Below are 72,089 nucleotides of genomic sequence, written 5' to 3' on the forward strand. Positions count from 1 at the left end.
GGTCCGGTCCAAAACTAACCGAAACCGAAACCGGACCGGTTCCGGCCAGTTTTTCATTTATGAAAACCGGTTCCGAACCGAACCGGTTCAAAAACGGCACAGCCGGTCCGGTTTGGTTTGGTCCGAGCCGGTTTTCTGGTTTACCGGTTTTTTTTTTACACCCCTAGCTGAACTTTTGGTGAATATAGAATGAGGCTGCCACTTCTTGGAGATGCATGCAACGTGATAGTGCTGAGTTGTAGAAAATGGAAAATAGATTAGGTATTAGGTCAGAAATTTCTTGGCAGCGCAAATTATTCCAAGTTGTTCTTCAATTTGTTGGGAAAAGGAACGAGTGACAATAAAACTCATATTAGCAGCATGAGATTGGAATTTTACTGTCCATGTGTAGCTGTTGTATTTATCCTCTAGTGCCCTTGATTTTCTGTTATCTTTGATTGGTTGCTCCACACTAAAAAGAGTAAGTAAAAGTTTAGGCCGGTTCAAGTCTGCACCAAAAAAAAGGAAACTCCAATGCCATTTTGGCTAGTTTAAATCCAAATTCATTTGAAGGTCCATTGATATTATGGAAAAGAAGATGCCAATTATATTGCAACAAGGGGCAACAAGAGTTTCAGCTGGTAGAAGACTTATGAATTGTGTTAATTGGCATGACTTCAAGATAATTACATCGCACCCTTCTTACATATAGATAAAAATAACCTTCTGCAACTTTCATGTGTGCATATCTACAAAATAAATTAATCTGCGAATTTGAGTATCCATGTCCAGTACAAAGAGTTTTTACCCCTCCTCCAGCAACTTCAAAGCAGTTTCAACAAGGGAGTGAATTGTTGTGCTGTGCCGATTAATTCCAACAGTACCGGAGAAAATATTAAAGCTTTCAAGCTCTGCTGTGGTCTCCAAGACAGCCTCCAGCACCTTCTCCATGCCCAAATTCTTGAAAATATGAACATTTGTTACCTTATCTCTCATCATCCATATCGCCAACTCTATGGTAAACCTCCTTATTCTTGGAATTTTAATTGGTGGATATTGGTGCTGCTTCAGAATGTCGACTAATTCATCAGCCAATTCAGCCTCAGTTATTCCTTCTCTCTCAAACATGATGCTCGACTCCTGAGAAGTCATGAATTTAAAAGTATGTGCTGCTAGTCCTAGCATGACTTCCTGTAATTTATTCTCTTCTAACATGATTGCCCGAAGCACCTGCAATAGGAGGGAAATCATTTAATGTGTAGTCAAGGTATGTATCATGCTTACAGTACTGAATAATTGAACGTGAAAGCTTGTATTATGGTGCCCATCCTGACATAACATAAACATTAGGGGAAAAGAAAATGTTGTTGGACTATGGTTATTGTAGAAAACACTTACTGTAGGTGCTGCGGCTGTTACCCCCTTTAAGTGGTTGAAGCAATCTGCACCACTGTACGAGCACAAATTTCTTAGAACCCTTGCTGCATTTATACGAAGTAACGGTACTTCCAGTGCTCCAACAAGTCTTGCCAGAGCATGCAGCTTCAGAATACGATAACAGTTATTTTTGCTTTCTAAAGACAGCATTGCTAGAGCTTCTCCAGCGGCAATTTTTACATGATTCCAATTCTCTGGCATTCCCTGTTTGAAAAAAATGTTTAACAACTCCTTCAGAACTCCACCTGTGCCCCCAATCCTCTCTGTTGCATCCTCTTCCAGCGCAAGACTGGTTAAGATATCTATCCCAAGTTTTTGCAGTATGGGGTGTCTCTCTCCATGCCGTAGAATATCTCTAATGTAGCTGATGGTGAAAACTATCTCCGAAATTTCTCTTCGAAGATGTTTTCCTGTGGCACCAGTTGTGTTTACCAGCATCTTCACCACTTGCAAGGACCGTTTCACTGTCCGAGTCTGAGTTGTCCCAACATTTTTATCCTTCAACAATCTCTCTACAGCATGTGTAAAATCTATGATTTTAGGTAGAAGGCCTCTTGTATTTCCAATTTTCCCACAGTTATCATGGTCACATGCAAGTTTCTTCAGAATACAAAGTCCCAAATGATTAAATGTTCAGAATCCGTAATTTACATGGTCAAGGATGATATTCTTTTCACTGATTTCATCGGCTGCACCACTGCAGCTTCTATTGGTTTGTAGCAAAGATGATATTGATTCCATAGCACCAGGTATGCCAACAATCCGAAGGGAGTTTTGCTTTTTGCCTGCTAGTTGTGACAATATTTCTGCTGCTGATCGCCTGATCTCTTCATCTTGTGGATCTGTCCAATTCAACATCTCTACTAATCTCTCTATCAAAGATATATTTATCCCCATTTTTTGGAGGGTGTCATCAGAAAACCGCTCGTTTAATGCAAATTTTTGAAGTATTCTAACTCCAATGAGCTGCTCATCAGGGGAGTTCGAAGCCAAGAGATCCATAGCGAAAGTAACCATGTCCATTTTCAATCCATCAAAAATGCTTCCGTTTACACATCTTGAATAGGCATCATAGAAGAACCTTCTAATTGAAACCATACCTGTAGGTCCCAACTCGCATTCCTTAATTACTTCATCCAACAATCTACAGTAGCTGACCTTCCATTCCCAGTAAGCTTTCTCCATTAGAAACAACAGTGCTTCCGCTAATGCCAAGGCATAGAAAATATTGAGAGCTGCTTGCCGGTTCCTCTTGTCAGTGTCTCCTTTTTGTACCTCTCCATAGTTATGCTTGATGAGTTTTATCAATGAGAGGACCACACACGCTGTTGCAGATAGAAGTTGGAGCCAATAGAGAAACTTACTGACGTTTCTGGCAAGGAAAACCCATTGAGAAAACGGTAGAAGAGGAACATCTGAACTTTTCCATGTTCTAGATGGCATTCTTTGGCGATCAGTACCGAGTCCAGGACTCGCTGCATCATCTATTCCTGTTGATTCTCTCGCGTGTTTACTTTGCTTCCGCACTAAATGCATGGGCCGGAAAATTGCTTTTATATTTCCGATCAGGAGGTGTGAGCTGGATCTCAGTGCCCGGAAACTGTTGATTCCGGCGTCTGTGATTGACCATGTGGCTTGGTGTTGCCATTCAAGCTCATGGCTCCGGCTGAATATACGAGTGCCCTCAATCACCAGGATGATGGTAATAAACCAAAAGTCGGTTTTATCCAAAGTGATGGCAAAGCCACCCAGAAGAACAACCGTTGCCCAGATGAACCCAAGAGTTCCAAGGCCTGTAGCTGCTTTCTCAAAAACTGCAAGCCGTAGGGCAAAGAGAGTAAGCTGCTTTTCAGGTGCACGAACTGCTGGTAATGTTGGAGGAACAGAATCTACATTGCTGCTGTCTCTCTTCTCGATACTACTCTGTGGTTCAAAAATTGTGGGACCCGAACTGGAGGTTTCACTTAGCTTTTGAAGCTCAGCTATCTGCAGATGAATGCTTCCTTCATCTTCTGCATAATTCCTACGATCCATGATGCTGCTGGCTCAACCAGCTTGGGCTTGGAAACAAGAGCTCTTTCTTCCTCTCAAGGGAACTGGGTAGTCGAATCCTTCAAAAGATTTTGATAGTTGATGGCGTAGAAATGCTAGATTGAGATGAGCAGAAAGAAGTGAAAGAGTTCAACTTTATAAAGATACAAAAAGTTAAATGAACTTGGGGAGCACGTTTCTTTTGTGGAAATGAGGAGGAAAGAGTAACGTTAAGTCACTTCTCTTTCTGTCATATTTCTAGGTTGGTTATGTTTTCCTGGTACCACCACCTAAAGACTTGGCCAAGGTTTTTCATGCACAAAGGGTCGATAGTAAGAATGATTGCTCCTTAATTTCTTCTCTCTCTCTCTCTCTCTCTCTCTCTCTCTAATATATTTGACTTTTTTTAATCAAGTAAATCAGGAAAACTTGGAGGGTGTGGGCCTGTGGCTGTGGGGGAACTGGGTATTAATCTTTAAACAAATGAAAAATAATATAATAACAAGCGCATCACAGTCACAATCCAATTACAAATGAGCAGGATCTTGTATGGATGCATAAAACTCATGCACTAGTGGGGGATGGGGTTAGGAGAGGGACATGCATGTCTTGTAAAGTTGAGAACAAAAGTTCGATCGGATTCCAAAGATGTGCATGCTCTGGGTAATATTTGACTTTTCAAAGCGCGTTAAACTGTTGGATTAATGAAATATCACCTAAAGAATCATCCAACCTGTTAACTACAATGTCTTTTTTTAGTCTGATTGATGATTGAGATTGAAGTGATTTTATAATTCACAGGACTTATTTATTAATAATGAACATAACTAAATTTAGCCCAAAATCCTTCATCAATAATAAATAGCATTATAGAACTCTTCAAAGATAAGGGTTTTTGGTTGTCGCTACGTTATTAAAAAGTCTTAAATGTGCAAAATGAGCCGGTCTTCGCTTTCGCTTGTACAAATGGATTAATAGAAACAAGTCATCTTGAGTCAAGTTAAAGGCTCCTTTTACTAAATCCTCTGCTTTACATCTTTTCCTACACGTCTTTGGTTCTTATCTAATCCAATCGTTTATCCTGTGCCTAAAGCTTGTTCCCAGATCCTTGTTTCTGGTACAGTCGGACATACACGTGGCACATCATATGATCAGGATTAATCATCATCGGTATCTCTGGTCACCCCAACCAACCTCGTGGCTTCTAGGAAAACAAACGTTGCTCTTGCGTGTTGTCTTTAAGATCATCAATGTCTTAAAGGTATTGATATTATACAGTTGGCTCGAATAAACACGTAGAAATAGAATGCATACTCCGGATTTTCTCAAAGTACATATCATTGGCAAAGCTTTCGAATTTGTCAACTTTCTGTAGGGCCCTTTTTGGTTATTGTTCAGGTGGTCGATGTTGGATGAATGATCTTTTGGGTTTGGATTGTCGAGGAAGTTAAAACTGGAATTCACACCAATCAAGAGATGATAATTCTTGGCACTTTTCAGAAATTTTAGGAGCCTTCCAAAATCCAAATAGGGTGCAATACCAAATTGTCGCATAGATCTTGCACCGTTCATCAAAAGCACTTAAACTGAAACATTCAGCACGTAATTTCCGTTTGTTTCATCAATTCATTGTCAATACAAAGAATTTTTCGTTCATGGATAAACAATAAATGAAATCTGATGGACGATTCTCGTTCTAGGATGTAAGTTCCTACACGGTCTGATGGAAAAATTCTAAGTTCCAAAACTCAAATAAACATCCAAATAAGTCACGCACCATCCACTTCTCCTATGATCCTATCCCACATTTTACTTCTTCTTGTAATGCTGGACTTCCTAAGCACAGCGAGCACAATTCCCCATTTGTCGATTCCGTCCCCTAGCCGAATAATAAAACAAATTGATGTTACTCGTCCTAGCTAACCACTGGAAAGGGCCAAGTTAACAGAGTGAAATCACAATGCCTCGTCTTATAGCCATAATCACCGCCTCACCTACAAGAACAAGCACACATAAGGGAAAAATATATATATAAGTATAAACTACAGCAAACAAATAGCTGGAGAACATTAACCCCATACCCCTTAAGATCATGCAAGAATTTGTAGGGCAAGCTAGATGACATGAAATTATGAGGGAGCGGTCTAGAGGCCATCAAACATGTCAATGGTTCCGCATTTGTAGAGACATTTGTAACTCCCATTCATTAATAACCAATGGATGTAAACCACTTAAGACTTCCAAACTATATAAGATACTGCTATAAATAATTGACAAACACATTTGTACAAAGCAAGCAAGAGATACATTCGTCAATTGAAGAGAAGGTAGGAGAGAGTCAAAAGCTCATATCTATAAATGTAATTAGTGTGCTCTATCCTTAATCTTTCAATGTTCCCTTCTTCTCTATATATCTCACTTCGGACAGTTAGGGTAGGTTTGGCAAGTGGAATGAGACACAAAATTCTCATCTCATTTTATTATTACAACTTTTTCAAATTCTCACACAAAATATAATAAACAATTCAACTTTTTCAAATCTTAATTCAACTTTTTCAAATTCCAAAATAATAACAATATTAAAAAATAATATTTTATTCAACTTTCACCTCAACTCATTATCCAAACCGACCCTAAGCCATGGAAAAGTGGGATGAGAGGTTTTAGACTAATCTAAAAGTGGGGCGAAACAATTGATGATGAAGAGTTAGCTCAAAAAACTCCAAAGCCATGGAAAAGAAGACAAGGTAGATATATTGCTGACTGAAATAATCTTTTGAGAAAATTATTGAATCCAAAACGAATAAGGCACGTAAGTGAAGGCAGTTCTTCATGAAATACGGGTCTGTTGTGTGCTTGAATAGTTCCAGTATTGAGTTTTCAATTGACCAAGCCATGTCCAAATTGAGGTACGTGCCCTAAACAGAAAGGGCTAATAGTGTAGTAACTTAAAACATGAAGTTTGTTAGGTTTGTGCACAGACCTTTACTCAATAACTCTCATAGTACATACTCACATTCGATAACATAGGAAGTAAGCTAAAAATTAAACAATTAAAAAAGATAAAGGAGAAAATACTCAGGAAATAGAGGAAAATCACTTGTTATGCATTCAATATAGCAAAATGACAAAATCAACCAGAACCCTAATTGATATCAAATCAATCACAACCCATATTGATAGTGACATTGCCTTGCAGCCGATGGTCTTTATACCAAAAGACATGTCCTTCCCCACTATTGAAGTAAAGGTTCCTCTGCTTTTCTATATTAATTTCTCTCAATGTTTTACAGTTATGATTGACACATTTATAGCAAAATGAAATGCTGTACATGATCGAATATTCTAGACCTAGGTTTATTACAAAAGGAATGATGTACACCGGTGCATGCAGCAGATGGTTGTTACGTGATTCTGCCCTTTGGCCGTGAGGCTTGTGAGCTAGACTTTATTGTTGAGACAATATTAGCCTTGACATCCCCTCTCAAGTCAAGCGGCAAGTGGTGCAAGCACAGACTTGAACTCATAGAAGCAAATCGTGCAGCGGAGAGAGGCTTTGTTAGAGCATCGGCGATTTGATCTTTGTCAGAAATGAAAACCACTTGCAGAGATTTATTTAAGACCCGATCACGTACAAAGTGAAAGTCGATCTGAACATGTTTTGTTCTGGTATGGAAATCCGGATTGGAGGAAAGGTGAGTCGCACCCATATTATCACAATAAATCAGAGGAGCACAAGTAAGATTAATATCCAAGTTGCGGCAAAGATGTTGAAGCCAAATAACCTCTGCTGTGGTGTTGGCAACAGCCTTAAACTCAACCTCAATTGAAGAACGGGCTACAGTAGGTTGTTTCTTCGAAGACCAAGATACTAAGTTATCACCAAAAAAGACACAAAAACCACTTGTGATCGGCAATCATTGGGACACCTTGTCCAGTCGGCGTCGGAGAATGTAGTGAGATTAAGGCTTGAAGATGGTGAAATGTGCAAGCCAACCTATGATGTATGTTTGAGATAGCGCAAGATGCGCTTGACTGCTTGCCAATGGGGTATATGGGGGGCATGCATACATTGACACACCTTGCCAAATAAGCTAAATCAGGCCTTGTCAAAGACAAGTATTGAAGTCAGTCGACAGTGCTGCGGTATAGAGTAGGGTCTTCAAAGATATGTCCTATAAAAGCACTCAATTTTTCAAAGGTGGCCATAGGAGTCTTCACTAGTTTGGCAAGCAACATATTGGTCCTCGTGAACAGATCGAGAATGTACTTATGTTGGGTTAAGAGCAAACCGTTTGACATTAGGGTTACTTTAACACTGAGGAAGTAATGCAAGTTACCGATATCGGTAATAGAAAAATCACTTCACAAATTGGTGATTATCTCAGAGATATGAGAGGTTGAGGAACCAGTGATCAGCAGGTCATCGACATAAACAAGAACAAAGATTGTGCTGGACTTGGTTGTTCATAAAAATAGTGAGGGATCAGTTGAGACAATTGTGAACCCGAGATCAACCAAACGGCAGCTTAGTCTGGAGTACCATGCACGTGGTGATTGACAAAGTCCATAGATGGCCTTATGCAACCTGCAAACAAGAGATGAAAATTGAGGATGATTAAATCCGGGAAGTTGGGTCATGAACACTGTTTCATGCAAGGGCCATGGAGAAACACATGTTGAACATCGTATTGGCAGATGGGCCACCAACGGGTCACAACAAAAGCAAGGACAACATGCACGGTTGTGGGCTTCACGACAAGACTAAAAGTTTCGTCAAAGTCTATTCCAGATTGTTGAAGAAAGCCATTGGCGACTAGCCAAGCTTTCTGGCGTTCAATGGAGCCATCGACGAACCGTTTGGTGCAAAACACCTATTTAAACGAGACAATGTTGGATGCTTGTGAAGGTGGGACTAAGGACCATATATGATTAGCTAGAAGTGCATTGAACTTGTTTGCCATGGTCTCACACCATTCAGGGTACTTCTGAGCTATGGTGAAGCTTGAAGGTGATTCGGGAACAGTGGTGCAGTCGCTGAGGAGAGCACAAGGAGGAGGCTACTGAATTGGCAAGGTCGAAGAGAACTGGTTCGTAACCATGTCACTATTGGATGTGCAGGTACCGGAGGATCAGACGAGGAGGAACTCTGTGTAGGTGGTGATGGCTGAGAGGAAGGAGAAGAAGAAAAAGAAGAAGAATGTGGGCCTAAGATAGAGGAAGGGGATGAATCAGTAATCGCGGAAAAATTTGAATGAATAGAAGGAAGGGCCACGTGAGTTGGGGAGGTAGTGAGCTTGGGTTTGGGCTCATGAGCAAAAGAAAATTTTGTTTCATTAAACTGGACATCCTCGGATGTATAGGAGCGGCCTATGGGAAAGTGATAGCAGGTGAAGCCTTTGTGGGCTGGGCTAAGACCAAGGAAGACATAGGCTAGAGATTGATAGGAGAACTTGTGTTTGTTATATGGTGTGGTGAGGGGCCAGCATTCAGACCCGAAGACATGTAAAGTGTTGTAATCTGGAAGCTTTTGATGAAGAAGAAAATAAGGGGAAAAATTATTGAGTGATGGGAAGGGTAGAATATTGATTAAATACATAGCATGAGTAAATGCAAACGGCCAAAAAATGAAAGGAACCAAGGCATGGGAAAGGAGAGTTAAACCCGTGTCAACAATGTGGCAACGTTTGCGCTCGATAATGCCATTTTGTGTATGGGTGTGAGGGCATGCAACACGGTGAATGATGCCGTGAGATTCTAAGTATTGAGAGAAGGGTCAACTGGGGTTTTGAATTTAATAAAAATATCAAGTGCTTGAGATTTTGCTTTGGGAGGAAACAACCATGTGTAACACGAGTAATCATCCATAAAGCTAATGTAATATTGAAAACCATCATATGATACATGTGGGGAAGGACCCCATAAATCTGAGAAAACAAGTTGAAAGGGTGTGGTGGACTTGTGAAGCCATGTGTGAGCTGGATATCTATGGGATTTTGCCTTAGCACATGCATTACAAAACGATGGAATTATTAATGGATCAAAAGGTAGATCATTGCGCTGCAAAATGGAACAAAAAAGCTTGATAGAGGGGTGTTCGAGCCGCTAATGCCAAATAGGAATCAAGATAGATGTAGTTAGAGCAGTAGAAGGTAGTGATAATGAATAGAGGCCGTTATGGATGGTCCCGTGAAGAAGAGGTCTCCCCGAGTTGCAATCCTTAACACAAAAAGAGTCAGCAAGAAATTTAAAAAAAAAAATGTTATTGTCAACACAAAACTGAAGAATAGAGATGAGATTTTTCTTAAATGAAGGAACACAAAGGATTTTATTTAACAGAAAATTGGAAGAAGAGAAGAACGGAGCTGAACACAAGTGGGAAATGGGCACTGTGGAACCATCACCAACACGCAAAGTGACCTCGCCATGATACTCAACAGCTTGTAAATTCAACTTGGATAGGTCACTGGTAATGTGATTCGTGGTTGTGGTATCCGGATACCAGCTGGGATCCGAGAGGTAGTTTGAGGAAAAATTAGCAATTGTTGGGGAAGCAATGGTGTAAGCCTGATTAAACCGATACATGCAGGTAAGGGCAGAATGCCCCTGGCAATTGCAGACCTGACAAACCAAACGATTGTCACTGGGAAGAGGAGACGTGGTACCAGAGTTACCTATAGCAGCTCCATGACCACGAGAGTTATTACGACCCCAGCGATTTCCTCGACCATGTTGAGGAGGTTGATTTTTGGCCGTGTATTGAGTACAGGGTTCAGTAGAGAAAATACTGGTGTCAATATGATGAAGCATGTGAGTTTCATGAGCTAGCAAATGACCAAAGTAGTTCAATAGAAGGGATAGGCTCAAGGCAAGTGGCAACAGAAGAGACAAAGGGAATCATAATCAGGTCCGAGACCAGCCAAGAGATAAGGGAGGAACTTTGCATCTGGGAGGGGATGTCCTGCAGCAGCCATAGTATCAGCCAGCAGTTTGGCTCAACGAAAATAGACCGAAATGGAATTGGCACCTTTCTTGAGAGAGGCTAATTGCAGCTGAGTTTGAATAAGTTGTGCTTGGGAGATGGAGGCGTAGGTGGACTCGGGAGAGAGCCACATAGCACGAGCAAATTTGCATCCCACAACTTGAGCCATGAGAGGTTCGGAAAGAGATGAGATAAGGGCAGACATCACGAGTTGGTCTTGCTGAAGCCAAGCATCGTAATCGGGATTAGGGGTGCCATCGTCGAGCTTAGGTTTTGGGGAAGGGAAGGAGCCGTCGACAAACTTATACAACCTCCGGCCGCGAAGATAAGGGACAGTTGCACTTTCCGTAGCAGGTAGTTATCTGGAGTTAATTTGACAAAAATGGTATGAGAAAAACTAGGTTTAGGGAGGGTGGGATGCGATGGGTTTGAAGGAGAAGCCATGGATGTTAGTCCTATGAGGCTCTGTATATCACGTTGAAGTAAAGGTTCCTCTGCTTTTCCATATTGATTTCTCTCAACGTTTTACAGTTATGCTTTATACATTTCTAGCAAAATGAAATGATGTACATGAACGAATATTCTAGACCTAGGTTTGTTACAAAAGGAATGATGTACACCGGTGCATGCAACAGATGGTTGTTACGTGATTCTGCTATAGTCCTTTGGCTATGAGGCTTGTGAACTAGACTTTATTGTTGAGACAATATTAGCCTTGCCACCCACATATGTGGACAGCAGGAAAAATGATATTTGCAGTCATAGATTGTGTAAGTGTCGTGCAATCCTTTTAAAAAAAAAAACTGAATAAATACAAGATTCCCGTTAAAAAAATAATAATAATAATAATAATAGTGTAGCTCACTTTTTTTCAAAACAATCGTGCGGTGCTTACGCACTCAACGACTGTATGTAGCATTACTCGTACAACAGAGGGTGAAGCCTGAAGCCATATGTTTATTCCCACGGTGTCTGGATGCGTGATTTGTGTACTTAGAACACTGGCATTGGCTTCATCAAAAGCAAATGCATCTTCAAAATTTGATGAATCTGGATGAAATTCACCTGCATTGGATTCGGCAAAGGGGTTTATCTCAAGTTTTGAGCTACAGTATTTCTTCCTCTTCCTTCAAATTTGTAGTCCTGAAGGACTACTGTTACACCTTCAACCGTTTATTTTATTGTAGTTTTAATATGCAACGGCTTTATTTTATTTTATCTCTCTCTCATATCCCTCCCCGCTTCTTTCTCTCCCCCTTTCTCTCTTTCTCTCATTTTCGATCGAGCACCGATTCTTCATCTCTTCTTCTCCTTCACGCAAAATCAGATCAAACCCACAGTTTCTCTCCTCAAATCAGGTGCGCGCGATCTTCTTCTCCCTTTCCTCCCCCGTTTCTTGCTCCTTTCTCTATTTCTCTTTGTAACGGTAGTTCCATACCGATTCTTCCTCTCATCTTTTCTTCGCATAGAAGCAGAGTGACGCTCCATACTGGGTTGCTTCCTTCAGCACTTAGCGCGACCTTCTTCTCCTTCAGGTTCGTCTCCTCTCCAAATCTCTTGCAACCCTAGTTTGATGAATCTGTTAAGCTCTCGGTGAAGCATTTTGACTTGAGGGTTTTGTGCTTAATTAGGACGACCCAGATTGCCTTGTTTTGACTTGTTTTAATTTTGTTTTTGGCTGATTTTCTCAGGTGCAGTCAATTTCAAGCAACCACCATTACCGGGTATTATGTTTTGCATTTCTGTAATGTATTTTGGTTTTTGTATATTTCTAGATTTGCATCCCCAGTGTGTTTCTGATTTGTATGAATTTATTATTGGTATATTTGACAATTTGCATCCCCAGTGTATTTGATTGAGCAAACTGTAAATATGAATATAAGACTGTAATGTATTGGTGAGATTAAGATTAGATGTCTCTAAACACATGGTGGTTCTTATTACATGCCATGTTTCAGCACCTACACCATCAATTATATCCGGTTCACTATCCTGCAACAGATTAAACAGTAAGAAATTGCAGCAGGCACAACAACTAATAAATTAATCTCAAGACTATTTTATAGCTTGCAGAAAAGAACCAATAAATTCTCCAATGGTGTGAAGTGGCATTGCAAACATCAAACTTTTTCATTACCACTTTGCCAGCATTTGTTACTTGCAGCAGATTTTTAAAAGGAATAAAAGCAAATTGTATAATTGCAAGAATTGACAAGTAACTTTAAACACCAAAATATAAATGACTCTTTATAGAAGCTTGCTTTGTCCTCATCATATTCATGTAACAATCTTGTTTGTGTGCTAAACTGAGTTCCTTTATGGATGACTTCCAATGCATATTGATGATCTTGTTGAGTTCCTTTATGTGTTATTATCTTGCTAATAACACTCATTATATTTTAATTGTTTACTGAGAGTTAATTATAGGTGCCTGAAATATTAATTTGTTTTATGAGACTGTTGCAACACTGAAAGTGATAATTGCAGTGGGAATTTTTAGTTGTTGGCTCATTGTTGAATGGCAAAGATGAGTTATGTTATGTATACATATCTTAGATGTAGAAATTCAAGAGTGAATATGAAATTACAAACCTTGTTTGTTGTCAAGAAATGGGCATTTTTCTGTTTGCTGACCTGAAGAAAAATACTAAAAACATATCCCATTTGATTTTCGTGTGTGAAGATATGTGTGTAAATATGTGTGGAGATATGTGTGAATTCATGTGTGAAGATATGTAAAGACATTGTGCAAGAGGAGAAAAAAAGGCCTTGGTAGAGTAATAAAGCAGTCTGTAGGTTTTATATGTTTTATCTTTTTGTTTCTTCTGTTTTTAATTTCTTTGTTTGGATGCCTGGTTCGACTTTTTTTCAAGGATTAAAAGAGTTATTGTCGTTAAATATTTTTATTGTTTTTATTTGGTGTGTTTCTTGCCAGGTACTCTTCCACTTGGTGGCACCAACTAAAGTCATTTCAAATGAAAAGGGTATGAGAAACAATTTGCTCAATTTCAAAGACCTGGAGAATTTGAAGCTTGCAGAGGGTTTGGCTAAAATATGTTTTGAGATGCATTTGTAGATGTCACAAACTTTTTGTAAACTAGATTAGTAATTCAAGGAGGCATTTGGGCATGCTTACTTTCTTAGCTAGGCCTTAAAATCCTTGTGAGATTTTATTTCACTTCCAATTTTATTGGAAGTGATATTCTAGAGTAATTTGGGTGGTTCAGCCACATATATCTGTTTGTATATTAGTATTATAGTATTCTAATGGATGTGGTTAAGATAACTCTGTTAATATTAGTATGAAGTGTTAATATTAGAAGGGTTGGCAAAATGTGTTTGTTGGATAATTAGGTTAAGAAAAAAATTAGTTGGGAAACAATAATTTAAGTATCAAATTAAATAATTAATTAACATATGGTTAGTTTAATTGCAAAATATGAAAAAAATAATTATAAATATTATTATTATTTTGATGAATCAACTAGCTAATCCAATGTGGGGATATGGCTAATGAAATTTTAGACTTAAGGAAAAACATGTACTTTTCATCCAAATTTGAAGATGAATTTGATGAGTCCAATGTTAGTGCTCTTACCCACATTGAAAAAACACACCTTTTGCAAGATATGATAAGTTCGAGTTATTTGAGATTACTTTTTGCTATCCAACAAAGCTAATAACCCATATAGTCATAAATCGTAACCATCGCAACATGCATAGCCCACAATTAAACGCTCTCTAAATTATAGATTCTCAATTCTACTAATCTTCCTTCACTAAGATTCCAAACATACCTACCTCCCAAACCCCCATTTCCAATAACCTCACACATATCACATACCTCACCAACAATCCGGAGGTGGCCGCGAGCTATATTACTGCACTTCGCTGCCGCACCTTGGCCTTCTCGGAGTCAATTATAGCTTCCACCAACCTCACCGCTCTCTCCAGCTCCCCGTCGGCATTCACCACCACGTAATCGAAATTCCTCACGTGCCTCACCTCCTCCCTCGCCGTCGCGATCCTCACTAGCAGCTCTTCCTTGCTCTCCGTCCTCCTCTCCACCAGCCTCTCCACCATCTTTGCTTCGCTCTCCGCCACCAGGAACACGAAAACCGCGGAGTTCCCAAGAATCCTCCTCAGCGTCTCGGCGCCCTGAATATCCACCCTCAAAACGATGTCGTAACCTCTCGCCATGTACTCCCGGACCTGCTGCTTTGGAATCCCCTTGTAGTCTCCATAGACAAGCGCGTGCTCCAACAACTCGTTCCTCTCAACCATTTTCAAAAACTCATCCTTGGACACGAAGTAATAGTCTTTCCCGTGCACCTCGCCGGGACGTTTGGCGCGGCTCGTGGCGGTGACTACGAAGTGGAGGTTATTGCGGACTTCTCTGAGCCGACTGATGACGGCGTCCTTGCCGACCCCACTGGGCCCGCTAATGACGACGATTAAGGGGCGGGGGGTGGGGGCAATGGACTCGGAGCTGAAGGAGGAACCCAAGGTGGCCTCCAAGGCGCGGATGACTTCTGAGCGGTCGGCTTTGTTGAGGGAAGGGATGGGGACGGAGGGTTGCCGCGACATACGGGAGAGAGAGAGGGAGAGGCGAGGGGTAGGGGAGACAATTGGGGAAAATAGCGGTCTGGGAGGGAGGGAAATGGGTAATTTGAAAGGGAAGAGAGAAGGGGAAGAGGTGCAGAGGAGGAGTCTGCGGAACATGAGGCGTGGCGGTGGCGGTGGCTGCGGTGGCGCACTATATAGAGGGGCGGTGGAGAGGCATGGAATTGGAAACTGTTGGCTGAGAATGGAGTAGGATGGGTTTATGGTCAAGTCAAATTAGGGGAATTTTGGGGGGCTTTTCATTCCTTTCTGTTTCGGATTGATTTCATGCTTTTCCCTTTCTCGAACCAACTTCTTTTACGGTTCATATAATGTAGCAGTAAAATATAAATTTTGTTATAAAATCATGAAAATAGAGAAAGAAATTCAACGATAGAAAGAGAACTCAGAGAGGTTAAGAGAGAATGAGAGGAGATTCTCTTATTGATTTGTATATCAAACTTATGAATTTCTTAAAGAATTCAACGATATATATAGGCGTACAAAGGGGACTATGCTAGCTCACTATGCTAGTACTATGCACTATGCATTTGACGACTAGATAAATGTGGTCATACAATTCAAGATAGTTTATAACACTTCCCCTTTGGATGACCATATTTAAAGAATATGCCTCGTTAAAACCTTGCCAAGGAAAAACCCTATGGGAAAAAATCAATGGCGAAGGAAAAAGAGTACAGTATTCATATGTATCGCCGAGTGCTTTAGGATTGCCTCATTAAAACCTTGCAAAGGAAAACCCAGTGGGATAAAACCTTAGCGAAGGAAAAAGAGTACAATTAGCACAAGTTTTCAAGACATTACTTCCCCTGAAAAGTGCATGATAACAGGTCTTCAAACCTCCGCATTCCAATGTTCTGCATAATCTTCTTAAATATTGCAGTTGGTAATGCTTTAGTGAATAAATCTGCCAGATTTTTTTTTTACTTGACCGTACCTTCTTGATATCAATTTCAACTTTCTTCTCATGAATTGCAATGATCTTCTTGTGTGTATTTGAAAGATAACTCGCATTTGTACATCCAACTAACTGTGGACTTGATCCATGTTGATAAAATAATCACAACTAGATCTTTCTGCTGATCACTACTCTTCTGGAGTTGTACTCTTCTGAAGTTCTTGTAAATAACACAGTTAGTGGAGAATTCATCAACATTAAACCGCTAACCTCATTTTTAATAAAAACGGTGGCCAGCCTTTTGAGATCAGACAAGCACCGCAGATTTTCAACTCCTCTGTAGGTGTCAGGCGTGCTGTTAGGTGCTGCAGCTGTCAGGCGTGCTGTCAGGCGCCTCAGCTGTCAGGCGTGCTGTCGGGCGCCGCAGAGCTATGAAGCTATATTTCGTCTCTTTTCTCTTGCTTCACGAGAGATGTTGTATAATAATTTTCTCTATAAGAGAGATATTCAGCTCATTTTCATTCACATCTCATCTTCTTCACTTTTCTGTAATCATACTGCATTTTTACTCTGCAATCTTTTTCTGCATTTTTACTCTGCAATGGCTCAGTGATCTTCTCATGGCCAATATATGAGGTACTCTGCACCTCGTTCATCAGCTGTTCCTGCTTCTACCACAGGTGCTATCATGCAATATAATGATCTGACTCGTAGGGCAGATAATGAAGCTATCTATGAGCTTGTGAGTCTCGGTACCCTATACTCATCATCCATTGTCGCATTTTCTCAGCGACTGCAATCCAGAACTTGTGGAGTTGACGATCTCCACGAGAATATTGCTATACTTCAGCGACTTCTTCTGGAGTCCAACATGAAGATAGAATCAATAAAGCAAGAGAATAGGAATTTAAAATCCTTGCTTAAATCTTCTTTTCGATTGCCCACCGCTTTAGATAGGGATGCCATGTAGATTCTTGAAGAACAAGAGCATTTGAAGAATGAGGCAAAGTGCCTTAAATTTCTGTAATTCTTGTTTCAAGATAATAAAATAATATTTCACAAATATTCATATTTGTGTTTCTATCTTTTGGTAAATGTTCTGTGTGCTTTATTTCTTCTTTAATAATGCACATTTCATATCAAACCCATAATATGAATCTGAAATACTAATTGTATTAAAAGATGGCATTTCATGACTAATAACATCATCCATCTTCCCCTTGAAGCCGCAAGGGTTTCAGATTTATATTTCAAATATGTGCAGTTTTTATGAGCTCTTCTGGAGTTTCAATGACATTTAAATCATATATATAAACTGCAATAATAGCTTGTTTTCATTTGCGTTTGGATTGCTTTAGATCATATAAGGATCTTTGAAACTTGATAGAATACATATTTCCAAATGTATTCATATTAGAAGTTTCAGACATTTTCTATCTTTCAGGGATTTTCATATATATATATATATATATATCATGATCCAATGATCCATATAAATATGCAGTTAATCATGCATATCCAAACTCTCGGTAACTTTCAAGCTAATAAAAATCTCAATCGTTTCAACCACTTTAAAAACATATCAATATTGTTTCTTCGAGAAACTAACTTGTGATCTCTATATCACATTTTCATATTAAAAGCTTCAGGCTTTTTATATCATGTATATAAATATCCACTGATATTTAACAAAAATCACCTCTTTAGGTATTTGGACTTCAAGTCAATATTTATCACATTTTACTTAGTGATATCAATTCTGCATATCAATTCTGCAAGAATTGAGAAACTGACTCGTGATTTATATATCACATTTTTATTTCATTTCTATAAATACCCACTGACATTCAACAAGCATCACCTCTTTAGGTGTTTGGACTATAAGTCCCGATGCATCATATTTTACTAGTGAATCAATTCTGCAGGAATTGTTGCTTTCAAATTTGGCCAATATTTTACGTCGTATTCTTCGACGATTCTTGATTCACTTTCATCATTACTTCTGGTAATGTCAATTGTCATCTCATATGGAAATACGTTGTTGACAACGATTTTATTTCTATTCATAATTTCTCCATTATTCATGAAATGTAACGAGATCTCGTTATTTTCAGGTACCTGTCCCTCTTCAAGGGAAGACATTTTCATGAAAAACCTCTTCAGGAAGCACTCTTCAGGAGATTTATACTCTTCAAGAGTTTATATAGGAGAATTTTATACAAAAAAATTTGGATGAACTTTATTGCTTGTTCTGTGGGTATGGCCTCTTCAGGAGCGCCAATTATTTATGCCTTTCTCTTTTGAGATGCTCTATCTTTTGTATCAATACGTCTCACATGCCTTTAGACATGTCTTTCGACTGCTGAATTTCTTAATTGTCCTACAGGGACTTCAATCCTCGTTGGGATTTTAGCAGCTAGAATATGAGACATTTTTATCTTATTGCATCCAAAATTTAATTATTATCTGAACTTCTGGTTCACATATGATAATCAAGATAACGTCGAATTATTTCATCTTATTTGCTTCTGACAAATTTTTCTTTCCACTTCTGGTGGTAAGACTTTATAGTAAAAGAATCTTCTGATTCTTTTATGGACGTCCATATGAAAATCATTCGACTTATCGTAATTGATTTTGGATAATCAAGATAATCATGAAAAGATACAAATATTTTGAATCATATCACATTTTGATGCATCATAATATTTAATTCAATAATTGTATAATTTCATCTCAAAGAGAAAGCTTATAGCTTTTCCAATACGAGCTTCTGGCCCGAAAACATATTCATTATCACGTCCAATCTCTTAGTTTCTTTGAATGAAACGCATCATTCTTTTCACTTCAAGGAATAGAATGATATAAATTCATTATCATTCACTTCAGGGAATGATGTAGATCTAGTAAGACGTTACTAATGATTTTTATCAAAAAAAAAAAAAAAACTCATTATTTTGCTCGGTCACTGAAAGACCAGATATATATTTAGAATATATTGTGAACATTTACATTTCATATTGCTACTTCAGGAGCATACTCGATATTGCTATTTCAGGAGAATATTCGAGACGTTCATTTAAATATATATTCTTTCCACAATTTCAATTATGCAACTTCAGGTGCATAAATTATAATGAGTTTTTGGTACACGTATTACTCATTTAAACTATGAGGTACTCAATAAAATTATTGATTTAGAGCGATCCTTCAGGGATGCTCCATTTCCATTCTAAGATAAATTATATCATCAATAATTCATAACAAGTACAAAAAGAATAAATAAAACTTGTATATAAATTATGTGAATAAATATAGAATTTATCAAGTAATAATAATGAATATAATTATTAATATTCACCTCAGCAATTGTAAATAATATATTAAAAACTTACTTGAAATAGAAGACTATTATCTTCAGTATCATCTGAACTTTCATGCACTGTAAAAATTAATAAGATTAAAAAAAAATCACAGTACATAGCTCCTGTCTGAAAAATTAAAATTATTAGTCAAATATATCATGCATATCATAAAAAAAAATTTACCTCTATCTCTTATAAAGAGGGAACCAAACCAGTCAACTATTACTATAGTAATCACTTACCAAATCGTTAGTTTCCACCCACATACTTTTTACAATTCCCACCTACCTTTCACAGTCCTTTCATAGTTTCACCCACCTACCTTTCACAGCCATCATTCTATCGGAATCTCCATTCTCATCTACAAGCTCATCTTAGTCAACGTGGCTGCCTTGAAGTGTGTGGTTGGTGGTAAAAAAAAATGGCCAAGTGAGTCGGTGTACAGCTTTACGTAAAGCTGCTACATCGTTTAGGTGCCCAAACAGAGTCGTGGCGAGGACGTGTGGAAAGAATTATTCCTCCGTCCCACACCACCCGTTCGCCATGCCTTAGTTGCAGCCGTAGGTATTCGATCGGGATGGGACCCATCACGTGGGTGTACAGCTCGGAGGTCTTCCCGTCAAGGCTAAGAGCGCAGGGTGCGAGATAATACTTCTGTGCAAACTCCTTCGAAGGAATCACTATTTTAATGGCCACGAGCTTAAATCCTTTCCGCTTCTGCTCCTGGAGCATGTAAGCTGAAAATAAAAAATCGAAACAAGTGTGTATAGGAGGCACTTGTTGGATGGTTTTGGTCCGGATTTCGGTGGTCCGACATCGCACAAGCTCAAATCCAGGATGCTCGGAAGGGGATGAGATTCGCAGCCATATAGAACGAGTTCGGAGAGATAAAGCTTAAGACATTCAGAGAAGCCGAGATCGGGTTGGTGATTGGTCTCCGCCATCCAAAATTAAGTTGTCGGAGAACTCGGCATGAGATTTTATTTTGGGAGCTCAGGACTCGGAGGTTATGTTACGGACTCGGAAACTCAAAACTCGAATCATGCATGTTCAAGGTCTAATAGGTGAGGATCTACAGGATCCCCGTGTTCAAGGTCTGGGACGTGAGGATCTACATGATCCCCAGCACCTGTTGAGTTCTGTCGACGATCATCCCGATCCTTTGTTTAGCCACGCAACTGGAATATGGAATCATCTCCGATCTATAGGCTCCCGCAGGACACTCTCCACCATATCTTCTCGAGTCGTTCGCTCCATCAGATCATGATCTGTCGATCGGTTTTGGTCATCTGAGAAAGAAGGAAAAGCTAAACAGGAGACGGAGGAAGAAGATGAAGTTTTTGGAGAGAGAAGGAAGACGATGAGAATCGTGCTGATAACGTGTTATAAAATCATGAAAATAGAGAAAGAAATTCAACGATAGAAAGAGAACTCAGAGAGGTTAAGAGAGAATGAGAGGAGATTCTCTTATTGATTTGTATATCAAACTTATGAATTTCTTAAAGAATTCAACGATATATATAGGCGTACAAAGGGGACTATGCTAGCTCACTATGCTAGTACTATGCACTATGCATTTGACGACTAGATAAATGTGGTCATACAATTCAAGATAGTTTATAACAAATTTTGAATTATAATTTTAAAAAATAAAATATTAATATTTTGATAAATAATATTTGTATTTTTAAGTCTATAAATCTTGCAATTTTTTTTAAATGTAGATGAATATGAGATTTAATAAAAAAATTAAATTTTTAATAATAAATTCTATTTTTTTAAAATTATATTTGATATTGCTCTAATATTTTTTTTGAAAAATTTGTACATCAAATAGTGTTCTGGATGTGTAAAATAAAACTTAAAAAGCATATATTTTCTAAACGTATATGCTGATACATGAATCATTGCACAGTATTAAGGTTAAATTTGAGCAGTAAAATAATCTCAAATATTATATAAATGGTAGTTAAAAAATATTAATAAAATATTAAACAATAATAAAAAGTAAGTAAAAATTAATTATAAAATAATAAATAATAATAAAATATTTTTAAAATACTCTAATATTCAAACTAGTTTTAAAACAATCTGTGCAATACAATAAATGAACTGAAATATTAAATTTAATTTATATTTTTTAAAAAACTGAAATAAACAAAGAAAAAAAATGTAATTCCTAATTAGCTGTGGGCTTGTTTGGGATTACGATAAAAGATATAAAAAGTGTGGTAGAAAGATTTAAAATGTTTAAATGATAAAATTTATTTTTTTGATAATTTTATATGAAAGTACTTGTAAATCAAGAAAAAACTGAAACTACGTTTCAACAAAAATATTAAAATGATATTTTTTGTCAAAAATACTTCAGAAAAAATAATCTATATTTTATCATATTATGTACATTACAAAATAATGCTCATCATTTTAACACAATAACAACTTTGCTTATCTATATTTTTCATTATTCTCATATAATCTACTCAAAACTTTACTAATTAATATTTTTCATTCTTCTTCTATCACTTATGTATCGTTGAAATGATATTCTTTTTTATTATAATTACTAAAAAATCTATTACATTATTTTTGTTATTATTTTATTATAATATTTGAATTTTATCAAGTATATGTCATTTTATATTATTTCTATATCAAAAAGTGATTTTATAATTTATTTCTAAACAAATTTAATATGTTTCGAAGTATTTTAAATATACATATTCTAAATAATAAATAATTTTTTAATAATAGAGTTTAACGTAATAAATTTTAAACAATAAAATTTAAGTTAAAAATAATATTTTTTATTTTTATACCAACACATGTACGGCATGTCACCACCACAATGCACGTTTCATTCTTTTCTTAGCGAAGAAGATTCTAGAAAATCATGGTTACAATTTGTGCTATTAATTTATTCAACGCCGTCATAGATTATATAAGCGACTAATCATCCATCTAAAATATTTTAAAAACAAATAAATTAATAATTTGAAATTATGGGTTCGATAAAAAATTGGACCTGTAAATGGAAATACAAATAAATATATTTTAGTATTATTTGATGTAAAATATAATACTATTAACATTAAAATTAAAGGGAATAAAAATTTTTATACCAACACATTCACGTAATCTATATTGAAAAATTATAATTTATTTTTTAAAATTTAAATTTTCTTATTATTTTTACAAAAAAAATTAAGTTTTCTATCACATTAATAATATTACGGATATATTATTTGCCAGTTTGCCGGTCGAGTGATATATAGAATCCTCTTTCGTTTGCCAACTAAGAAAAAAGAAAAGAAAATCGCGACCCATTTCCGACACGCCTCTCTCTCTCTCTCTGTGTTAAATATAATCAGCCATCGACCATCACCCCATACAAATCTCCAGAATATCATAAGTGGGAACCTTAAAACCCACACATCAACCTCTCCCAATTCATTTTCATTCCCCACAAATTTCCAATCCACATCATCTCTACTGCATTCATTTTCGTCCCTTGGGAAACCCCAATTCCCCTGTCCACGCACCAAGCAATCGGAATCCTTTTTCCCGCAAAACGAACGACTTTTTTTTTTTTTTCTTTTTATTGAAATAAGTCATTATCAAAATTGTTCGGTCTCTCGGTTGATGGGCACAATCGAAACTCGCAGAGAGTTTATCCACTCCAAACCCTCGTCGTCACCAACGTCCTCTTCGGCCTCCACGTCGCGCACGGAGACCGTGAATGGGACCCACGAGTTCAAGATCAAGGGTTACTCGCTCGCCAAGGGCATGGGGATCGGCAAGTACATAACCTCTGACACCTTCGCTGTGGGGGGCTATGCCTGGGCCATCTACTTCTACCCGGACGGCAAGAGCGCTGAGGACAACGCCGCCTACGTCTCCTTATTCCTCGCCCTCGCCAGCGAGGGCACCGACGTCAGGGCGTTGTTCGAGCTCACGCTCTTGGACCAGAGCGGCAAGGGAAACCACAAGGTCCACAGCCATTTTAATCGGATGCTCGACGGCGGGCCCTACACCCTTAAATATCGTGGAAGCATGTGGTACGTTTTTAGATTTCATTTTTGGCTCTACTTTTCTTGATTCTGAGAAAAATTACACGATAATATGTTCTAATTTATGGCTGCCTTGGTTTCTTTGGTATGTTTGTTTAATGTCAATGCAAGATGAGTTTTTCTGTTTTGATAAGTGCCAATGCAAGATGAGTTTAAAGTTCGGTCGTTTATTTTGTGTTAAGAGAACAAGCAATGTGACTGTAAAAGCTGGTTTATTGGATTTAGTTTATGTTAAACAAATTGCTCAAGTGAGAATACATACTATCTCGAAGTCTGAATGGCTACATATTCAAACTATAAGCTTCGTTCTCTATTAATTTGAAGGGAAAAGGGTTTACACTAAAATAGTCGCGTGTCTAAGGATCTGAGATTTTGGCTCATTCATGGTCATTCTAGTTTGAAACTTTTGCTTGTTTCATAGTAACTAGGATGTCACGAACACAGTTGATATAAATACCAAAGAATGAATAATAAATATTCTAAATATGTGGCAGCTAGTCTTAATAATTCAGAATGATGCAAACACTGATATTGAAAGGCAAGATAGTGCACAGGTAAAGGAGATTTTAGTAGGGTTGAGGATTTGAAGCCAAGTAAGGGGCAATGATTCTGTTATCGTGGAGAGGCCAAAATCCATCTGGAAGGATATTGAAATGCTCTCTTATTATTTTAGTAATAAATTTCAATATAAGCGCAAAGGTAATATTGAAAAAATGATGAGTTTTTTTTTTTTTTTGGGGGGGGGGGGGGGGGGGGGGGGGGGAGATTTTTGGAGATCATATTTTGTTTGGGGCAAGTGCTGTGCATCTAGTCTAAAGGCACATAAATGTGCCTACCATTTATTTGTGTGCATGCATCAACATTCACCAAAATCTGATCATTACGGAGTGACCTTTTAATGGTTTGAGAAAGCATCATCTACTGAGAGCAATGCGTTAATATTTTGTGGGATTTGCAGAATCTCTTGGAGAGCAAATTGTTCTGTTCATCTTGTCATCATGGGCAATACCAGTCTGGTATCCCTATTCTCGGTTCAAATTTTCGTTAGTTTCACACAAATTTCAGCGGATGGTAAATAGAATTAAACAGCTGTTGCTTTTGGATCTTGCAGGGGTTATAAACGCTTCTATAAAAGAACTCTCCTTGAGACATCTGACTACCTCAAAGATGACTGTCTCATAATTCACTGTTGTGTTGGTGTTGTTAAATCACATACAGAGGGACCAAAGATTTACTCTATAACAGTTCCACCTTCTGATATTGGTCAGCATTTTGGGAAACTTTTAGAAAGTGGAAAGGGAACTGATGTCAGTTTTGAAGTTGATGGGGAAGTTTTTGCTGCCCACAAGTTGGTGCTTGCAGCACGCTCGCCTGTGTTCAGAGCTCAACTTTTTGGTCCAATGAAAGACCAATACAGTCAGTCCATTAAAGTTGAAGACATGTTGGCTCCCGTTTTTAAGGTTTTTCCCCCTTTCTCATGTATCGTTTCCTTCTTTTGTGCTCATTTTAGTCATCAATTTATTACATATCAGATGTGTTGATAAGTTAGATTGTTGAGAAAAAGATGTGATTACTGGTTGTCATCCTAGGAGAAATAACTTTATTAATTTTGTCCTGCTTATTTATAAATAACTGTCTTTATCATGCTTGTATATTGTTTTTTCCCTTGATATTTTCAATTCTATCATTACATGGCACATTCTGTTCATTTTAGGAAAGAACTGATCATTCCTAGTCATCAAGATTTTGACAATGTCAATTGTTACTTCTCGTCCTTATGTGCTCTTTGGAGTGTATATGCTTGTTTTTCTCAAATCCTTGCAGTCTTACTCCATGCTAATTTGGTTTTTACGATTATGTATGTGCTATAGCCATGTTTATGCTATATGTAGTTACAACTGAAATTCCTTAGAATCACTTTTAAAGCCAGTTTCACCTTGTATACAACCAGTGTGGGACTTAGCACATGTATGCATTCACAATCCATTTATCCACCCAGCATGAGACTTGACACACTTGCAGAATCTTGGCATCACAATATAACAATATAAAAAATTGATTCTTAACAGTAAAACAATATAACAAATGGGGTTTCCCATGATCAAGGCTATGGGAAACCCCATTATAATGTCCTCATTATATTACTTGGGCTATGCCTATTATCATCAATAAAAATCTTATTTACTGATAAAAAACAAATAATGTCCTTATTATGATGCTCATTTCCCTTAATGCCTTGTTCTTTTTCCCATTCTTTTGGCTTTCATTGAGCATCAAAAGCTGGGAAATGGACGAATAGATGTCCGTTTTGTTTCTCCATAAGCCTAAGCATTAAATGTGAATGATGAACTTCTTTGTGGGGGGTTTGCAGGAAAAGTAGTAGTTTCATACCATTGTGTTGTATTTTCTTGCTAAAAAATAATGAAATTTATAAAAAATACTTATATATATTTTATGTAACTGACAATAAGTATGCAGCTTTTTTTACAATACGTGCATACAGATGTTTTGGTTAATGAATATGCATGGTCTACAACTGCTCTAACTTTCTGTTCTTCACGTAGTCAGTTAATAAGTTATTTAAATATTGAGTGCTTTTTTTCCTTGGTGTGTATTCTTTTGGGTGAATAATTAAGATTCTATACTAAATGACTATATATGTGCATGAATTCATCTGGAATTTTCTTCCAAGGCGCTGCCTCTTTACACCTTTCTTACTCTGTCCTGCAGGTTATACTCTATTTCATATACTGGGATGCATTACCAGACATGCAAGAGCTTTTTGGTCTTGAATCTAAGTGGGCTTCTTCACTGATGGCCCAACATCTGCTCGCAGCAGCAGACCGATATGCCCTTGAGAGGCTCAGATTGCTCTGTGAGGCTAAACTTTGTGAGGATGTTGCCATAAACACTGTGGCAACAACATTGGCCTTGGCAGAGCAGCACCATTGTTTCCAACTGAAAGATGTCTGCCTCAAGTTCATTGTGTTGCCCGAAAATTTAAGAGGTAGGCTTCTCAGCATGACTTCTTTGTTCAAAAAGCTGTTGTAGTTCTACAAGGAAGACATGCTTAGGTCCAGACCCAACTAATTGAACAATATGGGCCCCTCACATGAAATGATTATGAAAACCCGTGGGCGTTTGTAGTCCAACGGTTAGGATAATCTTATCAAAATGATTCTGAAAACCAGGCTAGTGCCTGACATATTAGCAAGATGTCTTATACTAAACTTTAAATGGGAAACTCAATAAGCAGATTTTCTCTATATTAAAGAAAAAACATATTAATGGAAAGCACTAAAGTATTTTTTAGCTTTATGTGTAAGTTATTTGAGAGCTGTTTGTTTCTATATTGCTTTTTTTTTTTTTTTTGATAGGTAAATAAATTTTATTGATCCACGTAAATAGGCCAAGCCCGAGTACACGGGGAGTACACAAGAAAGAGCCTATTTACAATCTAAGTATTATTTGATTGTGAGTCCTGTTGTGGAAAATTTTATGCGTTGTTTGTGAAAAACAATATGCACCTTATGACCAATTTATCCGTGGTCTTGTTTAACAGCTAATGTTCTGAAACGTAATATGTGAAGTTGGTTCAGCGTTAACTCCTTGAAAGTCTCTCAATTAGTATTTTTACTACTGTTTTAACGGCCATCAGGCTGAAACCAGTCCAATAAGAGGTCTTTTCTGATGATTCAGCAAATTATTGTCCTGCCATGTTTGGCTAACATGTATATTTTGCATTTGCGTTAGTTCTTGAATAATAATCTAAAATTAGGCAGTTTTTTCAGTGGATTTTATTGTTTAACCTATTTGCTTAAGGAATACATAATTGAGGACTTACGGGGATTTGTTGTTTTCAGCTGTGATGCAGACAGATGGTTTTGAATATTTGAAGGAAAGCTGCCCTTGTGTCCTCGGTGAATTGCTGCAATATGTGGCCAGGATTGGCAAGCATTCTGTCAAGGCTCGTGCCTACCATAATGATCCCTACCTAGACGGGAGTGATGTCAATGGGAGGCGTGTGAAACCGAGATTATACTGATTTAGGATTAACATTTAGAACATCTTTTGCTGCAAAAATAAGAAAAGATTTTGTTAGGATTCAGCCATTTTTGTAATGTAATGACAAATTACTGATTTCTGAGTGGGGAAAAGAATTTGATGTTACTAGTCCATTTGGTGTTTGGTTGTTGGGTAAAACTGTGTAACTCCGAAGGTTCAGCAGACTGATTCTGTCATATGTCTTGTGTGTGCTACCTCTGTGCAGTTGAAAAATATGGTGTATTTATCCAGTCTTGGGCATCCATCAGATGAACATATTGCTTGTTGCAATTCTGTCTCCGACGCCTTACAAAAATTAAATCTTGGTAATGCAAATCCCCAACATTGTTCCCATTTTCTCTCTGCACAACTGAAACTCGAGCCAAAAAAACCCATCTTCTTGTAAACAGATCTGAAGGCTCTCTTCCTATTGTCGATATGTGTGGCTTATGCACTGTCGTGGGTGCAGTTTTCAGTCAGATTTTCTTCATCCTCGAAAAAAGACCTATAGATCTTGGTCTCCAACCGTGGCATCATAATTGTCTACATAAATTGTATCAAAATGACTTACCAGGATGGCTCTACCCCTTGGTTTTAATCGTGTTTAGGAATAAAATTAACGTACGAGTGTCAACTGCTACATGGCCTATAGTGCGGCAACATAACCTTAAGAATAATGTAAACACTCAAAAGCATTATTCTGTTTACTTTTTGGTCTTAAAATACCACGTTTATATATTTAGTTACATTGGAAGTCCTTGTCAATTGAAAATCCTTGTCAATTAAAAGTCTTTTTCAATGATTAATCTTGAATCTTGATTCAATAGATATCTTGAATTTTGCTAAAATCCGCTGGAAAATCTTGACTTTAGTTATATAATAATCTTTATTCTACCTATAAACCAGCTTTATGGGTCACCACGCAAACCTCTTCCAATCGAAACAGAGCCAGGCAAAAGACGTCCAGATTGTCTTTTCCATATATATATATATATATATATATATACTAGCCATTTTTTTTTTATCTAAATAAAAGTAAAATATATATACTTGCCTAGATGATCTCACTTCTTGGTCACCTCTAGTACAATATTTTTCTCAGAGCAATATTACGTAGTCTTTAAATAAAGACTACAATGCAGGTTTAAATAATTTTATTTTTAAAATTTGTTAAAATTATAAAAATATTTTTCATAAAATAATGTTTGTTCTCATTTAATAAAGAGCTACAGCAAATAGAATTTCCCTTTTTCTCGACTAGTCAGAAAAAATCGTTTGAAGAAGTACTGAAAAACTCCAATTAATCCATGTGTAGGTTATAACCAATAATTCCGAGTTCCGGCCCAGATGAACTGACTGAACACTGAACAGTAGGTTCAAAACGTATTGAGTGCAGAACTTACCAAAAAATAAAGAATAAAAACAGAGCATTCCGCGTATATAATTTTCATAATGTTTCATGCGAAGAACTTATTGATATTTATTAATCTTCATTTTTCCTTTTTTTTTTGGTGGGGGGGGGGGGGGGGGGGGGGGAACAAAAGTCAACAAGTCTGTACATTTTGAGCGAAAAAGACAAAGAAGGAAGAAAACTTGAATAAAAAGACAACCTACCATTTTGATTTAAGTGTAGGAACCCAAGAAGCGATAATGATGAAAAGCACCGTCAAAAACTTTGGCAAAGAATCATACAATTAAATGCATATATCAGGCATGTCTTTTCCTGAAGAGGGCTCATGTAGAGTCGGCAATTTAAATGCAAATAAATACAGGTACCAAATATGTATAACAGAAAATTTCCATCTGTCAATCTAGTCACTGCCACAAACAGCACAAGATGTTCTGGTGAATAAAGATCCCTGTTTGGAGCACAAATAACTAAGGTCATATGTTACAATCAATATCTCAGTTATGAAGAACCCACAAAGAGATTAATTTCTAGAGTCTATCAAAGAATGAGAACGAAACAAAAAAACTTCCTAGTCAATCAATAACACTGCCTTCTTCTCATTCATGGCTACACACATCTGCTGAATCTTGGTTTCGGTTATGAATCAGAGAACAAGTTCAAGGATAAGAGTCATCGTGAACCCCATGTAAATGTCAAGATATAGATGCAAATTGCAACTTTTAGCCAGCCACTTCACCGAAAAGAGTTGCACTTCCCAAGCACCTAAGCCAATTCATAACACTGATCGATTACTGTTATCAAAGCTGAAGAGTTAATTTGGCAGAACAATCCATGATGAGTGGTATATTTTCCCCAAAACTCAGTTGGATAATATCTAGTAGGCAGATCAGCACAAAATTAACACGACCAATATCAATACCAGTGACCTCCAGATCCACCTTGAGCAGCAGCGACTTTCCTTGCCATGTACTTAGAACTTTCAACCCCATCATCTTCACCCCTCTCATTCTTACAGCTCGGGTTTCTTCTTGGATATGAACCGTTTGAAGCAGAATGTTGAGTTGCACCAGACGGATTTCTAAACATTCTCCGCTGTTCAAGAGCTTCAGCTGCTGCTGCTGCCCCACAATTGTTGTACCGCAACACTGAACCAACAACTTTACCAGGCCTTGCAGCAACTCCTGTGGAGTATTCTTCTCATAATCAGAGTTGGTACACTATGTTCTTATAAGTCGACTTCCAATGGTGTAAAGCTACATGAGGATCAAAGGTGGTACGGGGAATGAAGAGCAGCAATTTTAAAGTTACAGCTTTGGAGTAGTGTGCTTGCTTATCACAAATGTATTCAAGTTCAAACATATGCTTAATTGAATTCATTCAAGTTGGAGCATATTCTTAACTGTCATGCCTGTCAATACTACTACAAAAATAAAAATTATAAATCAGTTCTCAAAGCATAGTAAATAGGAGTATTATTAAGCACCTTGAATTCAGAGGCAACATATGTTTGTATTCAAGATAGTCATTTGGAGAATTATTTAAAGTATCCAAGACTAATAGGTACCCCTTCAAATTGGCCCTTCTGGAATGAGGATTAGACAACAAAAGCTTACTATTGTAAGATGACAGGCCTATGACAGCTGTATTCCAACATTACCAACTTTCTGTTGCTTCCAGATTTAGAAAAATACCAATCACAACAAAAGATTAAAGAAATGAAAACTCTTCAGGGATAGAAGAGACGTCAGTATGCACAAGCGCACATATTTGTCAAACATGGGAGAAAAAGAATTAAGAAAAAGTTGCCAGGATATTTGTTCACACTTTGATAAGACCATTCTACTCAAACGAGAGAGTGAACATGGAAATCATTAAAAAAAAAATGTAAATATATATATATATATTTTTATTCGCACCGGGCGTCCAGGAACAATGTCCCGACTAATCAGATACAGAATACACACCTTGGATACCTTGAGGAACTTGTAGAGGAAGCTGTGTCATAGGGATCCCACAACTCCTATCCATATGAGACTTCTCAATTTCTTTGATCGAACACTTGGAGAGATCATCTGCAACATCTGCTGAATTCAGTGACGCATTATCCGAATATAATACACATGGCCTGCAGGCACAACCCCTTTATTAGCAGACTAGATAATGCAAAATATGGAAACTAGGCAGCTCAACAAAAATATTTTAGGAGGAAAAAAGAAAGCCAAAAAGGAATAGTAGCAATGCACCTCGGTAATGATGCATGTTGCCTCTCAGGTGGAGCAACAGTACCATCTTTTCCATAATGCTCCTCAAGATAAGCAAATTGCTTTTTAAAATGGTCAACGGCACTGCATGAGGAAACATATTAAAATTTAATTTAGGAAACCATTGACAAATTCGTGCAAACTCGAAAAGATTCTGAGCTAAGTTTGGTGGCATGACATCTTTGAATTTGGATTTGATTATCAATATGAATTTATCGAATTTATATTCTAGAATCACCAAATCCAGAAATCAATTTAGCTCAATTCTAACATTCCATAGAATATTAAATTTCAAGAATATAAAACAAAACCAGGACGTTAAAGGCATGTGCTTTCAAATGGTAAAGGCAGAACCATGGCACATTTAACCTTAAGCATAAAAAATGCCCAAGTTGCCCATGATATAAGAAGTGTGTATTCTAGTCTTCATGGCAATAGGCAAGAAGATCAACATGATGATTTGAAATTCTTTTGCATAACCACTGAACTAGGGTCAGAGATTCATATGAAAAATCTGTACCCAATTTTCTATAAGAATACCTTGGATACATAAAGCTTGTTGGCTCTGCTCCCTCCAAGTACTCTTTCAGCATCTTTGGATGATACTCCAGAATCTCTCGATATATAAGCTCCCGTACATCTTCCTTGGTTATCCTTCGTCTCTCAAATTCAAATTCCATCTTGGTAACTGGTTGAGCTGAAGGCTCCCTCTCAACCTTGGCCAAGCCCTTAAAGTATGGATCAGCAAGAGCCTGACAACATGAAACACATTATGCTCCCCGAGAAGAGAAGATAGATTGTAAAATATGAGAAAATGGATGAATATATTTACCTCTTCAGCAGTAGGTCGATCCTTGGGTTCAAATGCCAACATTCTTTCTAATAAACGAAGTGCAAGTGGATCTGCATTTGGGAACTTCAGGGAAAAAGGGATGGGTTTCTTCTTCCTCATGCTGCTTAAGTATCTCCGAGCCTTTTCATTGCGAACCTGTTTGTATAATCCCAGCGGTTAGGGAAATATAATCAGTATGGATGAGGACATGCAAAAGAACAATGATGCATAATATCATACTCTAATCCATATTAGGAATACGTTAATCACAACAAACAGACCCTGGCAATGGCTTCAGCAGATGGCGTTCCCAACAGCTCAGTCATCAGATCTAATTGATGAACTACATTTTTTCCAGGAAAAAGAGGTTTTCCAGTCAAAAGCTCTGCAAAGATGCATCCAATGCTCCATATATCTATTGCTGGCGTATACTGAAAACAACATATACCATGATCAGGAGAGGAGATTGAGATTGAGAAATTTATAATGGCATAGAAACAGTCGGCAGAAATATCATTTTAAAAAGCAACTGTTTTATGGGCACAACAGGAACCAGAGGTAAGGTGATTTCCAGGAAGAGGTTTGCTACGGATCAGCCACTGTTCACGGCTGATCCGTAGCACACCTTACGTGTAATTTATTTTTTTTTAAACACAAAGCCGACATCGTTTATCCCTCCCCCTACCCGATTCCCTCTCTCAACTCACCCAACCCCGCTGTGCGCCACCTGCAGCGCCACCGACCACCTCACCGGCTCTCCCTCACACAGGCGACCCTCCAATCACCTTCGACCGTCCACGGCAGCCCCCACGCGCAGCCCCCCCTCTCCTCTCCCGAAATGGGTCTTACATGAATTTAGCCACCATGCCGCTGCCCTACGCCAGCCCAGCCACCACCACCGAGCCCCACAACCTTCCAGCAACCCCCACCGTTGAACCCAAGTCATGGCAACCCTCTCCTCCCTATCTATCGCATCTCACAACCCGAAATGGGTCTCCCCCCTTCTCGCCACCATGCCGCCACCGTACGCCAGCCCAGTCACCACCACCGAGCCCCACGACCTCCCAACAACCCCCACCATCGAACCTAAGTCACGCCAGCTCCACCGCACCTCTCTCAACCCCTTCCATGCTCAGCCATCCCTCTCATTTGGCCTAGATGGACGCCGGGTGGGGGTGGGGGAGAGGATGCCGACGCCGGGTGGTGGGGTTGGGGGTAGAGGAGGGGCGGGGGCAAGGGGGGCTTGGGCGACACACGGGGTAGAGAGAGGGAGAAAAAAGGCTTGGTTTTGTTGTGGGGGTGTTTTTGGTCATTTTACTCTATGACACCTAAGGTGCGCAGGGGCTGATCCCAAACAGGGGCTGATGCCAATACTTTTTCTTCCAGGAATTGTGAAAGTGGTAATTCTCGGTATTATGTTTTTCTGAGAAATGAACTGTATGGGTATCCAGCCCTTCCCAAAACATAGTTTATGTCAGTCACTAAGGGCATATAAAAATACTATAAAGGAATTTTGCATAAACTCTTCGGAGTTATTGCCTCAACAGATGGGAGCTCAGGTTTTTTTTCATTGGTTGATATAATTACTGGTTCAGAGATTGTAGGGCAAGTTCAATAGTCTTACCGATTCTTCCAACAGGCACATTTATGCCTAATGTTTCCAAATACATGTCATGTACCCACCTATCAAAAAATGCATCCCCGTACCCAATTGCTGGACATTTTCAATACTTCAGCATGTTTCTGTTTCCTAAGCTTCACATATTACGGGGCATTACATATAGACATGCAAGTACACACAACCCACATCCTTGAGACTGTTTAGCATGGTTAAGCAGAATGTTGCCAAAGCTCATTCTTCTTATCTTATTGAAAAGAGAGGATTTGCTTGGGCTTGGAATTGAGAGATGACAACCTTTACATGGAGGGTCTCCCATGGGAAAACAAACATCCAATAAGCGGCATTCTTTGTGTGGACAGCTTCCTTGGGTAAGATCCTCGCAACTGACAATTTGAGGAAACGCATGATGATCATCGCAGATTGGTGTTGCATGTGTAGGAACGGCGGGGAGTCCGTGAACCATCTCCTACTACATTGTGAGGCAGCTAGGGAGTTATGGAATGAGGCGTTCAATTGACTAGATTTGGCTTGGGTTATAACTTATGCCTGAGACAGTGGTGGCAGTGTGGCCAGTTGGACAAACCTAAGAGGCATCCAACACATTAAAGCTCTGTGGAAGATAGTCCCTATATACATCATGTGGCGTTTATGGCAGGAGTGCAACGATCGGACGTTCGAAGAGAAGGGGAGATCGGTGGAGGAACTTAAAGCTCTTTTTACTAGCACTCTATGTACTTGGATCATTGCTGTTGACTTTAATGGCATGATTTTCTTGTCTCTATTGCGCCTACATAGTTAGTGCATATCTTTGTAATGTACTTGGCTATGCCTATTCTTTGATCAATAAAATTTGTTTACTAATAAAAATATATATAAATAAATAAAAAATCCAATAAGCACAGGCATAACCACCCTGTCATACATGTTAAAGCACATGTACACAATGTATCTCGATTAATTCCCTACGCGAGCATAGCTTAGTTTGTTATCTAATAAATTAAATAATTGGGGATGTTTAGAAACATTTTTCATCTCATCTCATTCTATCTCATTTCCTTCCCAAGCATCATTTAAACACAAACATTTTTAAACTAATCATTACAACTTTCTCAACTTTTCAAATAAAAACAAAAAACAATTCAATTTTTTCAAATCCCAAAAAAAATTATTATTAAAAAATTATATTCTAACAATATTTTAACTTTAGAATATTTTTTATTTAACTTCTTTCTCTCCTTTCTCAAAACCCAATAAATACTTATTTCAAACTATCTCACTACTATTCACAAACCATCTTACTACTATTCACAAAATTTTCATCTCATATCATTCCCCGAGCATCTTCTTAGAAACACACAATGGTCTTGACTTTTAAGTAGCTAAAAGAGCATTCTACAGACAAAGATTCAGCTTCAAGCCAGGCACAACCTTTGAGAAAAGGCAAGACTCTTTTTTTCAAAAAATCTCGATTACATAACAAAAAAGTAAGGACTGAATGCCTAGCCTGATAAACTGAAACTCTTGCCTGTATAACTGCCAATGTAATTACATCCTTGCAGAGGCATGTTATCCAGTAGTTAAAACCTTTAAATATACAGTTCTCTTTAAGCCAACAAAATGCATAAGGCTACACATGAACAATTGGTTGAGTTTCTAGTAAAACTTGCTATATGTACTATTAATTTATCTCAAATACAAATAATGGTGTGTCATGAACATTGCCTGATTCTTAAAAAAGTTCCAGATCTAGAGATAACCCTGCAAGTGAAAGGCATAGTCCAAAAGAAAAAGAAAAGTAATTTCAACGAACACCAATCCAAGTAGCAGCAATCTGAACTGCATAACACAAATCAAACTAGTAGGAAAAGCACAAAAGTAAAATGTACTCAAGATGAAGTTAAAAAAATTGCTTGAAAAAGAAAGAAAAGAGAGAATGAGATGATGAACAAATATATTAAAACGGAAATTTTTTAAGATATTTTGGTCAGGCCTTGGGTTTGCCCCCAATAGTCACCAGTTCGAGCCCCCGCAAGGCCATTGGAGGTTTACCTAGCCGTTAACTTCAGGGCCCAATGGGATTAGTCGAGATGCCCGCAAGCTGGCCCGGACACCCACAGATATCAAAAAAAAAATTTTGAAGATACACAAGAATGATAATGACTCAAATATTGCAACAGAAAAAGAATCAGTATCTCAGAGGAAAAGATTAAGCAACTTCCAAGCAAAAGCAAAGAGGTAATAATTATTGCACCTTTGAAAAAAAGGATCCACACAATTCTGGAGCCCTGTACCATCGTGTTGCAACATAGTCCTACAACCATGATAATTACAAATAATCAAATTGGATAGAAATATTGGCTAAAAACCAACACTTTGTGAATTGCATACGTAATGCTTCCACAAGTTAAATTACAAAAAAGAAAAAATAACAAAAGTTTGGGAGGGAAGAAAAGAAAAAGGAAAGAAAATTACCGTCCAGAATATAGCAGTGGGAGTATCATTAAAAGCTACTCTCGCAAGACCAAAGTCACAGACTTTGAGTTTGCAGTCAGCATTTGCTAAGATATTTTTGGGTTTTAGATCACGGTGAAATACATTTGCTACAAGAAAATTGAACATTAAAGAGGAAAAAATCAGTCCTAAAACCATGATAACAAAATTAGCAACTTCTTATTGGTATAAACATTATAAAGTATAGCCAAAAAAATTATTATACTGGCAACATGTAGCTAGAAAAATTTCTATGGTTAAACAAAATGATTATGACCTGTGTGTATGTACTTCAAGCCACGGAGAAGCTGATAAAGAAAAAACTGATAATGTTCTGGCGTCAAATCATCATTTGCTTTAATAACCTGGTGTAAATCAGACTCCATGAGTTCAAAAACAACATATATATCTTTGAATTCCCTCCTGGAAGGCGGTAAGAGGATGTGCTTGATCTCCACAATGTCTGGATGACGCAGGAGTCTAAGAAGTTTAATCTCACGAAGGATGCGAGTGGCATCAGAGACATGTTCAAATATGTCATTTATTTTTTTAATCGCAACCTTTTCTCCCGTGTGTGTGTCATATGCAGAGCAAACAACACCGTAGCTTCCTTTCCCAATAACTTCCTCAATTCGGTACCTGCTACCCTCACCATATTCCGTGAAAAAATCCAAATCGACCGATGACTGCATGACAATATTAGATCATGAAATTTTATTACCATGACACCATAAGCAGAAATACAAAATGCAGTGTATATGATCTGCAACATAATTCATTTTAATTTTTTTTTTTTTTTTATACGTGCTGCTAAACATAATTTATAACTAGATAACATATGTACTACTGATATTAGAAACTTAGCATCAATAAGATTTAACATTGATATCCCACATACTAGTTCACCTAGAGAGGAAACAGTAATTGCAAAACCATTGATGGTCATCATATTTAGTATTTAAGAACTGCTTTGGCATCCAGCATGATCCAATTCTACATTTACCGTTTAACTTAACTTGCACACATGACATACTTGCAAAACCGTTGATGGTCATCATATTTAGTATTTAAGAACTGCTTTGGCATCCAGCATGATCCAATTCTACATTTACCGTTTAACTTAACTTGCACACATGACGTAATGCAAGTCGAGGCAGAAATATTTGGCCCTATATGTTCAACCTTACAAATCGATCACTATAATGCTCCATGAGTTGGTATATAAGAGAGTGTCAGGCATTTTTGTCTGTCATTCAGGACGGCATTTGATCTGATATAGGCAGTACAACCGCAATAGATGGAAATGGAATACAACTCGGTTGATCACCAAAAGGATCACTGCTGGTTATCACAACCAGTACAAGAAATTATTATTTTGCAAGATAATATAAATTCAAACGTAATAAATCCATGAAATGGCAGAAATGAAATGGAAAAGGTAGAGGACGAGGACGAGAACATGGTATTAGAGGTCGCTTATTTACAAGACCCAAAATAAAAGGACAAGTCACACACAGTGCGTAACCAACGTCCAAAAACCTAGATAAGTAGTATCTCACACCAGATAACAGTTTCAATCCCAAACTAACCCTTAAATAATAATATAGCATAACATGAGAAATTAAAAAGCCAGTCATGCAATTTTCATATGACGAGTATTGTAGTGGGACCTCCCACAAAACTGCAATGGGGACATAGCAGCTGGCACAGAAGTTGGAAAATGAACATGACAGGTTGTTCCATTCGATCCAGACACAGGAATCATAAACACAACATAACAAGCAGCCCAGTACAAACGGACCACAACAAATTAGAGGACAATAATGAATTATAAAAAAGAAAATAATTTATATTTGAACAAGAGCGATTTGGTTGCAATTAATTTGATTCCCTTTAAAATTAGATGAAAGAAATACAGAAGCAATTCTCCAGCCTTCAATACTCGCATAATCTCAAACCAATAACATTTTTTTATAAAACCAATAACATGAGCCAATATACGCACATTTACAACTGTATACACCAGAAATCAGTAAATTTACCTTTTTCCTCTGATCAGGCTGCATCTTAGCAACAGAGCATTAGAGTCCTTCAAAGCAATAAACCAATAGGCGCAGCTAAGGCCTTGACTCACACTCAAAACCCAGATCAAAAACCCAAAAGCTAAACCAAATTTCACCAAAATTTCAATCGTTCAATGACCCAGAAACCCAAAATACCTTAATAAACTAAACTGGCACACTAATATCTAGATCAACATGGAAAGAATTGAAAACAATAACACAAGCGACCGAAACCCAATTTCAGAATTCGTGGTTGTGAAAAAAAAAAGAAAAAAGGATGAAGCTCAAGAAAAGGAAAACCCAGTAGAGTTTAAAAGCAAAATACAAACTTTTGGGGTTGAACTAACGAATAAAAACTTATTGTGGTACCTAAACCGAGCCTAGTAAAGAAGAAAGGATAGGAACGTCGAATGGCCAAGAAACCTGGCGGAAGCCTCTAAATGTAGCTGGAAACAAAGATGTTACCGATCATGCATAGAAGTGTGAGTTTTTCAAAGATGGTTGTCTAAACTTAGCTGGATAAAAAAGAATAACTTCGGCGGATCAAAAAATGGCGAAAGTCTCAAACGCGTTGAGGAAATATAAATATATATTTATTAATATAAATAGTTTGATAAATAAGAGGAAAGGTGGTTTCCAGAGCAGAATGGAAGTGATTTTCTTTGGGTGCTGAAAAGTAGGAATGGAAGTGGCAGATTGATCGTGGCTTGCAACAGGAAAACTCTGATTGAAAAGTGTTTCAGGATCCCAGACTGTGCACAGAGAGAGAGAGAGAGAAACCGAGAGAGTGAAAATCTCAGAAAAATGTACTTGAAGTAGAAGGCTTCGAAGGCGAGAGAGAGAGAGAGAGAGATTGGACGAAATGTAAATTATTTAATTAGATTAATGAAATGAGATATATAAAAAAATAAAAATAAAAAGGGACAAAAGGGAATTATTAAACAATAGGATTGGCAGAGACGCATCATCGTTGGGTCTTGAAAGACCTCTTTGCCACTCATTTTCCACCAATTTACCTTGTTCTTATTTTCCCCTTTCATTTTGAGTTCTCTGTTTTACGAGTGCGGTAGTATACCAAGCACACTATTTTATAAAATTTTTTAAGTTACGATACGTTATATTTAATTTATAATAAAAATAATTTTAAAATCGGATGTATAACATGAATCCACCTCAATTTTTAAGTTTGTTTTCATGAAATTCAACGTAGTTAAATTATTTCTCAACCTAAAATAGAGTCATTGTTATGCTGAATTTTTATCTGAATACCAAGGCATGGAATATTAGGGGAATAAATATATAAAATATGTGTTACAATATTTATAGTTGTCTAAATAAATTTTTAAAACAGTATTAAATATTTAATAAATACTGTAAAACTCGCTTTATATATTTACTTATTTATTTTTTCTAATCTTTTTTTATATATATAAGGGGGGTGGGGTCTATGGGGGTTTTGAACCTATATTTTTCATTTACAAAAATTAGGCCGTATGTCATCGAATCATCAAACTCTCGATAAAATAAAAAAAAAAAAAAACTAGTTGTGCAAAGTAATAAAATGGTTTTTCTTTTATATTTCAATTTATCAACAAAATCTTAGGCATATAAATTGATTCGTCTCACAAGCATCTAGCCTAACCATTTATTTAAACTTAACAAACTAGTTGTTGTTGATGTATGGAGCCTTAACTCATAAGTGAGTGTTATTTTACATCTAATGTCTAAATTAATTTGTATCTAAACTTTAGATCATAAAATATGAAAGAGATATATATTTTAAAATGGGTTGTATAATATTTATTAAATAAAAATTTTATGTACAGTTATTTTTATATAATTCATTAATATAATTGACTGCATCAGTTATTTTGAATATAAAAAAATTGTTTTTGTTAATTATATTATTAAACTGTACAAAAAATATGTAAAAGTAACTATATATAATATAACTCTTTATTAAATATTTAATATTATATAATAAGAAATTTATACCAACAATAATAACTATTTAAACACTCACGCTCTACAAACCCATCACTTTTTCAATCTAAAAGTAATTATATAATCAGATTTACAAAGAGTGAGCATACTATTCATTAGTAAAACGTGGTAGGGTAAAGAAATGATGATACGAGGACACTTGGTTGGTAGTTTTGCCAAAATATGATGGTATCTTTGCTAACCTTGTTTCTGGTTGTTCCCAGTTTGTCCTTGCCGTGCATTTTTATGATATGAGTTTTGCTATATATAAACACAATTGCATACTAATCTGTATACTAATATTGATTCATTCATAGTTAAAATTTAAATTAACACTATTTTCAATAAAATCTACTTTTTAACTAATCACATTACATTAGTGTACAAATTAGTACATAATTGTACTTGTAACTATATTTTTCCTTATGATATTTTACTTAAAATAGAAATATTTTAGACATAAAAAATTTTTATAAAATTTTTTTAACCTACAAACTAACAATTTATATTAAATTATAAAATTATTTTTATTATAAAGTAAATTTGATATATTATATAAAATCGTGTCATTTTATAAAAATAAAAATTTTATTTTTATAAAAAAATTTTGTGACGATAACACTTTTATTTAAACTAAAGAGGTTTATAGTGCACACGAGATATCTTTGTCCATATATTTACTTTTTCTTAATTTTTTTTTTCATTTTTAGGTTTTTCGATTGTCTCACCCTCTATATTTTAACTAAAGAGGTTCATAGTGCACACGAGGTGGCCTTGTTGTTCAACATCGTTTGTTTTTCTTTCAACTTATTTTATCTAATTATTTTTTTTTTTACGTAAAATAAAATAAACAATTCAACTTTTTCAAATCATAAAATAAAATTAATATTAAAAAAATATTCTAATATTATTTTATTAACTTTTAATTTTTATTTTAACTTATTTTATCTCATTTTTTCTACAAAAACAAACAACAATGATTGTATAGATTATATATGTAAACATTATAATTAAATCAATATACAGTACCAATAGGGGAGGATGTACTATTCATTGAATTTCTTTGCATGAGCATCACATGCGATCTACAGAGACTACAAGTGGGAATCTTTGAATGATTTGATGGCTATAAAATATGCCACATTTTTATCCAAAAACTCAGAGAATGGCTACAAATCGATCGCTTTATGTTGCAAATCGGAACATTTCAGGATAAGAAAATTCAGAGGAAAAAAAATTATTATCTTTCAAAAATTCCACTACATATATTAAAAGAACATTTTTGCAATAACTGTTAAAAACAAGGGCATTGCAGTCAGGAAAAAAAAGAAAAAAAGAAAAAAAAAAGAAGTAATTAAAAAATTAAAGAAGAAGGAAATTGATATATATATATACACACTATAAAATATATAGGAATATATTCCACGCGCTTTCCCATGAAGTAACTCAATGAAGCAGTCGAGTGGGGCACGCCACTGACGGGCCGCGTAGCGTGAATCGGTTACCTGGAGTGTTCTCCACTTGCCTCTAAGGCGAGTGGATTGGGCCAGTCCACCGAGTCACGATATTTTTTGTGCCCATTAAGCCCCTCAACATATTATTTAATTTATAAAAAATTCCTGACCATCCAAATGGGGGGGCATTCTCAGCCACCACTTGAATCCTCCATTGTCGTTTCGCTCTCGATGATCAATTTGTATTTGCTTTCTATTTATTTATTCTTTTATAAAAACTATTCTAATTATTAGGGACTGTATTTTTTTAAAATTAAATTTCATTTGGGAACGTCTTGGGCAAAGTCATGGTTTCTTGTTGACAAAAAAATTTTAATCTTTAATTCGATGAAAATGTCACATTTTTAATAAATAAAAAGTAACACGAAATTTTATTTTTTTTATTTTTTTATTTTTAGATACTATTTTAATTTTAATATATATTTTTTTATTTTTAATAAATCACGTGACATTAAATAATGGTGCCACATCAATAAAGCAAAACAAAAATATATATAATTAAAGCGGCATAGTAATATTTTTCTTTTAAAAAATATCATGTTCAGTTTTAGAGGTATTCATCCAGATCGAATTTTTTTTCAATCCGGTTCAGAAATTTGAAATCCTTGTGAATCCGGACGGTTATCCTTATATCTTGATAACAAATACTGACTCAGTCCTAACCCAACAATAACAAATACTAATTTCTTGATAACATTTTCAAAATTAAAAAAAAAAAAATGCACTGCATGCGTAGCGTAGCGTAAATTCCAAGGAAATATACGCATGAAGATTTATAGATTTCAAGTTAGTTTCGTACGTACGAGTTGATCATGTCACGTAATAAAAGTGTTGCATGCCATTCAATTAATATTCCCCACTACTTTGGAATAATGAAGATTAATTTCGTTAATTTCTTAGCTAGGTAGTCAGGTTATAAATGTACGTGGAACGCCTCATGCCTGCCATCTGTACGTACGTACACCACATCTATAACTTACTTAATTTTCACCTTGTGTAATGAATCATGTATATATTTATATATATAAAATAGTTTTTGTCCACATCCTGAGTAGTATTAATTCAAATAGACAAAGACACGACACGCGCGTAGTATATATACTGCCACGTACGCACGCAAATTACTAGCTAGACATGCTGCATGCAAGCAGATTAATTAATTCTACTCTCGAATTAGTTGCTACTCAAATCACCAGAGATAACACAATATTGCATGCTTTAAATTAAGCATGATACCGACTTTATCAATAATCGCTACAGCTAGCTAGACTTCAACGGCAAAGTTAATAATTAACTAAGATGATCATTTGGAAAGGACACATGTTGAGAGCCTCGTTACTAGGGCTGTGCAAATTTTCGATATTTCCGACTCCGCTCCGACTTCCACTCCGAATTCGACTCCGACGGAGTCGGAGTTATCGAAATTCGGAATCGGAATCGGAGCCACTCCGAAAACTGAGTCGGAGTCGGAGTCGGAGTTCGGAGTTCAAATCCACTCCGAACTCCGAACTCCGACTCCGATGTTTTTTTAAAAAAGCATAGAAGCAAAACGACGTCGTTTTGCTTCTGTGTTATTTACATTCTTAATTTAAACGACGGCGTTCCTTTAAGATAGGAACGACGTCGTATGGATGCGGGCTGGGTATAGATTCCAGCCGAGGCTGGTTCTTCAGTCTATCTTCGACTCTCTTCTTCCATTCGCGAAATCTGAGGATTTTTCTTCTCTCAATCTCGGACTGGTTTCTTCTCTCATTTACATTCTTGAAAGTTGAAAGTGCTGCCGTCGTAGCTCTCCCAAGCCGTCAACACAGTGCCCGCCGAGTCGCCTGCATCGATTCACCATTACAAACTGGTAAGCCACTAAGCCGTAAGCTTTGTATTTAGGAATGAAAATTATTAGCTTATGTATTTAGGTCCTATTTACAGTATTTGTTTTGGAAAAGGACTGGATGTATCTAGGATAAATTTACAGTAAGAATCATATGTTGTTGAGGTGTAAATGGATTCTTGCGCCAGGTGTTTGAATAAATGCCTCAAAGGCTGAAAAAGCTTTGAGGTCCATCTGTATCTCCCTCTCGGTTCTGTCCAAACCTGCCAAAGGAATAACTTAGGTGTTTAGGTGCTATAATCTAAAGGGATATGTTTCTATTATTTTTTAAAAACTATTTTTAATTTGATAAAAAATGATTATCAAATTTTTTGCTTTTATCGTTTTAAGGGAAAAGGGATACATACAATTTTCTTGATAGTTTGAAGATGATTGTTGAAGTAGTTGATAATTTGAAGATGATTACAAAGTGGGGCGTAGTACTTTGAGAGATATTTGCCTACTTTTCTCTAATATCTTGTTCATTGTAAGAACTTATACCTCATAATCAATTAAACAACAGAGGAAAAATAATAGGAATAGTTTTGCAAAATTAAGACAAGTTAAAAGAATTAACATTGGTTTAGCTAAATTTTTAGATAAAGTTGGGCTTATATGCCACCTTTTGATTTTTGACTATCCATTCACAAGTTGAATCCTATATTGGAATAACCATCTTACTCTATAATTTTTTTTTTTAATTCTTTCTCTACCTTTTAAATGCATTTTTTTAAAATGAGAAATGGCATTCAATTCAACAATTGTCTCAAATTATGATCTAGAGAGGAATGTGAAGTGCAAATAGCAGCACATGAAGGTAATGTAACAAATGAAAAAATGTTGTGCAAACCTAGGAGTGGCACCAATTATAGACATGATTTGTGCAACCATCTAAATGTTTAGCTATATGCCACAAAGGCTACCAAAATAACCACTTAAAGGAGTCAATTAATGCCAACACTGCACAACTAATGACAACAAATACTAAGCAACATTTACATCTTTGTGTTTCACAAGCTGCTTTCCTTAGAGAGTTTTAAGACAAGCAGAGAGAAATAGCTAAAGTATTGGTTGAGATATCTATGTCAAACTACCAAAGTTACAGACCGCCACCATAGGGTACATTTGAATTTTCAAAGTACTAAGATGATCTATGAATTTTACATGGTAATTACCAAAGGTATATGTTTTTTTTTTATAAGTTACCAAAGGTATATGTCCACTACAGTTAATTAGAAACTTTTTCTCATAAGTAGTTATTTAGAATATTTTAACTAAGAAATCTGGGTAGTCCTCAACTAGTGAAACGTGGAGGCAATAACAGTATCAATCCATGCACACATGCACATATCTTTCTCTACCTTTAATTTTCATTTTTATAAAAATGTTTTGTTAAATACATTTTTATCTTCATTTTTTTTAATAACCAACAGAAAATGAGATGCCTATAGTAACTGAGCAATATAGGGATTCATTTTGTTTAAGTCCGCTTCTCTACTCCCTCAATTAAGTTTAGGTTGCTGTTTTGTGAAGCATCTTTTTTTCTTTTTCTGTAAAAATAGATGAATTTATGTGGCATCCCATTTTCATGTGGCATATTAGATGAATTTATATTAACTATTTCTTTTATTTTATTTTTCTATTTATATTAACTATTTATTTTATTTTATTTATGATAGATATGGAGGCTTCACCTAGTGGAAGGTCAGAAGGGAATCCAAGCCCCACAGTCCCGTCACTGACACCGAGATCTAGACCTACTTCTAGAGCAGCTACTTCTTGTGCAAGTAGCCGATTCCCAATGCCAGTAGACATAGAAGATGAGGATGAGTTTAATGAGGATGAGGAGATGGGTATTGGGGATCTACCACCTCCATCTACAACCCCATCTCAACCACGAAATACTAGAAAAAGGTCTTGGACATGGGAGCATTTTACCAGAATTCCTGGTAATCCTGAGAACCCACAGGCGAGCTGCCACCACTGTGGGCAACTCTGCAAATGCCATTCAAAGAAGCAAGGCACCGCTGTCTTAATAGCCCATCTCCAAGGTTGCCAGCGATATAAAATGTCGAAGGGAGAGGCAGGCCCAGCCACTGATCAGACCAAGCTCAGTTATGAAGCTTCTACGGCCACTGATGGCACACAGATTAAGAAAATGGTCATCCCTCAATACAGTGAGAAATTGGTGAGGGATATGCTTGCAGAGATGATAATTGAAGATGAGATGCCTTTTACCACAGTCGATAAAAGAGGCTTCCGAAAGTTTGTCAAGACTATTGAGCCACGATTTCCATTGCCATCACGGTATACGGTGATGCGGGATTGTATGAAGAAGCATGCAAAAGAGAAGGCGGAGATGAAGAAGATGTTCACTACCACTAGCCAGAGAGTGTCATTTACGACTGACACATGGACTTCCATACAGAACATTTCCTACATGTGTATCACAGCGCACTACATTGATAGTGAATGGCAATTGAGAAAACGGATTATTGGGTTCAAAGAAATCATTGATCATAAGGGAGCATCAATTGGGGCACTGATGGATGATTGTTTAAAGGATTGGGGAATTCAAAAGGTTTTATGTATTTCAGTTGACAATGCCAGTGCCAATGACACCGCAATTGAATGGTTCAAGCGGAATACGAGTATGAAAGCTGATGTCATCCGCAACCACGAATTTATTCATGTTCGATGTTGTGCTCATATCCTCAACCTGATTGTCAGTGAGGGGTTAAAAGAGGTTGATGATTCCATTACCAGAGTCCGGAACATTGTGCGGTATGTGAGGGCTTCCCCTCAAAGGCTGTCAAAGTTCAAGGCAATAGCAAGCCAGCTGGGAATTTCATGTTCTAAGACATTGTGTTTGGATGTTCCGACTCGATGGAACTCAACATACCTTATGTTGGATGTAGCACAAAAGTACCAAGCTGCATTCGAGCGGATGGAGGTCGAGGATGGGGCACTTAAGTATGCTTTGCTGGAGCCTGCAGGAAAGGGGCTTGGTGCGCCAGACACACATGATTGGACCAGTGTGGGGCACTTTGTGAGATTTTTACAAGTTTTTTATGATATGACTATGCGGATATCTGGATCCGCATATACAACTGCAAACTTATTCTTCAGCGAGCTCTTAGAGCTTCACTACCACTTGCAAGAAGGTTGTACGGGTTCATGTGGATTATTATCTGGTATGGCTATGAGGATGCAGGCCAAATATGATAAATATTGGGGGGATGTTGAGAAAATAAATAGATTACTTTTTGTGGCTGTGATCCTTGACCCCCGATATAAGTTGGCCTTGATAGAATTTTGGGCAAATTCCACAATGGGGGCAGTGAAGGCTGCACGGTTTATTACAGCGTTTAAACAAGATCTTGATGACTTATATTCTCACTACAACAATATTGGTCAGCCTTCATCCGCAGCGGGCACCTCACACTCGAGGCTGACACCTCTATTCGATGACCGTAGCTCAGATGACTCATCCAATCCACCTCGTCGAGGTTATACTATAATGAATCAGTATCATCAGCTCATTGCAACGAGGAATATTATGTAGTGTACTTCTGAGATTGAACGGTATTTTATGGAAGAGGTCGAGGCACCTAGCGAGTCATTTCAGCTTCTAACTTGGTGGAAGGTTAATTCTACCAAGTATCAGATCCTTTCTCGTATTGCTCGAGATGTGATGGCCATTCCAATCACTACGGTTGACTCTGAGTCAGCATTTAGCACTGGAGGTCGAGTTTTGGATTCTTACCGGAGTTCATTGTCACCGTCAACTGTGGAGGCCCTCGTTTGCACACAGAATTGGTTGAGTGATACGCCCATTGGACTAGATACCATTGGCTTTGATGCTGATAGCTATAAGCTTGAATCGGGTAACTTTGTTCGAGTATTTCAATTCTTTTATTTAATTCTTTTTATAATTTCATAAATCTATTAACCTTATACTTTTTATGATTTCATAGATATAATTATGAACCCTAGCATACTTGCCGATAACTGATACTTGGAGTGGCTAAGTTGATAAACTCACGATTAAAAAATGGAAGGTGAGAAATAATATACATTTTTTTCTGAATCATTTTTTTTCTGAATCATTTTTTTTCTTTTTATTGATTGTGACTTTTATTTTAATTTCAGGTATCACCAATGACAAACCACGATGTATTGAAAGATGTTTTGGAGCACCTCTTTATTGGAAGATGTTTTCATTTTGGTATTGGAAGATGTTCGGAATAGCATTTAAACTATTATCAATGTTTTGGACAATTGTATAAGAGTTTTTTAAACCTGTAATATATATACATATAATACATATAATACATATAATACATTAAGAGTTTCTTAAAAAAAATGATATATATACATATAATGTATTATATGTATATATATCATTTAAAAAAAAAAAAGAAAAAGAACTCGGAATCGGAATCGGGCGGACGTCGGAGCCCGATTCCGATCAGAAGCCGTCGGAGCTCCGATCGGAGTTCGGCCTCCGAACTCCGATCGGAAGCTATCGGAACTCCGATCGGAACTCCGAACTCCGAACTCCGATCGGAGTCGGACTCCGACTCCTCCACGGAGTCGGAGTAAACTTCCGGTTCCGACTCCAGTCGGAGTCGGAGGTCGGAATGGGCAATTCCGACTCCGTCGGAGTCGGAGCCCAGCCCTACTCGTTACTCTTCGGCCCAAGCACAACCATATTTTCTTTGGGCAACTTTTCTTTTTTTCACAATTAAGTTTTTGAAATGATTGATTTGGATTTAGAAATAAAATGAGATGGTTTTAGATAAAAGTTAAAAAATTGAATAAAATATTATTTTTTAATAATATTATTATTTTGATATTTGAAAAAATTGAATTGGTATTTGAAAAAATTGAATTGTCTATTATATTTTGTATAAAAATTTAAAAAAGTTGTAATGATGAGATACTAGAAAAAAATCTAATTGCAAGCACAACTATATATGTATTAATATGTATACAAATCTAATATGATTGGTCAAAAATTAAATTTTATTGAAAATAATATTAATTTAAATTTTGAATATGAAAGAATCAATATTGGTACGCAGATTTGTAAGCGACTTTATTTATATATAGCAAAACTTGAGATACTATTTGAATCCAAATGAGCTATAATGAAAAAACCACACATTGAAGTGGTACCACTCCATATACATCTCTATATATAAGTCTCAATAGTCTGGAAAAGCAAGCATTTGATTGGGTCCATTGATACTATGGCATGCTGCATGCATGCATGTACTTATTCATCTCAAACTGTATACATAGTGAGATATCTATCAAACCAAGACTACGTACGTAACAAACAGGCTGCAATTAGCTAGCGTATTATATAGGAAATATGATCACTTGACATACTTTACAAACCATTGTAACAGGTCCTGATGGGCCTCCTCGGCAGACTTCACGGCGCCATCGTCTTCATCATCGTACCTGGTTGTCCAACCATGCATGACTTTCGGAAATATCTTAACATAGCTATCCACCTGAGAAAAATCAAAGATTATCATTTCATGCATGATTACTGATCGTGTTGAATTCAAAAACTGGAAAAGGATCGATGCATGCAAGCATGAGGTACGCGGTTATTGTAAGAATGCAGGGTCATCCTGTGCTACTATTTGTTTCAAGAGGCTACGGTTGTCATGAAGACAAAGCAGAACATTATAACATGCCAGACAAATGAAACTTGAAGCTGAAGATCAGATCATCTGCTATTATATATTCTGCTTGGCAATCCTTAATTTAGGAGCACTGCAAAAGAAAAGGGACCAAAAGATATGATCTTCCTACCTCAGGTTTGGTACTTAGGACCTGTTCAAACTGTTTCAAGAGTTCGGGTGGAGCCATTTCGTCAATCTCAGCTCCAAGTACCGCAATTGGAACCTTAACAGCTGAAATTAATGAATTCCAAACATTGACCATTAAACTATGACACATTTGCTAATTTGGTTAACGAAATTGGCAATGATGGATTTGCAAACAACTTCAGGGTAGAAATATCAGTACCAGTAGTACTGGAAAAGAAATGATTTCAAAAAGCTGGGAAAATGATTGTGACATAGGCCAAGATGAGACATCAAGTAAGATTAAACCATTGTAAATCAATCGGTATGCTACTAGCAAATAATTAACCTCCTTTGACCGCCACAGAAAGGAAAAAGGCAGCTTATAGCTTATAATATCAGGTGCTTTTGAGCAAAATGAAATATTCAAATTGGAAGAGTAAAATGAGGGATAGAAGTTCTTTTCCGAGGGTGTTTCGAAGGCACTTTTTTAAGTTTTTTTTTTTCCTTGGCAAAAGTAAGTTCTGGCATTGCAGATTAACGATCGATCTAGTACTGAAAACAAATACATAGTTCTGGAACATTTAAGCATTGGAATCCATACCCTTGATATCATCCACAGTGACAATATAAGGATGCAATATCACAGCAGCCTGAATAAGTTCATTCTTGGCAAGTTGAACCACGACCTTAGCTGAGAAAACAAACGTACAAAAGTCCATAAATCAGCCTCTTCCCGAACCAGTAAGAAGCTACTTGAAGAACTTACATTGTCTATAATGGTGGGAGGGTAGGCCAGGGGAGTGACTACGAAACTATGACTCTATGCAATAAAAAAAGAAAGAAGGGAAATTAAAAGAGGGGGAACATAAAAAACTTACCACCCCAGCAAAAACCTGCAGCCCCAACTGCAGAAACACCTTTACTTTTTACAGCTTCAATCACTGGCTTTGCCTCCTCAAATCCCTTATCCTATTAAAATGAAACAGAGCTTCACGCACTCATGAAAGTGCATTATGAAATTTATGTAGCAATTATTAATTAGTAGATGGCTGCAGCCTGCAATAATATTGGGGTCACCAATACTAACATAGTAACATGGTCGCAAAAGGTGGATGTAGCCAGCTAGTTCAAAATTCATCAAGTATATATGAACCATCTGTTGCTTTATGCAATGACAATAAAGAAGTTATGCAGCAGAATCCACAAATATTTCAGACAGCCCTGGGAATTAATTTATCCCATGGAAATCCAGTAGTGGATTCAAGTTTCACAAAAGGGTCCTCTGCAACAGAGAGAATTATAAACAATTTCCACAAGGATTACAGTCTAAAACCCACCGTTCCATGATCCTTAATCCAAACTGGTAGAGGTCGATCAGCATTTTCGAACGAAAAGGGATCTCCATGTAGGAAATCAGGGACCACCACATAAAATCCAGCTGCTGCAACCTTGTCTGCGAGCTTCCTTTAATGTATAAAGCAGCTGACATTAGTTTTCACAAAGGCAAAAGTTGGCAATTAGACTAATCTATTGCACTCGTTTTCTAAAACCCAAAAAAATATCTTAACCCAAATTATTTCATACTATTCACAGGATTCTAAGCTACCTAACTGATACTGCAAAACCTGTTAACTAAGGTTAGCAGAAAATATATGGTAATTAGCCATACCTCAATTTTGGAGCTTCATAGCCTGCAGGACAAGTCAAACATGTAGAGTTAGAAGTTGAAAGGGCAATAAAAGATTATAGCTTATGATTTTGTGGCAGGTACAAATGGACACGATGTCTATTACTTGTTCAACAAGAATCCAGCACTAAAATCTCATTTTCATATCTTACCGAGTCCAGAACAGAAAAAGGAAGAAGCAAACAACCGTATTAGAACGGAAAAGATTATAAACAACTAGCACAAACACCAATCATCAGGAAAGTATTCCAGGTTTTCGTAGCAAAATCAGAGATTTCTGAAGATGGAATTGAAATCGTTGACCACTCTCTCTCTCTCTCTCTCTCTATTCCAATTAAGACGGTAAAGTTTTTACGTTTTTTTTTTTTTTTTTTTTGCGCACGCTCGACGCAACTCTGTCTCCTCTGTGCTCCGAGTCGTTGAGCGATCGTGTTCGTCAAGAGTACCGAGTTGAAGATCGAGAAGGCTCGGGAGAACACTGATCTTCGCTGCAAAAGTCACCACTCTACTGGGGTGAACACCCGCACTGGAGCAAAAAATACACTTCAACATCTTTTGGACGGAACCTTATACGTGAATTGTTTTGGCCTCTTTTCTTCAAATTATGTCGCTGTTATTATATATATCGTTCAATGGGTTTTCAGTCCTCCTTTTGGGAGGTAAGATGTCTGGAACTGAAAGAAGGATATTGTCGCGGCCAGTTGAATATTTCATCACATCAGAAATGAACTGTACTGGATCCGACTTCGGACAGAGGATGTGAATCTCGACATGTACCAATAAATTTCTAATGAATCTTCTTCCTCTTTCCCTACCACTGGGAATACCACGTTTACCGAAAATGGCAATAAATAAATAAAAGTACTGCCAATATCAGGGAAAATAGAACGAAAAAGTGCAGAGGGAATTAAATGATAAATGTGATGAAATATGTGTAGGTACCAAATATGTCGGAGATGAGAATAATGGCAAGCTCGGAATCGGAGGAACCAGAAACGTAGGAAGGTAAGCCATCGAGCTGTTCAACATGGCCAAAGCCGGCGCTAGGATCTAGTGTTGGCGGGTTGGAGCAGCACTGGGGACCTGACATTGTTTCTATTACCTTTGATCAGTCAAGGAACGCAAGTCTTATATTGTTTTGAACACTAAACTCACCGAATGTGGGTCCGAATTTGTGTCCCCATTCAAAATTTCTTTTTCTTTTCTTATTTATTTATTATAATTTAAGGATTAAAAATATTTTTTTTAAAGATATTGTGAATTAACTTTTAAAAAATATTTAAAAATATAAAAATAATCATAATAATAAAATAAATTTCTTTTAAAAAAAGTGAAAAAGTTTTCTCGAATTCGATAAAAAGAAAAATCTAATAGTAAGCGATTCTGCGCATCAATATGTGTATCCATCCAATGTGGTTGATCAAAAAGTAAATTTTATTAAAAGAGTTTTGCTACGTACAAGCAAAATCGCGTACTAATTTATATATCAATACTGATTTTTTCATATTCAAAATTTAAATTAACATTATTTTCAATAAAATCTAATTTTTTATCAATTATATTATATTGGTGTAGTACGTAATTATATTTGTAACTAGATTTTTCTTTATTAAAAATAGTAATATTAAAAGTATCAGTATTAATATACAGATTGGTAAGTAAATTTACTTATATAAAACAAAACTCAAAAGAAAAAAATGTGGATTGGACTTTATTATTTTATTGATAAAATATAGGCTTAGATTCAGAATGGGACTTTGAGTTTGCTCGTATTTCCAAAAAATTATTTTAAAAATGAAAAAAAGATACACAACTTCTTACTATTCACATAGTCTCGATATATTATATTTTTTTAATTTTTTTAAATATTTAATATATAGATAATGAATAGAAAATTTTAATTAATATAAAAAGAATAAATTAAAAAAAATAAAAAATAAAAAAATATGGTGTGCAGAAGTTGAGAGCTTGTATAACATTAATCTTTACAAATTATCATCCAGGTTGATAAGCTTTGTCAAATTGACAATTGATAATTCTATTTGTCCGTAAATTTTCTGAAAGTTTTATTTGAAATTAATGGTAGTTATGCATAATTCAAATTAATTGTTAATGAAATGGTATAATTATAATAATTACTTTAAGACAAGTTGTAAAATAATTGTAAAAAAAATTATAGATATATCATTATCTATATAATAAGAGCTCATTTAGATTCAGAGAATAATTCATCTAATCTCGTTTTATCATTATAATTTTTTTAAATTTTTACATAAAATATAATAAATAATTTAATTTTTTAAAATTTTAATTTAATTTTTTCAATTCTCAAAATAATAATTTACTAATCTCATTTGGTCGCAAAATCCGCCCCTCGTGTGTGATAAAAAAGAGCAATGCTACATACAATCGTGAAATTATAAATACCGTACAATCGCTTTAAAAAAGAGTGAGGTCCACGATTAAAAAGTTAGTTTTTTTTATGTGGGTCTTATATTAATTTATTTTTTTTAAAGCGACTGCACGCCGCTTGCACAACTACGACTGTAAATATCATTTCTCGATAAAAAAAAATGGATTTCATGGACCACTTTATACAAGATGTGACATTTTTTTTTTATATAGTCACTATAAGAGCATCATTAAATTCTTTTTAAATTAATTAAATTCTTTTATTATTATTTATATACCAAATATTAGATAAAATAAAAAAATATATATATAATGCATAGTGTTCGAGTTGATGTTTAGACTTTTCCACAAGAGAAAGGTATAAACTTTGGTTGGGTCCGAAAAGATTGGTAAAATCCAACAGGATATACGCAGGAGTGGGGGCCTCGAATATGGACTTTCTTATGATGTCACTATCTTATAAATCTATTATATATGTGGCTAAGAAGGACTTGTGAGTCTCATCTTTAACTGACACATTAATAAAGATGTTTTGACAATCTCATATTATTATAATAATGATATATTGTGTGTAGGCATGTTTAAGGCACTTCTTTATGTTATCTTTATTGAGAACAATATTAGCTATAAATATTTTTATTTTATTTTTTGAGATTAGGTACATATCTTTTTTGTTTTTTTATAGAAGATTAGGTACAAATTTTAAATATATAAGCTTTATATAAATTTTTTATAAAAAAAATGTACAATGCTAGCGTGGATTCCACCTTTTTATAAGGACAATGCTGGTGTCTTATATGGATAGTGCAAGCACATTAAAAAATACTTTATTAATTATTATTATTTTTTTAATATTTTTTAAATCCCTACTTTTTTCTTTTCTAATATTTTTTAAATCCTTTTATATATTTTGAAAAAAAAAATTACAAACACATTAAAAAATACTTTTTCTATTATTAAAAAAAAAAAAGAATTGGTAGCTTCTGGAAGAGGCATTTTCCTTTTTTATAAAAATATATGGGTGAGAGTTATGTATTTATGACTTATATATATAGTTTGTCTTTTACCATATTTAACATATTTGACGGACTAATAAGTGACCCCTAATTTTACTTTGAGAAAATGAATAAATAATATAAAGGGTATAATTGTTTAAGATTGCCGTGTTTATGAAATCGACTATTTACTTAATAGACTCTGAGTTTGAGTTTGAAAGTTTATTGAAAATTTACTTTTTAAAAAAGCATCAAATTGAAGTTTTTATCGAAAAGCTCCTGCAGATAATTATATATTTTAAAAAATTAATATAACTAACTTTAAAAGGGCTTTAGAGACATGGTTACCAAATAGTAAATAACTTTTTAAAAGTATAGCTTATTACTTAAGTTATAAACTATAAGTCCTAAAGTTATAAGTTATATTTTCTACCACAATCTCAAACATGCACTAAAAGTAATTCAAATAAAATTTTAAATTGTTTAATATTTTTGAACTCATATAATTAGATTTTCGACATTTTTTAAAAACAAATCTCAATTAGAGAGACCAACACGTGCTTTTACTTTTAGGCCAAATCGGATGAGGTGAAAATGCAAGAACTACACACTCTAATTGAAAAGAAACAGATCACCAGTTTCATTATGTTAACGCTCAGCAAACTCTCTTCGCAACCTCTCTCTCCTCCTCCTCAGCAATCTCTTTGAACCTTGCGTTTGCATAAAGTTGGTGGATGAATTACGACGATGAATCGAACCCATCAACAATTTCCTCTATAAAAAAACTAAAGACATCACCAACCGAAAGTGAGGTATTTATTTCACAAATCTAGAATAGTATGCATCCCATAAAGTTCAAATTTGTAGCAATCCAAACCTTCAAGTATTGTTTAATATTTTTGTGTTTGACTATAAGTTTCATCAATAGAGGTTGTGGATTTTTCGACCAATCTTTGGAAGGATATTTGGTGCAGCTGCTTGGCAATTACATTGACAGTCCATCAGCCAAAACACAATCCTACAAAAAAAAAACTCTGTAAATCTATTTCTTTTATTGTTTGTGCACAATAAGTGTTGTTTTACCTTTTTTTTGTTCTTGAGTTAGAGTACAGGAAATTTCTTTTAGTTGTTCCCAATCACCTTTTGCAAATAGATTACTATTTAGCTATTGTTTGGTAGGAAAAATCCACCACTTTTACTCAGATCCTTCATGTTGAAAATATATATTGCAAATATTTCTAAATCATTGTCAGCAACAAAATTTACAGATTGAGGGGAGAGAGATCACTTGACGAGAGAAAGCTTGAGACAATGACGGAAACTCATTCCATTTGACTTGCTGCAGTTGTGTCACTAGATGGTGTAAAGCCCTTTTATACACCACATCTAGTCCCCAACTCTCATTAAACAACTAATTCACGACTCTATATAATTATTAAACTATTTTGATGGAATGTCTCGGTTAGAGTCAAAGATATTAATTGTGAGAAAATAATTGTGATTTTAGATTTACCTTTCTCGATTGATTATACAGTTCAAATGAGATGAGATTAAATATTATATTAAAAATTAAATAAAATATTATTATAATAAAATTATTAATATTAATTTTATTTTAAAATTACAAAAATTGAATTATTTATTATATTTTATGTGAAATTTTATGAAAATTATAATGATTATATGAAATAAGATGAGATAATTTGGATTGAAGTATCCAAACCAACCCTTAATTAAGCCAATGAGAATGCTTTGAATATGCTAGAGTTGCTGCTATCTCTCTCCCTTTTTTCTCTAGTCTCGCCTCCAGCAAAAACCAAGGTAAAAGGGGGTGGAGTTTTGGCTCCTCCCTCCCTCCTCCCATCTGTTTAGATCACAATGTGAAGTATTTTTTTTTCAATTTTTTATTTTATTTTTCATCTAAAGTGTGTTAAAACACCGATCTGCTATTCGCGACTACCACACGCCCTACTGCAAGATTCACAAACCGCCGATCTTTCAGACGGATGAAGAATTTTGTCGAACAGAGCAACGTGTGAGTCACACACTAGGGTCAAAGTGGCATGAGTTCCATGTGTGACATTTCTGAGACCAGGGCCCTCAGTTTCTTTAAACCTGACCATCAGCTACATCTCTAGGATGGTGCGTATCCCTCATTTGCCACCACAGTGTAATTAATTTTGTATTTTTTTTTGCAAGACTGAAAATGCAGATCTACAATTTTTCAAACTATAATTCGTTATTTTCACATCTATATTTTTTATTTTTGTTATTTACTTTTGTTTAGGTTAAAAAAAAAGTTTTTTAGACATTTTGTCAATAAAGTGAAAATCCTCTTATTTTTTGGAGGGTGAGGTTTGGAAGCACTCTACTCCTTTGGAGGGTAAGGGATAAAATCTCTATTTTTGGCAGATTGTTATCTCTCGTACAATTGTCTGTATAGAATTATAGAAGTTAAGACTATACTAATCATAAATAAATTTATGTGTTAGAATAGTTTCAATAATGAGTAGTTAACAAGTAATTATATCATATAACTTCATTTTTACGAATGAATGAAGTTTAATTTAAATAATAATAATAATTATTATTGAAGTAGAACTGTGGTTACGATTAATTCTTGAAAATTGTGTCATTTCACATTTCCTTTCATCAGTCCAAGGAACGCGGAAGTCTTCTATTGTTTTGGAGCAATCAATAAATCGTGGACTGAGTTTCCCCAAGCATACAGAAAAAGGTGTGGGTTGGGCTTTTGTTCATTATTTTATTAATAAAATATAGGTTTAGATTTCGAATGGGACTTTGAGTTTGCTAATATTACAAAAAATTAAAAATCATTATTTTAAAAATTACCATCTAAGCTTTGTCAAATTGACAATTGATAATTCTATTTGTCCGTAAATTTTCTGAAAGTTATAAACATATTTTATAACTCTATTTAAAATTAATGGTAGTTATGCAAAATTAAAATTAATTTGTAATGAAATTGCATAATTATAATGATTACTTTAAAATAAGTTGTAAAAAATTATAGATATACCATTATCCGTATAATAAGAGCTCATTTGGATTCAAAAAATAATTTATTTAATCTCATCTTATCATTATAATTTTTTTAAATTTCTATATTGTTAGAAAGTACAGCGGAAAGTATCTCAAGCTTAATTTATAAAGTTACTCCACAAATTTCTCTAGATTGACAAATCTCAAGTATTTCCACTTAATGGTAAAGTGTACTACGTAATATAAAACTAGAGTAACACTTAACAAATCTATAACCTAAATACTATTTTAAGAGAGAACAAAAAAGAAATAAATTTTCACTATTCTGATAATTACCAAAAATCAAAAGAAGGAGACTATATATAGCTCCCACTACACGAGCCCGTCTTTAATTTGCTGATAACGCATGGGTTAAAGCCATGCGTTTACAAGCCGTGCGTTACTTGCGCTTATAACGCACAAGATGGGGGGTTTGCCCACGTGAACACCCCCTCCATTCAACATATATAAAATATAATAAATAATTTAAAATTTTAAAATTTTAATTTAATTTTTTTAAATTTTAAAATAATAATTCACCATTGTCATTTCATTGCAAAATCCGCCCCTCGCACATGATAAAAAAAAAAAAAAAAATGGTTTCATGGACCACTAAAGTGGTTACATTGCATTGAAGTAGTTATACAAGATGTGACATCTTTATGTTTATAAAGGGAAAAATCAAAAGTTGATGAGATATATACTAGATTGGGAAATGCTTGTTGTCCTGACGATGGCTTGATATAATTTTTTTTTTTTTGACTTAGTTATTAAAAAAGTGTTCTTTTAATAATATTTTAATTTTAAATTTTTTGTTAATGATATAAAAAATAAATAAATAAAAGACTAAATAACTTTATTTGGATATATCCTCGGGCTACACCCAACTCGGTGAGTGTAGCACCACTCATTGACCAACTCATCCAGTGGGATAAGTTTATACAATAAACAATATATGCACAACATGGCTACATCATTAAAACAATGTAACATAAAATAGAAAAAAAAAATGAAAAAGATGAATTAAATAAAAAGAGAAAAAATGAAAAGAAATGAGAGAAGCGAATGAATAATATAGGGAGATAGGTAATGGCATCGTCACTACATGAGAGAAAGGAATATACTTTGGTCGGGTTCGAAAAGATTAATGAAGAGTTTTATTATGTATAAATAAAGTCGTGTGTTAATTTACGTATTAATACTGATTATTTCATATTTAAAATTTAAATTAATATTATTTTTAATAAAATTTACTTTTTGATTAATCACAATAAATTGATATATATATTAATACATAATTATACTTACAATTAAATTTTTCCTTTGATAAAATTCAACAGAATATACGTACGAGTGGAGCCTCAAATATGGACTTTCTTATGATATCATTATGTAGGGTAGGTTTGAAAGTTAAGATGAATTTATTTTATCATTATAATTTTTTATATTTTTATAAAAAAATATAAAAGATAGTTTAATTATTTTAAATTTTAATTCAATTTTTTAAAATATTAAAATAATAATATTAAAAAAATAATATTTTATTTAATTTTAAATATTAATTAAAAATTAAAAATTTTAATGTCACGATCCAAACCTATCTTAAATCTATTATATATTTGGTTAAAAGGAACTTGCGATTCTTATCTTTAACTGACACAATAATAAAGATGTTTTGACTATCTCATAAAATATTATTTTTTTTAATATTATTATTATTTTAATATTTAAAAAAATTAAATTAAAATTTATTTAAAATTAAAAATTTTAATGTCACGATCCAAACCTATCCTAAATCTATTATATATGTGGTTAAAAGGAACTCGTGAGTCTTATCTTTAACTGACACAATAATAAAGATGTTTTGACTATCTCATATTATTTTCAAAGAATTATAATAATAATAATAATAATAATAATATATTGTGAGTAGACATGTTTAAGTCTTTAAGACACCTATTTATGTATATCTTTATTGAGAGTAATATTAAATATAAATCTTAAATGTATAAGTTTTATATAAATATTTTATAAAAAAAATGGGCTCTATTAAGACAAAGTGAGCTTTTCACACTTTTTTCTGTGTGGAGGCTAGACAATGCTAGGGTAATCGAGAAATTTGACCTCTCCATTATATCCATAGTGCAAATTGTATTTTTATTTATTTTTAAATATTTTTTAATTCCCTTTATATATTTTGAAAAAAAATAAAAATACATTAAAAATGCCTTATTAATCATTAAAAAAAAATCGGTAACTTCTCTAAGTGGGAGAGACATTTTCCTTTTTATAAAAATATATCCATGAGACTTATATATTTAAGACTTATATATATCATTTCTCTTTTACCAAAAATACTTTTATGGTTGTTTTTTAACATATTAGATGGACTAATCGGTGACCCCTAATTTTATCTTGAGAAAATGAATAAATCATATAAAGTTTATAATTTATTAAGATTGTCATGTTTATGAAATCGACTATTTACTTAATAGAAATAAAAATAGACTCTGATAAAATAAACTATGAATATAATTTGTTTAATTTTGAGGGATATGAATATAAAAATAATAATATTTTATTAAAAATTATTTTGATGGAATGTCTCTATTAGAGTGATAGATATCAATTATGAGAAAATAATTGAACTAGAATTGTGGTTACAATCAATTCTTCAAACTTGTGTCATGTCACATTTTCTTTTTTCCCCTTCCAAAATGGACTGAATAGAGACTATAGAAAAAGAACAATGTAAGTATTTTCAATGAAACTTTCCACACATGATTTTATTTCCCGAGAAGATGTTTATACAAAACTAAAATTCAATCTTAGGAAAATATATAGACTTAATGACTAAGATATACAACAGTTACAAAAAATCAATTATAGAAAGTTTATAACGTTATTTATGGCTAGGCTCTAATTACATAAAATATCTACAGAAATCTCGGTTAGCTGAGTTGTCCACAATTCGTATCACCTTTCTTAATACCCCTTCGCAAGATTGTACTTTCATCGGCAAGGTCAATCTTATTCCTTAAAAATTATGTGCATTACCTTGACAATGGTTTCGTCATTAAATTTGCTAGTTAATCTTGAGTGTGGACATAACGGACAGTAAGTGCGCCTCGTTGAACTACATCTCGCACAAAATGAAGATCAATTTGAATATGCTTCATCATTGAGTGTTGCACAGAATTAAAACTTAAGTGAGTTGCTCCAAGGTTATCACAAAAAAGAAAGGGTGGTGCCTGGATTGAGAAGTCTTCCAGCTAAGCCACATGATTTTAGATGCTGCATTTGTAAGTACTCAATATTCAGCTTTTGTAGATGAACATGCAACGACACGTTGTTTCTTGGAGTTCCATGATATTGGGTTGGAACCTAGAAAAGTGATGTAAGCTGAAGTTGAGGTTCAATCATCAATGTTCTCAACCTAATCAGCATCACTATAGTTTGTTAAAGATGGAGCTATAGACTTTTTTTTTTTTTTTTTAAATTTGAATTCCCTAAAAGATCGTGTGCTTTAGATATTAAAGTAGCCTTTTTTTAGCCGTCTAATGTGTGACTGTTGGTTTATGCATGAATTAAGACAGATTGTTAATCGCAAAAGAAATATCTGGATGCGTTAATGAGAGGTATTGCAGGTTGCCAATTACAAGGCGATACTCAGTATTGTCAACTACAGCAGTGCCATCCACCAAATGAAGAGAGGTGCTAGTTGAAAGAGGGGTAAAAACATCATTTGCACCGAGCATATTCATGCATTTCATAATATCACAAATATATTTGTGTTGTGATAGGAATAAACCTACATGAGTTGGAATGACTTCCACTTCAAGAAAGAAATGAAGTGAACACATATCTTTAAATGAAAACTGATCACCAAGTTTGTCAATAGTATATGCCACAAAATTTTTATCATTCTCTGTAACAGCCCGCTAGAAATTCAATTGTGAAATTTCTATTAACTTTAGGAACCTCGTGAAAACCCCATAAGTTTTCACGAATCCATTAATCGTATAGGTTTTTGTCTAACTACATAGTTAGTGTTATTATTTACTATGGTATCAGAAATGTGTTTTTGATTATTGGAGATAGTTAGAAGTGTCAAAATGTATTATGGTTTGTGCCATTAGACTCGGAGGGCTATTTAAAGTCTTATGGCGCAATAACATTTTTTCATATTTTTGGACAAAACGTCTGTTCAAAACTGTAGATATTATTGGATAAAAAGAAATATGTTGAAGTAATTTTCATGAATATTATTGGGTAAAAATATTTTGAGTTGATTTTTATAGATATTATTAGATAAAAATATCTTAAGTTGATTTTTTGTAGATACTATTAGATAGAATATTATGAGATAATCTTTTATAGATATTTTGGGTAAGAGAAAACTACACTCAACTCTCAACTCCAGCCTCATCTCTTCCATATCTCATCCATAATTATCTCCAGCCACCTCTCCCAACGAAATTATCTTCATTTACACTTTCCATTGAAAGAATATCAAACACTCTCTCTCGGACAGCTTTTAGGAGCATTTCCAATTTCGAAGCTGTTGTAAGTATTTTATCATAAAGTCTCCTTCATATAAGTTGTTCATTTTTTAGTCTAGTTTACATGGATATCTTATTTGCCCCATTTGAAAATCATTTGGTCAGTCAAATATTATATAAACTATAGAAAGGTCATTCTGGGAGGTAAACTGGAGAATATGTTATAGTTTGGAGTTTTTGACCAAGCTAATGGATAGATATTGGTCCGAAATTTTTATGGAGTATTGTTAACATGTACATATGACTATTGGTTAAGTATTTTTGCATGATTAAAGGTTTTGATGAAAAATTTTCTTAGATTTAGAAACTTAGAAATTGGAAGAGGAAAAACAGTTTCTGTTTTGAGAAAGTTTAACTCTTTGGTGGTCTAAACCTATTCTAATGACTTTGATAATTTTATTGGAGGATCCTAAACATCTTATATACATGTTATATTATTATTTTGAAGATATTTGATGTTAGTTTCAAAGATATGAAATTTTATGCAAAGAGATATTCAGATAAGCCAAAGTGTGGATATTCTTGGCTAAATTTATGTTTTGATTAATTTCTAACCATGTGATCTTGAATTAGAAGCTTGTATATGTTTTAGGACATCTTTTTAAACCATGTAATGGTTTGGTTTGAAGATCATATATTTATAAGTCATAGATCAAGAGATTTATCAAAACTAGTTGAGGAAAAAGTTTCTGTTTTTGGACTAAGTGTAAAACCAAAAACTCCAAATTTTATTTTGTGATTTTTGGTGACTTTAGTTTGATGATTTAAAGCATGGTTGATGTTAGGATGATATTATGAATATGTTAGAAGTAAGATTTGATTTTTGAAATTCTTGGAGATGTTTTGATTTAAGGTCAAAACTTGTGATTCAAGTGCTTTGATTTTTTTACAAAAAAGTTTGGTGTTGATTATTAGCTTTTTCTAAATGGATGTTTTAAGTATGGTTTTGAACTTAGGATTGGAAGATGTTTGTTGCAAAATTTTGGTTTAAGCATGAGTTTTGAAGTTGAAAGGAATTGCAACAAAAATAAAGGGAAATGGCCTATGGATGTTTCAACCATAGTGTGTTCTTCATAGTTGTGTTTTGTTTTAAATTTTTCTGAGTTGATATTTAAGTTTAGGACAAAATTTACATGAGGAATGTAAATTTTAGAAACTTTTAGAGTTAGTATGCAAAATCCTTAAGTTATGGGTAAAACGGTCATTTCATTTTACTCTTTAAGTTAGTATTTTCTATATTTCAAATATTTAGTGATTTAGTTCTAACTTTTAGAATCACTAATTACAGTTCCTCGTGGTCGCACTTGAAGTTTTATAAGAAACGCGGAGATCGAGGTAAGTTAGCTTTTAACTTACTAGCACTCTACTGTGTATGTGTGCTAAGTAAAGGAACTACAATGTATGTATGTATGTATGTATGTTATTATATATGTCATGGCATTCCAAGTTATCACGTAATTGTCTATTATACAGAATTTATTCTATCATCAATTTTTATCTGTTACATAATATATTATGTCATGTATTACTGTACATTACAAGTATGTCATGTTAAATATGTTGTCTATTATATGTTATGCCATGTTAGGAAATGTTTCTATCTCAAGTTGGTCATGTATTTCAAGTTATGTTCAAATCACGTTATGTTACGTCAGGGCTCCAGTCCTTTCGTTTTCCAGTCACGTTTCATCTTGAATACATTCAATTTGTGTAGAATACATGGGGCCACAACAACTGTGGAGTATGTATTTACACGTAGAATACATGGGACCACAACAACTGTGGAGTATGTATTTTTCATATTAAGTCAAGTTTGTGTAGAATACATGGGGCCACAACAACTGTGGAGTATGTATTTATACGTAGAATACATGGGGCCACAACAACTGTGGAGTATGTATTTTTCATGTTAAGTCAAGTTTGTGTAGAATACATGGGGCCACAACAACTGTGGAGTATGTATTTTTCATGTTAAGTCAAGTTTGTGTAGAATACATGGGGCCACAACAACTGTGGAGTATGTATTTACACGTAGAATACATGGGGCCACAACAACTGTGGAGTATGTATTTTTCATGTTAAGTTAAGTTTCAGATCAAGTTCATGTCAAGTCAAGTTCAGTTCATATTTCAATTTAAGTTATGTCAATTATGCTATGTTGTACGCCAAGTTATGCTTTAATTACTTATGAATTTGATTATGCATTTATACTTTTACTGTCATGCATGCATCATTAGCTTGTGTGGAAGTTTTTTGTTAACTTACTGAGATTTGTAATCAAATCTCACTTTGGTATTCCCAACTACCATTCCCCCCGAATGGTAGATCTTGTTACAGGACCTAAAGAAGAATCAAGAGCTGATCAACTAGACACAGTTGACTAAGCGATGGTGCGACGTCAATGTTAATATAGTAGTTAACGTAAATTACTACTTGTACAATGGAGTTGCATCTTTAGTATTTTTTGGATCATAACCATTTTGGACTAGTGTTGTGATCTACTCAATGAGTCTTTATGTATGAAGTATGTTTTAAGCATTTGGGATATTTTCAATTTGGTGCATAGTATTGCTAAAGAAAAAAAAAATTATCCGCTGCGAATATTGCATAATGTTAGATGCATGTTAGGAACATTGCATCTTATATGTCATGAACGGGGGCAGGTAACCTTGTGTTGCATGTCTCGACACTTCAAATGTCCGTCCGATCCCAAACGGAATTTGGGGGCGTCACATTCCCTGTAATAACAAGGTTATCGACATAAACAAGAAAGTAGCATGTAATAGATCATTGTCGATAGACAAATAATGAGGAATCAGCTTTGCAATTGTGAAAATCAAGCTCGACTAAGGCATTATTTAAAGCTGAATACCATACACTAGGGGCTTGTTTGAGTCCATAAATAGCCTTTCTCAACCTACTTACATGGTCAAATTTGGACATGTCCTTGAATCCAGGAGGTTGCATCACGGTTTCAGTTAGCTTCTTTTATGTAAGAAAGCATTATTAACATCTATTTGTCTTAAATCCCATCCATTCATAGCTGTAATTGCTAACATAGATCAGATTGTTGCTGGTTTAACAACAGGGCTAAAAATTTCCTTATAATCAAGTCTTGGATATTGATTATACCTCTTTACAACAAGTCTAGCTTTGAACCTTTTAACTGAGCTATCAACTTTCCTTTTCACTCTAAAGACCTCACTGGATGTCAATTTTTTGGTAGGGGAACCAAATCCCATGTGCTATGCTGCATAAGAGCTATGCGTTCACTAAACATAGCATCACGCCATTAAGGGTGAGACACGGCTTGGCTCACACATGTGGGTTCAAGTGTTGATGGTAAAGGGTGTTTAGTGGCAGAGTGAATATGTTTTAGCTTGAGTATGTTATTTATGGACCGAGGGATCATTGAATGAGTTCAGGATGATGGAATTTCGATATGAACATGCCGCATGGAATCAGTGGGTTGGGTTGATGTATGTGCAAGTAATGATGAGGAATGTATGGGTATGACAGGTAAAGTGGATTCTGGTGTAGGCAAACTCAAATCTAAATTAAGAACACCTAGGCCACCATTATAATGAGAAAAATCTTGAGGAGAGAGAGAGAGAGAGAGAGAGAGAGAGAGAGAGAGAGAGAGAGAGAGAGAGAGAGAGAGAGAGAGAGAGAGAGAGAGAGAGAGAGAGAGAGAGAGAGAGAGAGAGAGAGAGAGAGAGAGAGAGAGAGAGAGGAAATTAACTGAAGGTGATGTGGCAACGAGATCAATAGTTTTCGAGCTCTCTGGTGGCGGTGTTGGATGAGGTAAGGTGCACAATTGTACTGGAATAGAGGACCCAATTTGGAGAAGATGATGACACGGGTTCAATGAAGGAGAAGAGAAAGGATGGATTTTTGAAGGTGAGCTTTCTTTCGAAATTGGGCCGCTTGGGTTGGATGTAGCAATCGACCTTTGCATTTCATCAAAGGTAACATGTCTCGAAATGTATAGCCTTTTGGTCATTAGGTCCATTCATTTATATGCATTTTGGTTTGGAGAATATCCAAGAAAGATGCACAGAGTGGACTTGGACTATAATTTGTGGTTATTGTAAGACTTTAGCAATGGGTAACAAAGGCATCCAAATTTGCTTAATTTGTGATAATTGGGCCTTTGACCAAAAAGTGTCTCAAATGTGGATTTGTTTTGGAGAAGTGGAGTAAGTTGACAATTTATGAGATATGTGATGGTTTGAAATGTATGAGGTCAATTTGAGAAAAGTAGTGATGCATCATGAAGTAGGGTGAGACCCATTTCCACAAGATGATAATGACGACATTCAGAGACACTATTTTGTTGAGATGTGTATGGAGCATGTAGTGACTTATAGCATGAAGGGATAAGTATTTTTTGAGACTTAAGAAATTCTCCTCCATTGTTGAAGTATAAACTTTTTATTTTTTACTTGAACCGTGTCTCAATAAGATTTTCAAATTGTGGGAAAATGCTTGATACACCGGATTTTGTAGCCATCAAGTAAAACCACAAATATTTTGTGTAATGATCAACAAGGATAAGATAATACCGAGAGCCATCGAGACTAGTGTAGTGAGCGGGTTCCCAAACATCAATGTAAATACTTTCAAAGGGAGCATGACTTTAAAAACTAGTGGAACCAAACGGTTGTTAATGTGCTTTATTAATAGAACAAGAAGTATATGAATATAGCAATTTATTTGTGGTAAGCGAAAGAGAAAAATGATTAACAAGATGTTGAACAACTTTGATTGATAAATATCCAAGACCGCTTGTGCTACCCATCAATTAAGGGTTGTTCGTGCACATTAGTAACCATGTTGGAAGAAGAAGCCACTAGCGAGTTTGGAAACATGTAGACGCCATTTTCACATGCACTTCTTAGTAGTATTACCCCTGTGGTCTAGTCCTTTACAATAACATGAAACAGATGAAATTTAACAAAAATATTATTTTATTTTGTGAAGTGGTGAACTGAAATTAAATTCTTATGAATGTGGGGAATACTGAGTTTATCATGTAGATGAAATTTTTTTTTGGTGAATATAAAGCCAAAGAACCAACATGTGAGACAACCAAACCCGTACTATCACTTAGAACAACTTTTTCAGTTCCATCATATTCAGAATGAATGGACAAACTGGTTAGATCACCAATAATATTATAAGAGGCTGCAAAGTCAAGGAGCCATTGAGTTTCTAGGGCATTTGATGTGACATCACAATTTTTTAACATTTCAATTGATTGCAGCTGAGGACAACAATTGGTTGTGTGGCCTAATTGATCACAGAACTAACACTTAGGTTGAAAGTGTCGCTAAGTTGAGTTGGAATAGCTTGAGGAATTATGTTGCTGATCTTTTTGTTGACCATTTCCTATGCAAACTGAACCCTGATTCCTTGAAGGCCCATTCGGCCAATAAGAGCCCCTCGTCGATTGACCTCCATGAAAACCAAACTTTCTAATTGTAAAGTTGGTAGCAGCGACCAACTGCTGAGCGGCAGCTTCCATACGACACAAGTAACTCTCATGTCCAATGAGCAAGTCATGGAGTTCTTCAAAAGCCCACGATTTCTCTCTTGCTCGCGTAGGAGCATCAATTTCCCTAAAATCGGGACTGTGATGACCCGCTTTTAAGTGTATTTTCGCTGAAATAATTGTTTTTATTTTAATTAATATATCAGATATTTTATTTTATTTTAACTGCGTTTTTAAAGTCAGTTTTTAATTTATTTTAATTTATTTGAGGTTGTGTTTTATTTCTTTTAGTTGTTTTTGTGGTTTTAATCTTTTTGGCGGTTTGTTTCTTTTCCCGGAGTGAGGACTGGACCTCATTTCTTTTCACATCTTTTTTTCTTTTTCTCTTTTTCCTTTTTTTTTTTTCTTTTTCCCTTCTTTTCTTTTTTCTTCTTTTTCTTTTTTTCTCTTTCTTTTCTCTCTCCTCTCTCCCCCGACTCGGACCCCCCCCGGTGCACTCTCTCTCTTCTCTCTCTCTCCCTCACGCCGGCGTCAACCTTCCCCAGCCCCTACCGCCGCCGTCCGGCCACCGTTCGGCCTCCCACCGGTCCCATTCTCTTCCTCTCCTTCCGGACTACCTTCCCTCCAAAACCCACCCCCAACCGGCCGGCCATTTGGCCGGAAAAAGCCCAACAAGCACCCACGGTTTTCACTCCGATCCGCCGCCGTCGCTCCACCTCCGGCCACCATTTCTTCACCACTTCATCACCGGTCCCTTGCCGTCCTAACCCACCCATTTCCGGCCTCCATCGACCACCGGAGCAGCTCCCACGAGCTTGTTTTCCGATTTGCCATTTTCGGCCATTTCCGGCCATTCCGCCGCCACCCACGGCCGTCCGTCACTTCCAATAGCTTCACAACCACCTCTAGACCATTCCCTATAAATCCCGTGTCCTAGTTTGTCCCCGTTCAAAAGTGGGTTTTTCGGACCCACGGCCACAGTGAATTTTCACTGTGACGTTGCTGTTTTTTCCGCCGCTTGCAACGCCGCTTGTTTTCTAAAATTGCCGTATAGCGCTGTAAGTATTTTCCAAACCCTATTTTCAGATTTTAATATATATTGCTCATTCAATTATTTACTATTGTTGGTTGTTGATTCCGGACTGAGTCCGAGGAGTTTCGGGGGTCGGATGGATGGAGGACGGAGTTACTTGTTTTATTGATTTATGATTGTTGGTTTATTTTAATATGTATTGTTGTGGCATTACATGGTGCATGCACGTGTGTTGTGGAGTTATGTGAAAAGCCTGTGTATTGGCGTGAGTGGTTTTACGGGTGCGTGTGTATCACGAGCCCAAGCCGGGATGGGTTATTATCTCGGTGGAGCTCCTCTGGTCACTCGGGAGCGGAATAAACTGAGTGATGTCCCCTGAGTTGTCGAGAGAGACGACGGGAGCGGGGCTAGGGGATGCTTGGCTACGAACGCGCCGGGCGCGGAACCGGGCATCGCCCTACTCACCGACTCCGTGGCCCTTCGCTGGCGAGGGCTAGAGGATGCTTGGCTACGCACGCGCGGGGCGCGGAACTGGGCATCGCTTGTTAGGTGTCACATGCGTGGTGGTACTCTGCGGTGTGACACTGGAGCCAGGGTGTGCGGATGACTCCTAGGGGAGGTCATGGTGCATACGGTTAAAATTGGATAATGGTTTATGAGGCCAAATGTGACTTTTGGCGTGGGCCAGATGGACTTCTGGTGAGATATTGGGCCGGATGGACTTCCGGCGAGATATTGGGCCAAATGTGACTTTTGGCATGTTTTTCGGAAAGGATATGTTTTTGGGTCATATGGGTTTTTGGCGTGTGTGGAAAACTGGTGATTTTGGGCTTTGTGCATTGGGCATGTTTCATGCATCTTGTTTGAGTTATATGTGTTTTTATCTGGTAGTGTTTGGGGTTTTACTTACCTGCGGAACCATTTGTGGTTCCGTAGCTTTTGGTGCAGGAGTTGAGGAGGAGGAGGAAGAGGCTGAGCCCGAGGATGCGGCTCCGCCGGGTTGCTGATGTTATCTTTTTATTTGTTTAAAACTGCATTTGTATTTTGTAATATTTTATCTATGTATGTTTTAAACAGCTTGTATTACGTTAAGAAAAATTCTGGTACTTAGTTATGACTTTCTTATCCGCTGCGTGTCTCTCTGTACACAATTGCTGCCTTGCACACACTCGGCACCCGTCGATGGGATGGTGACCCGGGGTGTCAGCATCCGGACGTCTCAATTTCCCCGTGTTCGGGCGTGGGGATTTTGGGGGCGTCACAGGTGGTATCAGAGCGGTTTGGCTCTGGGTAAAACCACAAGTCCCGTAGGTAGTACCAGAATGTTTTTAAAGTTGTGTTTTAAAATTATGTTAAGTATAGTTGTTTTATTTGTTTTATTTGTTTATGTTTGTTTGCTTGTTTTATTTAGTTATGTTTTGGCATGCGGGTTTCTTTTGTTTCTTGCTGCGTGGTGCTGTTTTGTTTTGTTGGTTTTATGATGGTTTTATTTGTTTTCTTAAAGGAGGGTCAAGAGTGGTGTTGTGACAGGAATATGGGGAGACCAGGTAGACCAAGGAAAAATACTCAGGAACCGCAAGACAATACATCCAGGGATGACTCCATAGCCGAAGCAATTCGGCAGATGACGGAGTTCATGCAACAGAATATTAGGCCACAACAGACAGGGCCTTGGCCACCACAAGGACCTTGGCCACCACAAGGGGGTCCTTGGCCACCATCAGGAGGGCCCTATCCACCGTCAGGAGAGCCTTGTCCGCCACAGGGAGTGTATTGGCCACAACCAGGAGGTCCCTGGCCATATCAGGGAGGGCCTTGGATGTATCAAGGAGGGTCCAGTAGCATGGTGCAAGCCGGATGCACCTATGAGCGCTTCTTGGCGCATAGGACTCCACACTTCAATGGGAATGAGGATCCACTTCAGGCTGGGAAATGGATCAAAGATCTGGAGAAGACTTTTGAGGTGTGTGGGTGTACTGAAGCACAACAAGTACTCTATACCAGCTACCTCTTACAAGGTATCGCTTCTGATTGGTGCGATACCAGGAGGGTGATGTTGGAAGCTGAACTGGGATCTTTCGCTGCGGTGACCTGGCAGCGTTTCAAGAAGGAATTCAATGACCGCTTCTTTCCCGCATCGGTAAGGAAGCAAAAGGCAAGAGAATTCTCTAATCTGGTCCAAGGGGGCGCAACAGTGGAACAATACGCCCGGAGGTTCATAGAACTTGAGCGGTTTGCTCCTCATCTTGTTGCCACAGAGGAGCTGCGAGCTGAGCGTTTTCAGGAGGGACTACGCCCTGATATACGCCGTTTGGTGGTCAGCCATCGGATATCCACTTTTCAGGAGTTAGTGGATGTGGCCACCCTTATAGAGAGGGAAAATAATCTGAGTTTGGGCTCCCCTTCAGGGCAAAAGAGGCGAAGTTTTTCTGGTGAAGGAAGCAGCTCGGGTTCGCCTCAGAAGTTTGTTCAGCGAACTGGAACCCGATCTCAAGCATCCTCCAGTGTTCGCATGGGAGGACGTATGCCTGTTTGTGGAGTTTGTAATAGAGCTCATGAGGGCGAGTGTCGGACGAGTAGCGGACCCCAGTGTTATCGGTGCGGCCAAGTGGGGCATATTGCTCGGGATTGCCCCGTTAGAGCTCAAGGAAGCCTTGGAGGTAGACACGGTGGAAGAACCAACCCGAGACAAGCAGTGCAAGCCCGGGTTTATGCTGTCACGCCCGGAGAGGTGGACGATGAGGCACCAGCGACCCATGATGCTGGAGTAATCACAGGTATAGATTAATTTAATCTTTTAAGTTGGATTTATTTTTGGTGTATTTGGTTTCTTCGTTGTTTTTTTTTTGGATTTCATGGGTTGTGTGTTTGGTTCAGGAAGAGTCCGTTTGTATGAGTTTTATGCTTGTACTTTGTTTGATTCTGGTGCTTCACGATCGTTTGTGTCTTCCACATTTGCTCGGGTGTGTAACTTGGTCACGGAACCGTTGCCGAAGGCTATGGTAGTGGCGCTACCCGACGGCGAGATGGTGTGGTGTTCCAAGGTTGCTTTGGGATGCCCGTTAAATTTTGAGGGAAGGTTTTTGGACGCTGATCTGGTGGTATTCAAGCTGTTGGGTTTCGATATCATCCTCGGGATGGATTGGCTATACCGATATTCTGCGACTATTAATTGCAGAAGTCGGACAATTAGCTTTCAGCTTCCGGATGGTGATTGTCTGGAATTTGCGGGGAGTAGATTAAAAGAAAAGCCGATGATTATATCGGCGATACAGGCAAGAAGAGAGATTGCATGGGGAGCGGATGCATTCTTGGTCCAGATGGTGTCCACGCCGTCTGAGAAGAAGTCCTTGGCAGACATTCCAGTTGTGGAAGAGTTCCCCGATGTGTTTGTGGATGACTTGCCCGGACTACCCCCCGTGCGAGAGATGGAGTTTGTTATAGACTTGGAACCTGGAGCGGCTCCTGTGCATAAGGCTCCTTACCGCATGGCACCGGCTGAATTGAAAGAGTTGAAGACTCAGTTGCAAGAATTAGTAGAGAAGGGGTTTATTCAGCCTAGTAC

At 36.1% G+C, this 72,089-nt stretch overlaps 5 protein-coding genes across 10 annotated transcripts; 1 reads left to right on the top strand and 4 right to left on the bottom strand.

Annotated features, from left to right (window-relative positions):
- Positions 1-526: 526 nt before the first annotated feature.
- LOC122274483 lies at positions 527-3,773 on the bottom strand. The gene is given in 2 exon segments (XM_043083521.1): positions 527-1,209; positions 1,378-3,773. Coding segments are annotated over 2 exon segments (2,499 nt in total). The 5' UTR covers positions 3,451-3,773; the 3' UTR covers positions 527-783.
- Positions 3,774-5,041: 1,268 nt separating this feature from the next.
- On the bottom strand, positions 5,042-15,346 carry LOC122274489 (guanylate kinase 2, chloroplastic/mitochondrial). Of its 3 annotated transcripts, none has more exons than XR_006228310.1 (3): positions 14,274-15,346; positions 11,295-12,421; positions 5,042-5,441 (listed from the first exon to the last, which is right to left on the bottom strand). XR_006228310.1 is itself a non-coding variant. In XM_043083528.1 (2 exons), the coding sequence occupies exon 1, from the start codon at positions 15,149-15,151 to the stop codon at positions 14,303-14,305; it is 849 nt and encodes a 282-aa protein (XP_042939462.1). In that variant the 5' UTR covers positions 15,152-15,344; the 3' UTR covers positions 5,042-5,441; positions 14,274-14,302. The 3 variants fall into 3 exon arrangements, 1 of the variants encoding a protein (XP_042939462.1); XR_006228311.1 differs by lacking the exon at positions 5,042-5,441 and adding an exon at positions 6,687-8,035; XM_043083528.1 differs by lacking the exon at positions 11,295-12,421 and having other exon boundaries at positions 14,274-15,344.
- A 7,254-nt stretch (positions 15,347-22,600) lies between these two features.
- On the top strand, positions 22,601-27,680 carry LOC122274498 (BTB/POZ and MATH domain-containing protein 2-like). Of its 2 annotated transcripts, XM_043083539.1 has the most exons (5): positions 23,007-23,373; positions 24,344-24,401; positions 24,497-24,845; positions 26,116-26,392; positions 27,249-27,680. In XM_043083539.1, the coding sequence occupies exons 1-5, from the start codon at positions 23,151-23,153 to the stop codon at positions 27,428-27,430; spliced, it is 1,089 nt and encodes a 362-aa protein (XP_042939473.1). In that variant the 5' UTR covers positions 23,007-23,150; the 3' UTR covers positions 27,431-27,680. The 2 variants fall into 2 exon arrangements, with proteins under 2 accessions (XP_042939470.1, XP_042939473.1); XM_043083536.1 differs by lacking the exon at positions 24,344-24,401 and having other exon boundaries at positions 22,601-23,373.
- Positions 27,681-29,171: 1,491 nt separating this feature from the next.
- On the bottom strand, positions 29,172-38,961 carry LOC122274508 (mitogen-activated protein kinase 15). Of its 3 annotated transcripts, none has more exons than XM_043083548.1 (10): positions 38,087-38,961; positions 36,322-36,730; positions 36,027-36,154; positions 35,806-35,865; positions 32,215-32,364; positions 31,934-32,089; positions 31,642-31,853; positions 31,084-31,185; positions 30,814-30,965; positions 29,172-30,021 (listed from the first exon to the last, which is right to left on the bottom strand). In XM_043083548.1, the coding sequence occupies exons 1-10, from the start codon at positions 38,108-38,110 to the stop codon at positions 29,753-29,755; spliced, it is 1,662 nt and encodes a 553-aa protein (XP_042939482.1). In that variant the 5' UTR covers positions 38,111-38,961; the 3' UTR covers positions 29,172-29,752. The 3 variants fall into 3 exon arrangements, with proteins under 3 accessions (XP_042939482.1, XP_042939485.1, XP_042939479.1); XM_043083551.1 differs by having other exon boundaries at positions 30,805-30,965; positions 36,322-36,743; XM_043083545.1 differs by having other exon boundaries at positions 30,805-30,965; positions 38,087-38,960.
- A 9,661-nt stretch (positions 38,962-48,622) lies between these two features.
- LOC122274517 (endo-1,3;1,4-beta-D-glucanase-like) lies at positions 48,623-52,120 on the bottom strand. The gene is made up of 7 exons (XM_043083554.1): positions 51,929-52,120; positions 50,969-50,990; positions 50,637-50,763; positions 50,178-50,268; positions 49,901-49,990; positions 49,304-49,404; positions 48,623-48,996 (listed from the first exon to the last, which is right to left on the bottom strand). The coding sequence occupies exons 1-7, from the start codon at positions 52,074-52,076 to the stop codon at positions 48,856-48,858; spliced, it is 720 nt and encodes a 239-aa protein (XP_042939488.1). The 5' UTR covers positions 52,077-52,120; the 3' UTR covers positions 48,623-48,855.
- Positions 52,121-72,089: the final 19,969 nt, after the last annotated feature.

Source organism: Carya illinoinensis, chromosome 1 (genome assembly GCF_018687715.1).
Source record: "Carya illinoinensis cultivar Pawnee chromosome 1, C.illinoinensisPawnee_v1, whole genome shotgun sequence".
In the NCBI taxonomy this organism is placed as follows: domain Eukaryota; kingdom Viridiplantae; phylum Streptophyta; class Magnoliopsida; order Fagales; family Juglandaceae; genus Carya; species Carya illinoinensis.

What these genes read in the sequence shown, in the direction of transcription:
- LOC122274489 (XM_043083528.1), bottom strand. Translation starts at nt 15,151, where the DNA reads ATGTTCCGCAGACTCCTCCTCTGCACCTCTTCCCCTTCTCTCTTCCCT.
- LOC122274498 (XM_043083536.1), top strand. Translation starts at nt 22,958, where the DNA reads ATGGGCACAATCGAAACTCGCAGAGAGTTTATCCACTCCAAACCCTCG. An exon ending in TGTTGGCTCCCGTTTTTAAG is followed by an intron (nt 24,846 to 26,115) that starts GTTTTTCCCCCT and finishes TCTGTCCTGCAG; the next exon opens with GTTATACTCTATTTCATATA. An exon ending in GTTGCCCGAAAATTTAAGAG is followed by an intron (nt 26,393 to 27,248) that starts GTAGGCTTCTCA and finishes TGTTGTTTTCAG; the next exon opens with CTGTGATGCAGACAGATGGT.
- LOC122274508 (XM_043083545.1), bottom strand. Translation starts at nt 38,110, where the DNA reads ATGCAGCCTGATCAGAGGAAAAAG. An exon ending in AGCCTGATCAGAGGAAAAAG is followed by an intron (nt 36,731 to 38,086) that starts GTAAATTTACTG and finishes ATTGTCATGCAG; the next exon opens with TCATCGGTCGATTTGGATTT. An exon ending in CCACTGCTATATTCTGGACG is followed by an intron (nt 35,866 to 36,026) that starts GTAATTTTCTTT and finishes TCATGGTTGTAG; the next exon opens with GACTATGTTGCAACACGATG.
- LOC122274517 (XM_043083554.1), bottom strand. Translation starts at nt 52,076, where the DNA reads ATGTCAGGTCCCCAGTGCTGCTCCAACCCGCCAACACTAGATCCTAGC. An exon ending in GGATTAAGGATCATGGAACG is followed by an intron (nt 50,269 to 50,636) that starts GTGGGTTTTAGA and finishes TCATTTTAATAG; the next exon opens with GATAAGGGATTTGAGGAGGC. An exon ending in TGCAGGTTTTTGCTGGGGTG is followed by an intron (nt 49,991 to 50,177) that starts GTAAGTTTTTTA and finishes TTGTTTTCTCAG; the next exon opens with CTAAGGTCGTGGTTCAACTT.